The sequence below is a fragment of the Jaculus jaculus genome, chromosome 17 (genome assembly GCF_020740685.1).
Source record: "Jaculus jaculus isolate mJacJac1 chromosome 17, mJacJac1.mat.Y.cur, whole genome shotgun sequence".
NCBI classification, from domain to species: Eukaryota; Metazoa; Chordata; class Mammalia; order Rodentia; family Dipodidae; genus Jaculus; species Jaculus jaculus.
Genome location: NC_059118.1, coordinates 3,062,412 through 3,134,270, shown reverse-complemented (window position 1 = coordinate 3,134,270; position 71,859 = coordinate 3,062,412). Strand labels below are relative to the sequence as shown.

General features: G+C 46.6%; 1 protein-coding gene and 1 pseudogene across 1 annotated transcript; one reads left to right on the top strand and one right to left on the bottom strand.

Annotated features, from left to right (window-relative positions):
• Nucleotides 1-8,274: 8,274 nt before the first annotated feature.
• Nucleotides 8,275-13,710, bottom strand: Lyzl4 (lysozyme like 4). The gene is made up of 4 exons (XM_004662115.2): nucleotides 13,572-13,710; nucleotides 13,315-13,464; nucleotides 10,804-10,882; nucleotides 8,275-8,344 (listed from the first exon to the last, which is right to left on the bottom strand). The coding sequence occupies exons 1-4, from the start codon at nucleotides 13,708-13,710 to the stop codon at nucleotides 8,275-8,277; spliced, it is 438 nt and encodes a 145-aa protein (XP_004662172.2).
• A 25,207-nt stretch (nucleotides 13,711-38,917) lies between these two features.
• Nucleotides 38,918-65,192, top strand: LOC101610635 (annotated as a pseudogene).
• The last annotated feature ends 6,667 nt before the right edge of the window (nucleotides 65,193-71,859 follow it).

Sequence of the window (71,859 nt, the reverse complement as noted above, 5' to 3'; positions counted from 1 at the left end):
CCATGAGTTCAAGACCACCCTGAGACTACATGGCGAATTCCAGGTCAACATGGGCTAGAGTGAGACCCTACCTCAAAAGAAAAACAATAAAAAGAAAGGAAGAGAGAGAGAGGGAGAGAGAGGTTGGGAGAGAGGGAGGAAGGAAGGAAGGAAAGAAAGAAAAAGAAAGAAAGAAAGGAAAAGGAAACATATTAAGTCTTCAACGTGGATACAAAGTTCTGGGGGTGGAAGAAAGGCAACATTCGCAAGTCCTTGGGAGCTAAAGGCACTTAAAACAAAAACAATGAAAGATTCAAAATTTCTCAGAAAGTAGAGGGAAAAGACAATAGAGAATGGAGGGGAATGAATGAATGAGTGAATGAGTGAATGAAGGCAAATCTAAGATGTACAGTCAGAAGGAGAGACAAGAGAAACCAGAAACAAATGAAATGATCTTCAAAATAACCCAAGAGAACCCCCCAAAACTGAAGTGTGCAGATTTTCAAGTTGAAAAACATACATTGGAGGCAACAGACCCCTCCAGACAGGCACATTACGGTGAACTTTAAAATGCTTGGGTCAGTTCCACAAACTTCCAGGAAAAGAAGACAAGTCACATACAAAGAAATACACCAGACTGGCTTCAGACTAAGCAAGAATGATGCAATGTCGTCTGTCTGTTTGCTTATTTTGTGGTGTTGGGGGTTTGAACCCAGGGCTTGTGCCTGCCAAGCAAGTGTTCTCTGGGTGAGCCATACCCAAGGCCTTTTTTGTTTGTATTGTTTCACTTTTTAAAAATTATGTTTTATTTATTTATTTGAGAGAGAAAGGGGTAGAGAGTGAGAAAGAGAGAGAATGGGTGCACCAGGGCCTCCAGCTGCTGCAAACGAACTCCAAATGCATGTGGCCCCTGTGCACGTGGCTTATGTGTGTCCTGGAGAATCAAACCGGGGTCCTTAGACTTTGCAGGCAAGCGCCTTAACTGCTAAGCCATCTCTCCAGCCCTATTTCACTTTTTATTGAGACACAAGTCTCATTATCTAAGCCCAGACTGGCCTTAAACTTACTGTGTAGTCCAGCCTAGCTTTGAACTTGCAATCCTTCTATTTTACCCTTCCAAAGAGCAATCTATTTCCCTTGGTAGAAAGAAGCATTCATTTGCTTCAAACAGCACAAAATGACTACAAAAATCCCAAGAGAAATCCAATTTGATTAAGTTAATTTGTTATGAACTTATAGCAATGAAAATCATTCATTAGTACAGTTTGTTTTCTTTCATTTTTAACCTTTTCCATCAAGTTATATGAGCTCCTAATAGAAAGCGCGCAGCTGGGATTACAGGCATGCATCACCACTCCTGGATGCAAGGAAAATTGCTTTCTCATCTAAAATTCTGCACCCAGTCAAAACACCAATCAAATAGCAAGGTGAAATACAGACACTTCAGATATGAAATTCTCAAAACAAAACAAAAATTCAAGGGTCTCAGCATTCTTTCTCAGAAAACTTTTGGAGGGTTTTGGTCAAAGGAACCAAGAAGAGAGCATAAGCAAGGACTCTGACCCCAGGAGAGACAAAAGCGATGACAACCAGGGGTCCAGCAGGACAGTGTGAGCGAGGGAAGAACGGCGAGGAGTGAGAAGTCAGAGGGCACCAGAAGCAGGGCATGGTGGCACACGCCTTTAATGCCAGCACTCAGGAGGTTGAGATAGGAGGATCTCATGAGTTTGAAGCCAGCCTGGGGCTACAGAGTGAGTTCCAGGTCATCCTGAGCTAGAATGCGTCCTTGCCTTGAAAAACCTTTAAAGGCAACAAAAGGGAGATCTCTTTAAGAAGATGAAAGAAGAAAACCTAATATCGGGAATATCCTGTCAGGATAATTTGGTCCGTTGGTGGAAAGGTGGAAGTGGAATGAATGTTAAATACATGGGAAACTGTAATGGTCACTTTTCTTACTGTAACCAAATACCTGACAAGAAGACATTTGAGGGCTGGAGAGATTTCTCAGTGGTTAAAGTGCTTGCCTGCAGAGCCTAATGACCCATGTTCAATTCCCCAAATACCCACATAAAGCCAGATGTACAAGGTGCCACATGCATCTGGATTTCGTTTGCAGCAGCTGGAGGCCCTGACGTGCCCATTCTCTCTGTCCTCCTTCTGTCCATCTCTCTCTCTGCTTGCAATTAAGTGAATAAAAATATTTTTTTAAAAAAGAAGCCACTTGAGGAGGAAGGGATAATGGTGACTCATGACTTCAGGGGTACAGTCCATCCAGGCAGGGAAGGCGTGGCTACAGAAGTGGCTCCTGCTGTGGCAGCAAGGGCGTGATTATTCACACTTCAGCAGATCAGAGAGAGAAAGCAGAATTCTGGTGCTCAGCTGCCTCTTTTCCCCCTTTTTACTCTGTACTGGGGACCCCAGCCCTCTGGATTACGCTGCCCTCTTTCAAGGCCTTTCCTTATGCATTAATACTTTCTGGAAACACCCTCATGGACATGCTCGGAGATTTGCCTTATGAATGCATGTGCAACCATACCTAGTTCACGTGGTGCTGAAGTCTTAACCCAGGTGTGTATTAATCCAATTAGGTTGGCATATGCGCATATGATCAACAACAGCAGGAAAACACACCACCTAGTGACCAGAGCCTACAAGATAGCTCAGCTGTGAAGAGCATTTTTCTAGCAGTGATGAAGGCCAAATGTGGACAGAACCTGTGACGGTTTGAATGTAAACATTCCCCCATAGCCTCGGGACCCTGTGATCGTTAGACTGTAAATGTCACCCATTGCCTCAAGTGTTTGTGATTAAGCTTCCTACTTAGGCCTCTGCTGGTGGAGCCTGTGGGAAGTGGAGCCTTGCTGGAGGAGGTGTGTTGCTGGGAGTGGACCTTTGGGATGATGAGTCTAGCCCTACTGTGTGTTCAGAGCCCCTCTCCTGCCGTTCTCTCTCTGCTGCAGACATGATGAAGTAATCCAGCTTCCCCTCAAGCCTGTAAGCCTGAAATACAGCCTTTCCTCCCCTACACCTGCCTCTGCTCAGTGTTTTGTCCCAGAAATGAGAAGGTGACTACAACAGAACCCAAGTTGGAACTGGACTATTTTAGAAGGAAGGTGATGATAAGAGCAAAAGGTAGATGTGGCTCCGCCGTCCTCGGGTAAGACAACCTGACTTCAACACAGAGTAGAGAGAACAATCTTCAGAGAAATGGAGATAAAGAGTCAAATGTGTTGTTCCCCCAAAAGGAAAGAATGATGAACATATTATTTTTTGGTGAATGAGTTTATTGGGGTTATTTACAGAGCAGGCTGAGGGGCTACAGGAGCAATGGATGATGCAAAGGCAGCCTCACCAGGAGAAGTCTCATCCCATCCTGGATGACGACCTCCCATCACATGTGATTTGTTCTTTTACAATAAAATCGATTTTTCTCTATTAGGAGCTTATATAACTTGATGAAAAATTAATAATTAAAGGGTATAATTAAACTGTGCTAACTTAAATGTTTTTCACTGCAATAAGTACCTAACAAATTAACTTAATTAAACTGGGCCTCCTTTAGGGTTTGTACAGTTTTTTTTAAGTCTCTTTTCAAGCAAATCAACTTCCTTCCTACCAAGGGGGCAGGGGACTCTGGAGAGTTGGAAAGTCCAAATCGTAACCTCACCACCCAGCTGTGTAGGCTCACTTATTAAAATTCTCTGAATCTAGGTCTCCCCAGTTGGATGTGTGCATGCCAGGCACATCCCAGCCCCCATCCTCTCAGATCCACTGCCTCAGAGCACATTTCTTACCACCTCCAGAACTGCGTGCTGAGGAATGCTCTGTTGAAGTGTTAGCTCCACCTTCTGCCCAGCAGCATTTGACACCATTGGTCATTCCTTCTGAAAACCCCAAATTCCCTGTCTTTTTGGAAGCTGTTCATTCCTACTGCTACGCTCATTGCATGGGCCACATGGGTCACTCCTCCGCCACCTCCTGTTGGTGTCCCTTCTTCCTGATCAGCGTCAGCAGGACCCGGGCTTGGTTTCAGACCTCTGCTCTGTGGTCGTCCATTCTTGAAACCTGAACTATGTTTATGAATTCCATATATGTTTTTCTCTCCAACGGTCCTCTCAGACTCTGAGTCCACACACCTGTACTCCTCTCCTGGATGTCCTTAGGCACAGCAGAGAGCTTGGGTGCAGACTTCTCAGCCCTCACATTGCAGGCACACAGAACACACCTTGTCTCTGGGTCACACCACCTACTTGGTAATGGACACTGAGAATTTAAAGCGATATCAAGACATGACTCGGTGGGTTCCCGGGTCAAAATAGGAGTAGGAGTTGAGTTCAGTTGGGCTTGGGGAGCCAGGTGAGTGTGTCAAGAGGATGAGGGTGCACAGGTGACATCACACAGCATCATTATTGTAGCAGCTCTGGAATTCAAGCCAGGACCAGAGAGAAGTGACAATGGAGGGAGGTGCAAGTAACGGTGAGCTTGAAGCCTTAGAGGTCGGTGTTCTGAAGTTAGACCACTGCCCAGAGAACGCAGTCAAAAGATGACAAGTGACATCTCTAAAGTCTATGTGCTTAGGACGGAAATTTTGAAGGTGTTATTAGTAATGACCTTGGCATGGCCTTGGCAGTGGCGGCTGAAGTGAGGTAAAGGTAAGGTCTTCACAGATGATAATATTGAGGAACTAAGATGCCAAGAGATGGTGATTTGTCTTCCTGAATACTAAAGCCACCAAAGAAAACATGATTCCACAAGTATTAGAAAAACAGTGAGTCAGGAGCCAAAATCTTCAGGGAATGAGGGGCAAGGATGGGAGAACGGAGGAGGAGCCCTGGCTACAGAGAAGTGAGAGAGTTCACAGAAGGAGAGCTGGCAAGCAGGGGCTCCCTGGCACCCCCAGCAGCCCCAGATGTAAACAGGACTTGAGATTCAGAATCCAGACACTTCCTGAGGGAGAATGGGACACGCACTTTGTGCTCCGGTAACTTACGTGGCTCAGCTGCACTGCAGGATGTACATCGCACCAGGAAGAGATGGCTATGTACACACATGTGCACGTACACACACACACAGAGTATCAGTTATTTTCTCATTGCTGTGACCAAATGCCTGCCCAGGAGTACCTTAAGGAGAGAAAGGATTTGTGCTTGCTCACTCTTCCGGTGGTCCAGTCCATCTCGGTGGGAGAAGCATATGGAGGTAGCAGCAGGAGGCCCGATGGTTTATCCAAGACAGTGAGGAAGCAGAGGGGTGCATGCTGGGGCTCAGCTCACGTTTTACTTTGTATTCAGTCCAGGGCCCCCTGCTTACGGAATGGTGCCACCCACAGTAAGACTGGGCCTTCTCACATCAATTAATCTAATCTAGAAAACCCTTAACAGACATGCCATGAGATTTGTTTCCATGGCGACTCTAAATTTATTCAAGTTTATAATCGGAAATTAACCATCACAAATAGGTACATGCATGCATGTACCATCCCAGTGGCAGCTCTGAAGCACCAATTTTTAAAAATATTTTATTTATTTGAGTGAGAGAGAGAGAAAGACAAAGAATGGGCATGCCAGGGCTTCTAGCCACTGCAAATGAACAGCAGATGCATGTGCCATCTTGTGCATCTGGCTTATGTGGATACTTGGGAATTGAATCTGGGTCCTTAGGCTTTGTGGGTAAGCACCTTAACCACTAAGCTATCTCTCCAGCCCTGAGGGAGCAATTTTACTCATAAAGCCAAGATGGCTCTGGGAAGTAGGGAAAGAGTGCAAGAATCCAGAGATGCCATTGGATATTTTTTTATAATCATGGATAATGCTAATAAAAAAATTTAAAAAAGAATCCAGAGATGCCCACCATTCACCTCACTACTACCCACTCAGAGCATGAGTGTGTAGCCATCCCAGCCAGGGTTGTTTACTTTAGAGAGAAGGAAAACATGGTTCAAAGAGGGACGTGGTTGGCAGTAAGTGGCTGAGCCAGAACTGATCTCCATGTCTCTGACTACCAAACCCTGTGTTCTTCCCACCCTCCCCCTTCTCCTGCCTCCCAGAGATCAGACTTATCAGCAGAAACATTTAAAAATACATATGTCTGGGCCTATACCTGGAGACATGAATTCAATAGCTGTGGGACGTGGCCTGAGAATCAGCATTTTAACAGCCATCTCAGGGGATTTTCATCATGACAACAGTTTGGAAATTCTGCAGATTATCACCTGGACCTCTCTATGGATTTATTCTTTGCCACAGGGAGAGTCCCCTCAATTTTCCAGCCTTGGGACCAGGCACCATGATGATGGCCCATTGCCCTGCACTGGCTTCTGGACACCTCTTCAGTGTGATGTGTTTACTAAAAAGCTAAAGAGCTGACTTGCCAGTTAGCATCTGGAATGAGAAGTCAATGCCAAATCAGTTACAGGGTGTAGAGAGAGCAGCAATGGGACACAGGTTCTGTGGTCATACCACATCTGTAATTTACTAAAGCTAGGTCACTTAGCTTCTCCAAGACTGTTTTCCCATCTTTAATGTAGTTATGATTCATATATACCTTGTAAGCATTTGAAGGCTTGGAGATAACGCATGGAGATATTGTATGGAAAGATCCCACAAAATACTTATAAAGCCAGGATAACTACAGCACCTGCTGTTTTGCAAAAGAGGAGATAAGAACAAGACTCATTGACACCGAGATCTCCTAATCTAACTCTTGACCACAGTAAGCCCAGGTCAGCTATTGGCGTTTGCTGTAATGCCCATGACCAATGGGTCTGAGGCACCCAGCCAGGAGTTGATGTTGGGAAACCCGAGAGACACTGTTCTAATCAATATGCGGGCATTTGCTGTGTCCTTGAGGCTCACGCCTTTGTTGACACAAGTGGCTACTAAGGGACAATGAGCAGTGATGGAGGTAATGGGCTGGAAGGAGGCGGCAGCCCTCTGGATTTACACTTGAGATCATGGTGTTTCAATCAATGACAGGTTGTCATTTGGGTCAGGATCAAAGTTGGGTTGAGAGCAGGCATTGTGACTTTTGAGCTCATCCTCAGACAAGTGCAGAAGCTGAGCTCAGTTCTCAAGTTGCTCCCAAGATCTCCAAAGCCTTTATTGGCCCCCTTCCCCCCAATGTCACTGCTACCACCACCAGGAATTTTACTGTATGAGACATGTTGCACAGATGGGAGACACTAAATATATGTTTCAACAGAAGAAGGAAAGCTACACAGAAGCACTTGACGAAGCTGATCTGTCACTGTTGAACTTGAATGAAAGTTCTGCCCTAGAAATTCTACAATAGTGACTTCTTTCTGAAAATGGCCAAGATGCAAACAAAAGAGCAAGTTTATTTGCTGAATAGAAAACTAATAAAAATAAAAAATAAATAAATAACTTTTAAAAAATTTAAAAAAGAGCAGGCTTGCTTTTGGTCCTGCCTGTCTGGCTTTAAGGTGCTTCTGCTGTGTTCTGAATTTGCTTAATTCATTCTTAAACCCAGTAATAAGTGGGCTGGAAAGATGTCTTGGTGGTTAAGGCACTTACTTGCAAGCCTGACAGCCCAGGTTCAAATCCCCAGTACCCAAATACACAAAGTGGTACATGCATCTGGAGTTAATTTGCTGTGGTGTGAGGACCTGAAGCTCCCATTCTCTCTCTCTCTTTCTCTCTTACTCTCTCTTTGCAAATAATAATAAATTCAAAAATTAGTAAAGCAAAAAGAGTTCTATAAATATTTAGGTGTGTCCATACAATAGGATATGGTCATTGTCATTGTCAAGGCTCTTGGTTGCTCACCAGAACTAGATGGGAAGACCCTACTGCTGAAGACCCCACATGTTCTCACTGAGAAATCGAGGTGGGGCTGAGTCATCAGGGAGGGGGCAGCTGGGCCTATGGGACCCCCCACACCCAGAGGTGTGTCTCCCAGATCATTCTAAATCTAGTTGAGGTGAGAGTGAGTACAAACCATCACAGAATCCATGTTTACCCAGCCTCTCTTCCCCTCTTTGGCAATGCCTCTCATTTCCCACCAACTCCCTTCTTTGAGATTTAGTAATGACAAATCATGAAAGTGGGAAATAATGGAAGAAGCGACCACAACACGAAAGCATAGGCAGAGGCCTTGGGCCCAGCTCAGTCACTAGCATGATTTATTCTGCACCTCACATCTCTGGAGGAAATGGGCTTGTGTCCTTTCTGCCTGGAGCTGAAAGGCTCTGAAATGATGAGATTAAGCAAGGCAGCAAATGGAAAAGCATCTTCAGTCACAGTTTCCAGCTGGCAAGTGTTGCTGGCCCCTCAGTGGCTATAGCTTGCAGCCGTCCAGCCACCTATCCAGAGTGTCTGACAGCTGGCAGTGCCGGGACCAGGTGGGCCTGCAGGGGGGAGGCAGGAGACCTATCAAGAGAAGCTCGTGGTCAAAGCTTGGGTCCCCGGGGCTCCACAGCTCACCCCTGCCTGGCCCTGGAGCGTCTGAGTCTCATCTGGCTGCAGACACATTTCTTTAGGACTTCGTGCTTCTCAGTGCATACCATGGCATGAATGCTAGGCCTCCCTCCATCCTATGCCCACTCCATGCCCACCTCACACAGGAATGCTGGGGCTCCCTCCATCCAATGCCCACACCATCCCTACCTCACACAGGTATAATGGGGCTCCCTCCACCTTTGCCCCTGGGCCAGCCACTCCACTTGCTCCATCCCATTCCACCCCACCTCACTTTGCTGAGCTGAGCCTTCTCCCGGATGGCCCCAGCAGTGAACCCCCTGTTCTGGTTCCTATTCCAGTATCCAGACATGGGTCCCAATCCCTATCTACAGGCTGGGGTTGCACAGGCCAGTTTCAGGCCATGGGGAATCCTGTCCTGGGCACCCCATATCCTGGAAGATCTGTATGGATCCTCAGGGTGGGGGGCCCATAGTGGTGGAGAATGGGCTGTGGTCCCTGATGCCTTGTAGCTACAGAGCAACAGAAGAACACACACACACACACACACACACACACACACATACACACACACACACACACGTTCAGACACCCCAAGGCTCTTCATTGCCCTAGGACTGATGGTGTGGAAGGGATTCCTGGGACTCCGGAATTTGGAGTATTCTCTGCTTTCCTGTCTACCCTGCCCAGCTCAAACTGAGCCATGAAGATGTGTGGCTGCCTGTTAGCATTCTCGGAGCCCACTCCACGGGGAGCTTGTGTAACAAGGCAGCCTTAGTCAGCCTTGCCCAGCACATTGCTACGTAGTGCCGTACATCAAAGATGACTTCAGCTCATTAGTGTTCACCCCAGAGGCCAGACAAGCTTACAAATTAATAGGAAAATCCTGACCAGGTATGAATGGTGTTTCAAGCTGTCAGAAGATAAATAATATTAATAAATGATACCCACTGCGTGATGCAATCTATTCAGTTAGTAGTGAAAATGGATTAATAAACCAATGGTTCATTGAAGCCAATGACAAGTCATCCAAAAATACAAGGAACTGTAGCCTCTACTTCATTTTTTGCACCAAAACAAAATATTGCAGGAGTCAAAATTTTAAGCACAAAAATATAAAACCATAAAAATTCTGTCTTAAGGTGACAAAATTTTTTACCTAGGGCTTGTTTTGTGGAGGGAGCCCCAGCATTCCTGTGTGAGGTGGGCATGGAGTGGGTATAGGATAGAGACAGCCCCAGCTTTCCTGTGTGAGGTGGGCATGGAGTGGGTATAGGATAGAGACAGCCCCAGCTTTCCTGTGTCCTGGTATAGGGAAACCGTGGCCTAATTTCATCACAATCCTAGACATGAAAGATCCTTCTAAGAAGGGAATTTCACATAAATCCAAAATCCACAAAAGATGTGAAACTGTCTCATCTGGAATGAAACTAGCGTAAACATGGTCAAAAAAAGCTGAAAAGCCAACTCACGCGGGTACAATGGGCAAAGGTCTTATGGAGCTAACTTAGAAAGTATGCATTTTAAAAACTCAAATAAGGGCTGGAGAGATGGCTCAGCAGTTAAAGGTGCTTGCTTGTAAAGCCTGATTCCCCAATACCCACAAAAGCAGAGTGTATGTGTACAGTTCATCGGCAGTGGCAGGAGGCCCTGGTGTGGGTGCTCTCTCTTACTCCCCCTTGTCTAAAATAAATAAATGCATTGTTTTACCAAACAAGAAGAGAAACATCAACCTGTGGTTGGTGGTCTTGTAGTTGGATTTAGAATCATGTAGGACTCTGAGTGTCTGTGTCTGTGTCTGGGAGGGTGTCTCCACAGAGCTTTAACTGGGGAGGAAAGGCCCACCCTGAATGTGGCAGCACCATCCCGTGAAATGGGGTCCAGGCAATAAAGGGGGACATCAAACTGAGCACCAGCACTCATCGCTTCCCACTTCCTGATCTACAGAGGCGTGAGCAGGCTCCCTCGCCCTCCTGTTCCCACAACCTTCCTTGCGGCGGTGGTTTGGTTCAGGCGTCCCCCATAAGCTCATGTGTTCTGAATGCTAAGTCCCCAGCTAGTAGCAGTTTGGGAATTGGAGCCTCCTGGAGGTGATGCATTGTTGGGTACAGGCTTAATGATCTCCCCAACCCAAGTTTTTTGGGTTTGTGTGTGTGTGTGTGTGTGTGTGTGTGTTTTGAAGTAGGGTCTAGTTCTAGCCCAGGCTGACCTGGACTTCACTGTGAAGTTTCAGGCTGCCCTTGAACTCCAGGCAACCCTTCTATCGCTGCCTCCCAAGTTCTGGGATTAAAGGCTTGCACCACCACGCCTGGCTTAGCCCAAGGTGTTTTTAAAGCATGGTCACAACAAAGAGCAATAGCACACAGGCTGTGGGAAGACCTGCACTTACCATGCTCCCATCCCTTGTTTTCCTTGCACGATTTTCTTGGCACATTGAATGGTCGCCTTTAAATCTGGCTTTAGTAAAGCTGTGGAGGGAATGAAGCAGGATGACACCATGCGTTTGCATGACAGCCACAAGCGACTCACACCAGAGTCTCCCATGGAATCCCAGCGACAAATCTGTCCCTGGGTTTTTCTCAGGTGACTAGACAGTAGCAGGATGTAGTCACCTTTTTTACCAAATCTATTAATTTTTTTCTCATAATATTTTGTAATTTTCCCATAGATATATGCATATGTATATACATATATATATGCATACATACAGACACACATATATATGAGAGAGAGACTGTCCTACAAGAAACAGTGGAGGGCTGGGTTAAAAGTGATTGCTTGTAAAGCCTACCTACCCAAGTTAGATTCCCCAGTACCCATGTAAAACCATATATACAAAGTAGAGTTCATTTGCAGTCGCAAGAGGCCCTGAGGAGCCCATTTTCTCTCTCTCTTTGCAAATAAATGAAATTAAATTTTAAAAAAAGACCTGGAGAGATGGCTTAGAGGTTAAGAATCTTGCCTGTGAAGCTTAAGTATCCATGTTTAACTCTCCAGGCCCATGTAAGCCATACGCACAAGGTGGCACGTGCATCTGGAGTTCTATTTCAGGGACTGGATGTCCTGGCATGACAATTCTCTCTCTCTCTCTCCTTCACCTCCCCAACTCTCCCTCTGTCTCTCTTTAAAAGGTTACAATAAAAAGAAGCAGGGGGCAGTACCATGATAAACACAGTCTACAGGCCCCTGTCCTCACAGAGCTTGCTGTCTGCAAGGGAGTGCCATCATATGCCACCCGAGTGTGACAGACCCAGACCCAGAACAACGGGAGAGTGCAACTTCAGGAGGGAGCTTTCACCAGGATCTCTAGGCATGCTTGAAGGCTCAGGGGAAAGTTACTAACCCAAGTGACGTCAAGGAGTAGACAAGAAGGGATTGAGGTCTGTGTGCTCCTCCCTCCATAACCAAGACCCCCGTATGGGGCCGCTGGGGAGCCCTCCTTCTTGTTTACACCATCTTTGCTTCTTCCCCTGATCTTGTCTTTCTGTTTATTTGTGGTTTTGGAGGTAGGGTCTCACTCTATCCCAGGCTCACCTGGAATTCACTATGTCATCTCAGGCTGACCTCAAACTCACAGTGATCCTCCTACCTCTGCCTCCCACGTGCTGGGATTAAAGGTGTGCACCACCACGCCCAGCTCCCTGATCTTGTCTTAACAGCCACTGCACCAAACATTATTTCAGTGCCTCCAATTACTTACAAAACAGAACCCCACTCCCTTAGCATCATGCCTTTCCTTTCCACTGGGCAACCTCACTTCCCATTGCTTTACCCGCAATCCAGTCATTCAAGGGAGGTCAAGGGCCGAAAACAAAGGTGGGTGAGAAATACTCCAGGGCCACAGCTTCCAGGCTGGGTCTCTGGAGACAGAGTGGAGGGAATGTGGGAGGCTCTGAGCCTTCACGTACAGCCCCGGGAGCACTGCTGTGGGAGACTCAAGGTTGGCCCTCGGTTCCAGAGAGGAGAAAGACACCTCCTGGATTCAAGGGGAGGCAGAACCGTGGAGCAGGAGGGCCAGACGAAAGCCCCACTATGAACTGGGGACATGAGCTATCTTCAGCACCTCTTAGGGCGGCTGGAATGGTAACTCCATGAAGCTGGCATTTAGTGGGTGCCTAAAAATGTTCACAGAATGAGTGTCCCCTGGGCAGCTACCTCCTCTTGACCGTTATTTTAAATAATAATCATTATTTACCACTTAGTGTGGGGGCATGCATGCCATGGCACCCACGTGGAGATCAGAAGACAACCTCAGGGTATGTCCTCTTTCCAATTTCTTTTTTGAGACGGGGTCTCCCTTATTTTTGCTGCCACAAGCTTCTGGATTCACCCCCCCCCCCCCAGTGCCACAGGCACATTGGATGACAGATATGTCACTTTGCAGCTGGCTTTACATGTGTGCTGAGGATTTGAACCCAGACCTACAGGCTTGTAAGCAGGCATTTTTTAACCGCTGAACCATCACCTCAGCCCCAACCAGAAGTTCCAGAACCCTTAGGAAGGGTGGGTAAAGCTCCCTTCAGGATGTCTAGGTCCTGTCTTCTACCTGTGGTTATCCCGGCCTTTTACAGTGGTAACATTGGTCCCTAGGGGGAGATGTGGTGACTAGTTATGGGGGAGATCAGGCCAAGTGAGTGTTCTCTGCTCCCACTCTCAGCCTCGGTTGGGCTCTATGCTTCCGACATCGCAACACCTTCTGGTCCCACCTGGACTTGGTCTTATTACTCCCTCCTTCCCTCCCTCCCGAGCTAGCCACAGCCACAGCCTTCTCACTGCTCACCCTGGCAGGACAGCTCTCTACCCCCAGAGACCCACTTTATATACAGCTAAGCCCCACTCCTTCCTCCTGCTTCATGCAAACTGTAAGCCACAGACGATGTCTCAAAAGAAAGGGACCCACCGGAGCAGGACACACTGCACAGGTTCCTGCCATGGTCGCACCACTCACTATCACGGAACTGGAAGAGGCCAAAGCCAGTGTAGCCACCTTGTGAGTTCTCATAGACAGCCGAGGGATTGAACTTGCTTTCAAAATAAGCCAAGCACACCCCTATAAGGGGAAGCAGAAGTGTGGTGTGAGGTCAGCGGTAGGAGAGACCTAGGCAGGGGTGAAGGAAAAACAAGCAAGGAAAGAGGGGTGGAGAAGGGTCTACTCACAGTTTGCAAGGCTATAACCCTCAAAATAATCCAGACCTCCGTCATAGAGCCTCTTGGCCACTACGCAACGTGCCAGGATGTAAGCGCCACTCGGGGCCAGCAGACAGCCGATGAGCAAGAGTACCATGGGGGCCTGCATCGTCTCCAGGCTCCTGTGTCCCAGGACAGTTGGCACCAGATGAGGAATGGAGTCTCGGGCAGCTCCTGCCAAGGTCACGGGGACACTGGACCTCCCAGGGGAAAGAAGAGTGTGGGGAGAGGAGGGCATCAATGTGTTTAGAAGAACCAGAGTGTCACCCAGCCCACCCGTGACAGAAGAACTCCCTCCCCATCCTCAGCTTGTGCCTCTGAAAACCTGGAGCCCTTCACCCTGACCACCTACTCTCTAAGGACGTTTCACCTACAAAAGTTGGTGCAATAGGGAACAGCACTGCTGGTCTTCCAGAGCCCATGCCCCTCTCACCCTCCTGCATGCCACCGCCCTGGCCCAGACCACCACCACCTTGGACTAATTACAAGGCACCTAAGCTCACTCCCTCACTGTTTCCTCCTCTTTGTTGCTCCCAAAGCCCATTACCCACACTGCAGCTCAAACGACCCTTTAAAAAGCATCATGGAGCCGGGTGGGGTGGCGCGCACCTCTAATCCCAGCACTCTGGAGGCAGAGGTGGGAGGATCACCATGAGTTCGAGGCCACCCTGGGACTACATAGTGGATTCCAGGTCAGCCTGGACTAGATGAGACCCTGCCTTGAAAAATATATACATATATATATATATATACACACATCATCATGCTGGGAAGATGACTTTGCAGGTACAGTGCCTGTTGGGCAAGCATGAGGTTCTGAGTTCAGATCACCAGAGCCTCCACAATGTGCTGGGGCTGCCTATAATCCCAGCACTGGGGAGGTAGAGACATGGAGATCTCTGGGCCATGCTGGCTGGCTAAACTGGTGAGTTCTGGGTTAAGTGAGAGACCTTGTCTCAAAGATTAAAGTGTAGAGTGAGAGGTAGACACCTGCTGTAGACCTCTGGCACACACCTGTGCATGCATGCACACACACACAATCACATGCACACATATATCCCACACACACATATGAGCATGCATATCACACACACAAAATTTAATGTCACCACATGCACACACATATATGTATGTGTACCTACACACACATGCTCCACACCATATGGGCATGCACACAAACAAAAAAACAGCACCCCAGGAACACCCTTCTAGCCCTGCACACAGGAGGCTGAGGTAGGAGAATCACTGTGAGTTCAAGGCCAGCCTGGGCTACAAGTTAGACTGGGCCAGAGAGAGACTCTGCCTCAAAAAAGGAGAAAAGAAAACCACAATCGTCTCCTTGGATTCCCTTTGTACTTTCAGTGGGACCCCAGTTGCTGTGTCAGGGTGGCGGGCCCTCCCCGGTCTGACCCCTGATCATCTCCCCAGTCAGACTCCAAGGCCTCCAGGTTACCATCTTCCACTCCGCCACGGCCCCTTCCACGCCCCTCCTCCAGTGCGCTGCTCCCATTCTCACCACGGGTTCCTTCTGCCCGGAACGTGATTTCTCCAAGCACCCAAACTTGCTCTTAAGCTCAGGTGGGCTCATCCCCTCAAGGAAGATGCCCTGACCTCTGACCCTGCACAGAAGGCGACTCCGGCCGTCTTTGTGGCATGTCAGTAATTGCCTGGTCTGTTTGTTGGCTCACTTGGTTATTGTCTTTCCCCATACCAAGATGTAAAGCACTGGGGATGCAGAACTCTGCTCGTTCTGTTTCTAGACCCAAAACCCAGAGCCTGGCACACAGCTGGTTCTCAAAGACATTTTCTGTACATGTATGTGTGTGGTGTATGTTTTGTGTTTATGTAAGATCACATGTGTGCGTGGAATCAGATACACGTGTGTGCGTGTGGACTCCAGGTGCAACATCAGGTTTCTTTCTCAAGTACTCTCCATCTTTTTTTTTTGTTTCCTTTTGAGAGGAAGTCTCTCTCTCTCTCTCTCACTGCACCTCGAGCTCATGAAGTTGGCTAGACAAGCTACACAGTGAGGCTCGGGGCCCTCCTGTCTCCACCACTCTCCAGTGCTGGGATTCTAGACACATGCCACGACGCCTTGTATTTTTACATGGCTTCTGGGGATCTGAACCCAAGTCCTCGTGCTTACACAGCAAGCTTGCACATTACAGACTGAACGGCCTCCCCCAGCCCTCTGCCACTGGGTTTCTCCTGCCTGTCCCAGCGCTTGTCCACTGTATGCCCACCTACCAGCCTAACAGGACACCCAAAGGCTCACGGTGCTTTCCAGAGGACAGGGGAGAGCAGCAACGGTGGTAGCCTCCACATCAACCACACGACAAGTGCTCTCTCAGCTAGGTCCCCCAGGGTTTCTTAGCTAGCACCCCCTTAATAACGCATTTGCCTTCACCCAGGAGCTTCTAAACCATCAATCCTTCTCCATGGCCAACTCTTCTAGAATCTTTTCTATGACATCAGTTGCTATGAGCCACAGTATTCTGATTCCATCAAACCTGTGTCAGCTTTCTCCTGCTGCTGTTACAAGTGACTCGAAAGCTGACACATACAGACGTGTCACCTTACAGACCTGTATATCCGAGGCCCAGCAGGCTAAGACTGGTGTGTTGGCAGAGCCAGGCTCCCTTGTGGGAATAGTAAGGGAGAGTCTATTCCCTCACCCATCCAGGTGTCAACAAGATGCAGTTCCTTTCAAGTATTGCCTCACTGGCCGTCAGCTGAGCATCAGCCCAGCTGCTGGGGCTGCCTACGCTTGCAGTCTCTGCTCCCCTTCCTTGTCTGAGAGCCAGTGAGGCTGGGTCCAAACTCCCTCACACCATGACCCTCTCCAGCCTCTTCTATCTTCATTCCTGGACCCACTCCTTCTGCCTTCTCTTATATGATTTCATGGTCTCTTGTGATTTACCTAGCCTCTGGGTGGGTCTCTGTGTCTCATTTCCTTGACCTTAATATCTGAGAGGCTCTTTTGCTAATAACATATTCAAGGGTTCCCAGGGCTATGGCATGCACACCATTGGAAGGGCAGTATTCCACCAACCACAGCATTCTCCCATTGGTGGAGCAGGGGACACGCCTGTGTATATATTGCCATTCACAGGCTCATGGTCAAGGACAACTTCTCTCAGGTCCAGAGAAAACTCACTTGTGACATGAGCGCATAGCACTGGGTTATCGTTAAGATCCTTCTAGCTCTGAAAGAGAGTTATGATGATCCAAGGCAAACTTTCCTTTGAAAAACCACAGCAGTGCTTCCAGCTGGTTCAGTTAAGACTGGTAATTGCTCGATTGATTTATAAGGAGAAAGCGGAGGCTCATAATGAAAAGCTAAAACCAGCCATGAATACTGATGTGTAAATCCATTAATCCATACTTGCCCAGCAGTCTTTTCTTGGAAGTCACCAGCTGCCGTGCTATATAAGCCCACACTCTGCTCCAGTTGGAGTTTCTATAGCTTTGAAGTGTGGTGAGGACGTAAGAGCAGGGAAGCTGAGGGTCGGGAAGCAGCTCAGTTGGCAAAGCGCTGTCTCAATAAGCACAAGGACCCGCACTTGATTCCCAGTACCCGTGTCCAAATCTGGGAATGATGGCATGTACCTCCCAGTGCTGGGGAGACAGGGACATCCTTGAGGCTTGCTATCTAGCTAGTCTAGCCTAAGTGGAGAGCTTCAGACCAATGAGAAACCCAGTGTCAAGGGAGGTGCACGGCATACCTAAGGATGACACTGGGAGGTCGTCATCTGTCCTGTATGTGCGCGCGCACACACACACACACACACACACACACACACACACACACTCACACGCACACACACTCACACACACACACACACAAACATGCAAAAAAAAAGGCAAAACAATGAACAATGTCGCCTAAGCTTATTTTCAAGATGTTTCAAGTCATTCTACACCCCTTTCTTTAACAAAATACTTCTTTTTAAAAAATAAATTTTATTTGCTTATTTATTTGAGAGAGAGGGAAGAGGAGGCAGATAGAGAGAACAGGGCACTAGGGCCTTGAGCCACTGCAAATGCATGTGCCACCTTGTGCATCGGGCTTATGTGGGTACTGGGGAATCAAACCTGGGTCTTAGGCTTCACAGGCAAGCACCTTAACCACTAAGCCATCTCTGTAGCCCAAAATACTTCTTTAATAACTTGCATTTGTCAGGTATTTCCAAGTGCTGAACTTTGATTATAACCTTAAGCTGAAGCGACTGATTCATATGTGTCTGAGGTAGTTGGTCACCTGCCTCGAGCCTTATACCCACCTGAGTGGCAGCTCAGCACCAATGGGACATCTGACGGCCTTTACCGTCGCGGCTAAGTTAGCAAGGCCTCCCCAGCGCCACTCACACCACAGAGCACTGCGCAGCCACACGAACCTCTAAATAGCAGCGTGTGGTGCATGTGCACATGTGTGGGCATTTTCGTATATGTGGGAGCACATGTGTGGGTGCTCCAGACACACTGGAAGCAGAAGGAGGAGGAGAGGAGGGGAAAAGGAAGGAGAAGTGGAGTGAGGGATAGGAAGAGAATAAGGAGGGAAGGGAGAAAGAAAAGAAACAAAAGGGGAGAAGTCATCTTCCTTCCTCCTATCCTGCCCACTAGGGGCACTCTGTCACATCATTTCATATGGCATGATTTGGTCACAAAGAGAATAAAAAGAAAGGAGGAGTCACTGCCAGGGTTCTTGTAGGGAGAAGAGTCAAAACCTGTGGCCAAGGTATGGGGGTGCAAGCCTGTAATCTAGCACTTAGGTGATAGAGAGAGGAGGATCACAACTTCAAGGTCATCCTCAGGTACACCCTGGTCTACATGACACCCTGTCTCAAGACCAAAAAGGGGAGGGTGGAGAGATGGCTTAGTGGTTATGTGCTTGCCTGCAAAGCCAAAGGAACCAGGTTCAATACCCCAGGACCCATGTAAGCCAGATGCACAAGGGGATGCATGTATCTAGAGTTCATTTGCAGTGACTAGATGCCCTGGAACCCCCTATTCTCCCTCCCTCCTTCTCTCTCTCTCTCTCTCTCTCTCTCTCTCTCTCTCTCTCTATCTGTCTATCTATCTATCTCTATCTCTCTCTGCCTCTCATAAATAAATAAAAATATTTTTTTAAAAAAAGATTTGCAGCAAGATCCACCTCATCTCTCTCAGAACAAATTTGCAACTATCCCAAGGTAAAACATCCAACAAATGTCTCTCCATTGCCATTTCCCTGGCCCCTCAGATTCCAGCTTTCTCAGGAATACCAGTAGGCAGACAAGTCTGAGTGAGGAGCCCTGGTTATCTTCTGCTCCCTGGGCCTGGAAGGCATCCACCATTAGCTTCCTGGATGCCCAGGTCCTCCACACCACTAGGAGGCGGCACCAGCAAGTAGAACCCAAGTATGCATGAGGTGTTATCTACAGGATGCCATTTCAGCACAGCTTTGGCATTTTGTCCTGTTGTTAAATTATTTGTTGGCCCCAATTCAGCAGTGAGAGCAGCTTAGCTAGTTTAAGTCCCCCAGTCCTTTAATAGAAGCCAAAGACCCAGAATAGAGCCGACTGCTGAAGTCAGTGTCGTCTGCTCACGCAGGGCAGAGGCCCCTCAGCAGGCCCCTGCCCTTGGTGCTCCACGGACATCTCCAGAGCCTTCCCTAACAGATGGCTCTGCTGAGCCCACGTCCTCACACTCCACCATCTATAATTGCATTTGTATGTAGGCCGATATCATCTGTACCCTATCTGCAAAAATTGTCTAGAGACATGAAAAGGCACTGGTCAGCCCATCCCGCAGACACTGAGTGGAAGTTCCCCTCGGAAGCACTCCTGTTTACCTGTTTGCAAAGTCCTGTCTTGCCGTGCAGCCATCAATCAGAGCAATCCCATGCCGAAACCTTCACTAGAAACCGGCATCGCTCGCTTCCTCTCCCAGTGGCCCATCGGGTGTCCCATCGGGGCTGAGGGATGACAGATGATACGGTCAGTCCAGCATGTTCTTCACACATGAGCAAGACAGTGACGGGCTCAGGACCAGAATTTAGGGCTTCGAGTCCCAATAGGAAGGTTAGTATACAGTTGTGTACTAGCCCACTTAAACGTAGCCCAAACTATGCCCACTTAAAGCCGAGTCTGGTGATGTTTGATCATGGGAAGTGACCCTTTCATCTCAAAGAAGGTGGGACCTCCTCCTGACAGGTAAGTGTTGTCAAACTCAGTTCTGGCCAGAAAACTGGAAGGAGAGAACAGTTTTCTCCTCTTAAGAGAGACAGGAGACAGGAACAGTCCCTGTTGTAGGCCGCCTTGCTTCTTCCTCAAATTCAGCCGAGCAAGGCACAATGTCTGCAGTTGCTGATTTTTTTTGTTTGTTTGTTTCTTTTTTTGTTTTTTTTTTTTATAAGAAAACAACATTGGTACCAACTCAGAACTTGTTATGCCTGACCCCCGAGTCAATGTTAACAACCGCCCCCCTCCAAGTTCTGACACTCTGTTGCACGAATCTCCTTTGATCGTACATTGTCCCTTGCTACTGAAAGCATTCGTAGCTGACTCAGGGATGTATGTGATTCTGCCACACATTTCTTTTCACAGTCTGGACATTCTTAGCTGTGGTGTTGGTCCCCTAGCTTAAAAATCTTCAACTGGCATCAGGAGAAAGCAGCCCCACTTTTGTGTACTCATTAAGTGATTGTCTGAAGGAAAGCCTGTTCACAGCCTGAAGAAAGGACGTCATGGGGGGGGGAAGTGGAGGTGTTATCTTTTATTAGCACTCTTCTTGCTACTCATATGGGGACAATGCCTCCCTCGGCTACCCATGATGCATTGCAAAGATGGAGAAAGACGTCAGGCTGTGCAGAGAGAAATGCTGTGTGGGGAGAGCAGGCAGGGGACCTGTCACGACCTCCAAGTCCTGACATGTTGGGAGCAGAAATGCCATTCTGGTCCCTGAACATGTGTGAGTCCACCTCACAAAGGGGATGGGAACAGGCAGTCCAGCTCTCCTCGCTCCCAGCCCTGCAAGTCTAAAGACTGCAGAAGGCATCGATGTGGCCCTGAGGGGAAAGGCCACCACTCAGACCTGTGTGACCACCTGTTCTTTCTTGCTAGGTTGGGGGCAGGGAGGGACCTGGGACGTGAAACAAGACAATGTCATTGTTGTGACACCTCTGAAAAGGAGTCATGGGAATGGAGAGATGGCTCAGTGGGTAAAGTGTTTATTGTGCAAGCATGCTGATCTGAGTTCAGATCCCCCGCCCCCATGTAAACTTAAAGGAATGACAGCGCATACTTACAACCCCACTGCTGGGGCGGCAGAGATAGGAGAGCTCCCTGGAGCTCATTGGCTTGCTAGTCTAGCCAAATCAGGGAACCCTAAGTTCTATGAGAGACACTGTCTCAAAATGTAAGGTGCAGGGGCTGGAGAGATGGCTTAGTGGTTAAGCGCTTGCCTGTGAAGCCTAAGGACCCCGGTTCGAGGCTCGGTTCCCCAGGTCCCACGTTAAGCAGATGCACAAGGGGGCGCACGCGTCTGGAGTTCGTTTGCAGGGGCTGGGAGCCCTGGCGCGCCCATCCTCTCTCTCTCCCTCTGTCTTTCTCTCTGTGTCTGTCACTCTCAAATAAATTTTTTAAAAAAAATTAAAAAATATTTTAAAAAAATGTAAGGTGCAAAGCTGGAGAGATGCCTCAGTAGTTAAGGCAATTGCCTGCAAAGAATAATGACCTGAGTTCAATTCCCCAATACCCTCATAAATCCAGATTGCACAAAGTGGCACATGCATCTGAAATTTGTTTGCAGGGGCTGGGGGCCCTGACACGCCCATTCTCTTTGCCTGTCTTTCTTCTATCTCTGTCTGTTTCTACATAAATAAATAATTAAAAGAATGAGATGCAAAGAGACACCTAACAGACCTATGGCCTCCACATGCATATGCACATGCATACACATCCTTGCGCACATCTGCACTCACACACATGTGCACACCCCACACACAGAGTCACACGTGAGATGGAGCTCCATCTCCTCAACCTCACTTCTCAATCATGGAGGAGAGAAGAGTGAGCAAGAGGATCAGGACTCTCAGGGTGACTTGCCATTGGCCACTTGTTGCATCTAAAACAGAAGACAGGGCTGAGGACATGGCTCAGTGGTTAAAGGTGCTTGCTTGCAAAGCCTGGTGGCCTGGGTTCAATTCCCCCGGACCTACATAAAACCAAATGCACAAATTGGCACATGTGTAAGGAGTTTGTTTTCAGTGGTACCAGCCTCTGGTGTATCCATACTTATTCTCTATCAAGTAAATAAATAAATAAATGACATTTGTTTTTTTAAAAAATAAAGCAAAACTGAATGAATGAATGACTCCATCTGGGTAATGTCTTGCCTTTATCTGATAACTCTGTTCCAACATGGCTATCTGCCACTGACTAAAATGTAAATTAAATTAACTAGCCAACACATGAATCTACTGTCTCCCACTGTAAGGCCCCATGTCACGAAGGAAACACACAGGAGGCCACAAGTCAAAAACGTCACATTTGGGCCTGGAGAGATGACTCAATGGCCCACGCTCAACTCCCATTGCTCATGTAAAGCAGGACACAAAGCGTCATGTGCACCTGTGATTCTAATGTGCCAGGGCGACTGGGTTCAGACCCTCACAGGCCACCTAGCCTGGCACAGAGGAAGGAAACAGCAGAAACAAAATAACAAGTGAGAGCCTGTCTCAAGCCGAGTGGAGGACAAGGACAAACACCCTGAAGTTGTCCTCAGACCTCCACGTGTGCACTGTGGCACGCCCAGCACGGGGTGGCACCGGCACAAAGCCTGGCAGGTGAGATGGCAGGTGCATGCTGAAGGATGAGAGAGATAGCAGCCCTCAACCCCACGAGTTACACCCCAAACCAGCTAAATCTAAACAGGCCAGACTGCACTCCTAGACCGCATGGCTCCCTGCTGCAGCACAATGGAAAGACCCTGAGGTAGCTGTTGCAATTAGATTTGCAGACCTTGGAGAGGCTTCAGTGCTGCCTGGGGGCTGGCTACAAATGCAGACTCTCGCTAGAGAGATGTCACAGAGGTCCTGAGGGGGCTGAGACTGCCCCAGTTCAAATCTTCAGATCCCACATGAAGCACTTGGGCATGGCTCGGTGCTCCTATAACCTCAGCCCTGCAAAGAAACAGAAAGCAGAGAATCTTTGGAGCCCTGCAAGCTCGGGCATTAGTCAAAGGAGACTCCAGCTCAGAACGAGACCAAGCAGAAGAGGACGGAGTGGCTCACTCACTGTTTCTACTCCCACCGCCCCAGACGAGTGCATGGAACGCCCCAGGGGCACATACACATGCAAACACCACACACACACACACACACACACACACACACACATGTGCACAAAAATTTTAAAAAAATAAAAAGAAATGTAGAAGCTAGGGGCTGGGAATATAGCTCAGTTCATAGAGGGCTTTCTACGCATGCACAAAGCCATGGGTTCAATTCCCAGCACTGCACAAATCGAGCATGGAGGTACATGTCTGTAATCCCAGCACTTGGGAGGTGGGAGCAGATCGTTTCATATACATCGAGAGTTTGGGTCCAGACTGGGCCACATGAGATCCTGTTTCAAAACAACTCAGAATCTCAGGCACCAGCCCACATCTGCTGGACTGGAATCTGCATTTTGACAAAACCCCAGGGTGGTTGTGGGCACAATAGAGTCTCAGTATCCCTGGGCTAGCCTTTGAGTGCCACAGATGAGGGACATCAGGAAAATGCCAGGCAGGCTTAGGACCTAATTACAACCACAGAGCAGGCTGGAGGGGAAATGAGGGCCAGCTATCTGCAGTTGCTCAGGGAAAGCCCTCATCTCCCTGCAGACGCAAAGGGCAAGGGCGTGGGTCTCTGCGCATTTCAACGTCAATGAGTCTATGATTGTGGAAGCTTAGGAAGTGAGGGATTCTGCTGGCCGCCCAGTGTTTGCTCACCAGCCACTATCTCAGCCAGAAGACTGGCATTATCTGATGTCAACAATGTACACGCTGGGCCCTGGCCTGGGATTAGCAGGAAAATATCAGCCTGTGTGAGGCTTTGGAATCATTACAAGGAAACAGTTCCCAGCGGACTTTTCTTGACTAGAGCAAGCCACTCTCCAGCCAGAGAAAGCTGGTCCTACTAAGGTAGGCAGAGAGCTGGGCAGCTGGCATGAGCCTGCTCCTTATAGACAAAGCAAGAAGCTACGGAACTCTGGGAGACTCACTTGTTCCCTACTCCATGGAATCTTAGAGGGCCTGCCAGGATCACTGGCAGCAGGACCCCAGTTTTAGGGCAAAAGCCCAGCATTCCCAACAATGTAGGCCTAGACACCCATCTGGATATGGCAGTTCAAGAGATGAGTGATGATAAAACAAAAAAAAAGAAAAACAGAAAAGGGGAGTGGAGAGGTATCTCAGGGTTAATCGCACTTGCGTGCAAAGCCCTATAGCCTGGGTTTGATTCCCCAGTATCCACATAAATCCAGAGGCACAAAGTGATGCATGTGCCTGGAGCTTGTCTGCAGTGGTAAGAGGCCCTGGTGTACCCATTCTCTCCCACCTTTCTTTTTTCTTCTCTCTCTCTCTCTCTCTTTCTCCTTTTCCCTCTCCTTCTCTCCTTTGCAAATAAATACAATTTAAAGAAATAGAAAGGGAAGATGTGACCAAGACACGGGGAAGATGTTCAGAAAAAGGGAGCAGTGACCTCCAAGTTCATTTTTTGGTACCAACATGAGCTTTAGATTTAAATAGAAGAACAGGGGCTGGAGAGATGGCTTAGTGGTTAAGGTGTTTGCCTGTGAAGCCAAAGGACCCAGGTTCGATTCCCCAGGACCCACATAAGCCAAATGCACAATGGGCACACACCTTTGGAGTTCGTTTGAAGTGGCTGGAAGCCTCTCTCTTGCTCTCTCTCTCTCTCTCTCTCTCTCTCTCCTTGCAAATAAATAAACAAAATTTTTAAAAATTAAAAAAAATAGAACAACTGGGGAAGCAGGCCAGAGATATGCATAATTAATCAGCTCTGGTCAAGGTATGGTCCCACTCTTTTTTTTTTTTTAATATGGTTCTGGTCCCTACAAGGCTATCCTATAAGAAGTTGTCACATATATTATTAGCTTCTATCTCCTGAGGGGGACAGTCTGGTTTGTTCAAGATTACCCGGTCTAGGGTGAGGTCTCTCTTTCATAGATGATTGTTCTCATGGTGGTGTGTTCTGCCTTGCCTGGGAGACCTTGCTGGTATTTGTGGACCCAAGAGAGTAGTCAGTGCATTTTAGCAAAAGCAGTGGCTAGTGTTCATTAAATACAGACCACTGGTTCCCACCCCCAGAGTGCCTGGCTCAGTGGTGGAAACTCGATGGAAAGGGCGGTTATGGTCCCAGGGCGTGGCTGCAGTAGAAGAGTGGACAACTTGGGTCACACTGCGGCCCCGGCCACTGCGATCTCTTGGAAGAAGCAGGCACAAGCACAAACTGTCCCCTACTTGAGGGGATCTGTTCGAGCCCTTACTCGAACACCTCAGTTTCCTACATAAGACTGAAATGGGATTCTGCTGATCTTGCCTCCATCATTCTTCACACTTCTGATAACACCCTCCACACTTCTTTTAAGGTCTGCCTACTTTCAGCCCCTGTGTGGAGAATGTGACCTAGGGTGAGCCACTCCGTGCGTCGCATGCCCCTGTATACGGTGATTAGCACAGGCCCAGGCACATGACTCACTTGGGGCCAAAAGACTCAATAAAAATTTAGTGAAGATTTTATTCTTCCCCGTTCCTGCCACTGGGGGAGGGGGTGTCTAGAGGGGCTAGAATCTGGGGTCACAGAGGAGAGTCTGAGAATGGGCTTTAATGCAGGGGACGCAGAGCCGAGGAATGACAGCAAACAGGTCTGGAGTACCATGAGAGCTCTGGAGCTCCCGTCAGCTTTGACCGTCTCATCGCTGGGACAGAAGACCAGACCGGAAGCTGCTGGTAGAAGGAAAGCGTTTATTTTAGATTACAGATTCAGGGGGAAGTTTCATCTTGGTGGAGGAAGCATGGCATGAGCCAACAGTCAGGTGGGCATCACATCTCCACAGCAGGAGGAAGGAAGTATTACCCCAAATCCTCCTGCTCCCCACCACCACACTCTTCCAGCAAGAAGCTTCCCAAAGGCCTCACAACTTTCCCATAGTCCTAACTACCATCTGGGGTCCAGATATTCAAGTTACAAGACGCTAAGGGGCTATTTTATTCAAACCACACTGGATAGTGATGATATGAGGACGAGGAAGAGGGCTAGCAGGCTGGTTCCGAGAGGCAGCTGAGCCTATTACCCCTTTAGAGGTAAAGCTTTATTAGGAGCGTCCTGGCACCATGCCAAGGTGCCATGGCAGGGTCCAAAGCCAGACAGAGAGGAGATATGAGGGTAGGGAAGAGAGAGAGAGGGAGAGGTGTTGAGAAGCCAAACCATTTATAAGCTTTTTATAAGCTTTGAGCAGAGGGAGAAAACCTTACTCTATGTGACTCAGCCCATGTGCTAGGAGCCATGGAGGCAAGAGATGGTAGAGAAAGAAGACCCCTGACACTTCACGATCTCTAAGGGGGAGGGGCCGTGCTGCTCTTTCTCATGGCAGGGGTGTGAGCTTCAGGGGAGGCAGGATGGCATGTAGATACGAGAATAAAGTTATAATTCAAGGTTGCTTCATATCAGGAAGCCTGGAGACTCTTAAAGTGACCACAGCTTGGATTGGGGAAATGGCTCAGCAGTTAAAGGTGCTCGCTTGAAAAGGCTACTACCCTGGGTTTGACTCCCCAGTATCCCTATAAGGCCAGAGGCACAAAGTGGAGCATGCATCTGAAATTCATTTGCAGCAGCAAAGGGCCCTGGCATGTTCATTTTCTCTATCTCTCTCTCTCTCTCTCTCTCTCTCTCTCTCTCCTTTTCTTTTGGGTTTTTTTCTTTTCTTTTATGGTCCCAGAAACAAGCAGGTAAGTTCTACAGGAGGCTTGGTGGTCAGTGTCTTTCTTACCCACAGCTCCCATAGAGTGGCCCTCAGTCTACCCTAAACCTACCTCCCAGCTTTGGCAGTAACAGCTTTACTGATTGGCTAACAGAGAACTCCTAAAGAAAGCACCATGTTTGTGAGCTTCTCTCCACAGCATCTGTGCCTGGGCTGGGGATGTGGCTTAGCTGGTAGAGAACTTGACTAGCATGCACAATGCCCTGGGGTCAATCTCCAATCTGCCTGAGCCAGGTGTGGTGACACGCACCTGTAATCCCAGCTCTCAGGAGGTGGAGGCAGGAGGAAAGAAGTTCAAGATCATCCTCAGCAAGTAGAGTTCAAGACATGTATACATTTTAAAAGCCAAGAGACTGGGGCAGTGGGGAGAGGGGGCAACAACAATGGCACTGAGCATTTCTTCACGGTGGGCAAGGGCTATTTCCCCAGCTTAAGACTTACTCACTCTCACACATAAATAACAGGAAAGTAGAGAAATCAAAACAGCTCCGAATGGAGACAGAAACAACCACAAACCCCCCAGGGGGTGAGCGACAGCTAGAAAAGCTTGTTTAAGAGACAGACATCAAGCCTAGGGGACAAGTAGAGGGGAAGGAAGACAGAACTCACAGAAGCCTGGTTTTCTCAAAGACAAATATGATGTAGCAATTAAAACCAGTAGAAAAGGCTTGAAATGACAGCCCTGACAGTTTGGATTCAAGTTGAAATAAGATGGGGCTGGGGAAAATGAACAAAAAATCATCTGGAACACAGATGTACAGGAACATGTGTTGACCCAAAAGAAGAGCACAAAAGATTTCCTTGCATCAGCCAATAGGATGTTGAATGTGGCAAGATGAGAGAAGGCGGTTCTGGCTTTTGGGCCATCTAAGTGGCTGGCAGCTGATGGAGCAGGAGTGTCCAGACGGAGGCTGCTGTCCAGTAGAGCAATCAGGATGCTTCTGGGTGGATTGCTGGCTAGCCTTCCTCGTGCATATAGCAGTCTCCCCTCGAGGAGACTGTCCTGTCTCTAGCCTGCACAGGACACATCTAGCCCCCACCCTGCTGCCTGTATCCCCAGGTTCTTTCATGCTGAATCCTAAGACCGTGCCCTTTCTTCCTCATCCTCTGTTCCTCACCCTCAGTTAAGCAGAAGATGAAGCTTGGGCCATCATCTTCACAGAGAGATTCTTTCTAAGATGAAGGCTCCAAGTTACAGGCGCCGGGTGGGATCTGAGAGCCACCTTCTTGTCCCAAGTGCTGTAGAGCAAGATTTAAGACAGAGATGCCTGATACAGCCAGCCAGCCAAAATAATACCATTTTGACATTCAGCCCCTCACTCATACCAGCCATCTTTTGAGGCCTTTGGCTGCCATATTGGGCAGAAGAGAGTATGGTATGTTCACCAGTAAAGAAAAATCCAGGGAGCATCACGGAAAGCTCACAGCCCCGTGATAGGAGTGGCAGACTGTGCTGCCTGGATTCATATGTTGAATCCATCCCCTTCAGTGTGATGGCATTGGGAGTTGGAGCCACTGGGTGACTCAACCCTCAGGAATGGGATTGAGACCCTTATAAAAGGGACCCTGAGAGCTCTGGAATCCTCTTTTCATCCTGTGAAAATACAGTGAGAAACTGTCAGTCTAAAAGCTGAAAAATAAATAAATAAATATAAAAGCTGGAAGAGGGCTGTTGGCATGTAAAAAAAATGCCCCCCATAGACTCATGTGTTTGAACACTTGGTCCCCAGCTGGTGGCGCTGTTGGGAAGGTTGTGGAATCTTTAGAAGGTGGAGCCTTGCTGGAGGAAGTGAGTCCCTGAGAGTAGGCTTGAGGTTTATAGTCCTGCATGCGTGCACGCGCGCGCGTGTGTGTGTGTGTGTGTGTGTGTGTGTGTGTGTTTGTCTACATAGAGTATTATGATGTGGTGTATTGTGTATGGTGTATGCATAGTGTACATATGTGTGTGTGCGCCATATGTATACGTGAGGAGGCCAAAGAACTTCCAGTATCCTTCTTTTTTATTATTCTTATTAGAACAAGAAAGAGGGAGAGAGGGAGAGAGAAAATGGGCATGCCAGAGCCTTCAGCTGTTGGGAATGAACTCCAGGCACATATACCCCCTTTTTGTACACATGTGACATTGCATGCTTGTGTAACTGCATCTAGCTATGGGGGACCTGGAGACTTGAACCTGAGTTCTTAGGCTTCACATGCAAGTGCCTTAACCACCAGAGCCATCTCTTCAGTCCAACCAGTACTTTTCTTTGTTGCAGCCTTCCTATGCCCACAGGTCATCTGGAGCAGACATTTTCAGTCAGTGAACCCCAGCAATTCTCCAGTCTCCATCCCTCCATCCCTTGTGGAAGGTTTACATATATGCATGACCACATCCATCTTTTTTCCCATAATTTTTATCAATTTTAATAATGTTCAAACATCCCCATAATGCAAGGTCTTTTAAATGAGCCAAAATACTAAACAATCCCCTCAAAACCCATAATAGCACAAAATAAACACTGCAAAAGATGGCATTGGGCATAGCAAAGAAATATTCAATCAATACAAAATTTAAAACAACCAGGGCACACATCAAACTCTGTAGCTCCAAGTCCAACAAGTCTAGCCAATGACAAGTCTCCAACTCTGATAATTCTAACCGGCAACAAGTCTGTGGAGTTCCAATTCCATCCCTCTAGCTAGGCTACTCACAGTCCTGAGAAACTTCATCGGGGCTGCAGCTCTCCTTAGCAGCCATCTCATGGTCCCAGAATCTCCACTGGGTCTCCACTGCAACCCATGTTTCATCCTTACAGCTCCATTGGGTCTCCATGCAAGCATCCAGCAAACCTGCTTCACGCTGCCCATGGCTATTGCCAAAATAGAAGACTGCATTGCAAACACAACAACCCTCTCTTTCCTGAATTTCTTTTTTTTTTCTTTAAAATTTTTATTAGCATTTTCCATGATCATAAAAAAATATCCCATGGTATTTCCCTCCCTCCCCCCCCCACACTTTCCCCTTTGAAATTCCATTCTCCATCATATTACCTCCCCATCACAATCATTGTAATTACATATATACAATATCAACCTATTAAGTACCCTCCTCCCTTCCTTTCTCTTCCCTTTATGTCTCCTTTTTAACTTACTGGCCTCTGCTACTAAGTATTTTCATTCTCACGCAGAAGCCCAATCATCTGTAGCTAGGATCCACATATGAGAGAGAACATGTGGCACTTGGCTTTCTGGGCCTGGGTTACCTCACTTAGTATAATCCTTTCCAGGTCCATCCATTTTTCTGCAAATTTCATAACTTCATTTTTCTTTACCGCTGAGTAGAACTCCATTGTATAAATGTGCCACATCTTCATTATCCACTCATCAGTTGAGGGACATCTAGGCTGGTTCCATTTCCCAGCTATTACAAATTGAGCAGCAATAAACATGGTTGAGCACGTACTTCTAAGGAAATGAGATGGTTGCTTCGGCACATCCATCTTTTTGTTGTTGTTGTTTTTCGAGGTAGGGTCTCACTCAAGTCCAAGCTGACCTGGAATTCATGTAGTCTCCTGGTGGCCTCAAACTCATAGAGATCCTCCTACCTCTGTCTCCCAAGTGCTGGTATTAAAGATGTGCGCCACCACACCTGGCTCACATCCAGCTTTTTTTTCTTTCTTTCTTTTTGGTTTTACGAGGTAGAGTCTCATTTTAGCTCAGGCTGACCTGGAATTCACCATGTAGTCTCAGGGTGGCTTCGAACTCACAGTGATCCTCCTACCTCTGCCTCCCGAGTGCTGGGATTAAAGGCGTGCACCACCACGCCCGGCTCACATCCAGCTTTTTACATGAGTTCTTGGGGAGTCAAACTCAGGCAGTCTCTGATCCTCCCAGATCTTCACCGTGCTTAAGTGGTAAGTGCTGTTTAACTCCTGATCCATTTTCCCAGCCTGATTACAAAAGTTTTGACACTTCTTCCCTGAAAAGGTTAAGATTTTTATTCCCCTTCTCTTGAAAGTGGCTGGACATGATTGTGACTGTGCACACAATAAAATACAACACAAGTAACATTGTGGTCTTGTGTGTGCTATTAGACCTAGGCCTCTAGAATCTAATAATGTCCCGTCTGCTGAAATAGTCTCTCTGAAAGTGCAGGCCACCATATAAAAATCCCACAGCCAGGAGTGGTGATGCACGCCTTTAATCGAGTACTTGGAAGGCAGAGGTAGGAGGATTACTGTTAGTTTGAGGCCACCCTGAGACTATATAGTGAATGCCAGGTCAGCAAGAGAGAGAAAGAGAGAAAGGAAGGAAGGAAGGAAGGAAGGAAGGAAGGAAGGAAGGAAGGAAGGAAGGAAGGGAGAACAGGAGGAAGAAAGGAAGAAATCCTGCTACCCTGAGTCTCTCCTGGAGAGGCTATGTACTGGGACACACCAGTCATAAGTCCCAGTTGAGCTCAATTTCCAGCCATTCTGCCATGTGAGTGAGGCCATGAAGTCATCTTGGGTCCTCCAGACCAACCGTCACCAGCTGACTACAACTGAGCATCCCCATAAAACAACATGAACAAGAGTCACCCACTGAGCCCTGTCTGAATCCTTCACCCATCAAATGGTGACATGATGTAGTACGGTTGCTGTTTTTTGCTGTTGCTGCCCTTTCCTGGAGAGCTCACTTTCTCCTTTCTTTCTCTGCACCTCAGTTCAGGTTCCAGTTGGGGAATGTTTTCTGAAGGACGACAAGGTTGTACAGAATAAGAAACTGGGATCATTTATTCAGCATGTAGTCCTCCACATTACTCAGCCCTGAGGGTCTTCAAACTCTCTGTCATAGGTTTAGATTTTAAACTCAAACTCCAGAGGGCACCTCAACCTCTTTCTGCTGTCTTCCCTTTCCTGAGAAAGAAATCATGAAGCATCTCCAGGCTGAGCTGGGTATAGGGTCAGAGATCATGAAAATAAATACAGAGGGGCCGGAGAAATGGCTTAGCAGTTAAGGTGTTTGCCTACAATGCCTAAGGACCCAGGTTCGACTCCCCAGAACCCACAAAAGCCAAATACACAAGGTGGTGCATGTGTCTGAAGTTCATTTGCAGTGGCTAGAGGCCCTGGAGCATCCATTCCCCCCACCTCTCTCTCTTTCATAAATAAATAAAATAGTTTTAAAAAGAAATACAGAGGAAATAAGAGACTGCATTGAATTATTGTACCTCTTCCTGCTGAGTAGAGATACTGAACTGAGCCACTTACATTACAAAGAAATAAGGACACAGCAAAACAAGATGATGAGCATTTAGAACTGGGCATCATTGCTTGACCTGTGGGCACAGGGATGCTGACTTCTGGATCTATGCTACTTTGAAAAGTCTTCCAAACATGTGTCTAGATATGCATACTTGGTGCTGAATTAGTCATAGTAAAGAGATAATTCACTCATATGCTGCTTAGTCACTACTCCAGTGACTAGGGGAGATGAATAGATGTACAAAAGATATACCAAAACGTATGCAGTAAGTTTATTCCAAATAGCCAATCAATCTCCAATGTGATGGTTAGTTTGGACTCTCAACTTGATTGAATTAAGAAACACCCTAGGTAGCTGGAGAGATGGCTCAGCAGTTAAGTCACTCGCCTGCAAAACGCAATGACCCAGGTTTGATTTCCCAGTACCCACATAACGCCAGGTGCACAAAGAAGAACATGCATCTGAAGTTTGTTTATAGTGGCTAGAAGTCCTGGTGCATCCATTCTCTCTCTCTGTCTCTCCATGCAAATAAATAAAAATAAAATAAAATTGCCACTCTAGGGTATTTGTGAGGCACACTTGTGAGTATGTAGAAGAGTGCTCCCAGAGGGGATTGGTTGAATGAATTGGGGCAAATCTACCCTGAATGTATGTAGCACCATATCATGGGCTGGAGGCCCAGATGAAATAAAAAGAAAGGAGGAAGAAGACTGTGCATTGGAATTCCCCTTCTGGATACTTGTCAATCTGGGCTGTACCACCAGGCCCAGCCAGTGTCTTCATGAATAAAACACTTCCAACAGTGCAAAGGAAATATTGAGTTTGAGGAAATGAAACGTTGGTAAGAATCAAAGTACTGGAAGGGCGATGATGTGGATGGGAAAGTTCTCCTTGCTACAGACACTAATTGCCCCCACCAGGCTGGTAGCAGATAACAAGTGACAAAGATGCCAGATTTATTTATAAAGATTTGGCTCCTGTGGCTTTGATAAATGTATTATGAGATGGGCTGCAGAACCTCAACCCCATTGCGAATTTATGAATTTATTGGGGCTGTGATCACAACTTGAGATGCACTTGAGGTTCTGCCTGGAACTGGATTTAGAAACTCTGTGTGTGTGTGTGTGTGTAAAAAGTTGTAAAATCCATGACAACATAGGAAACCGTTTGGAAATAGGTCTTACAGGGCCTGAGTTAGTGAACCCTCTCTTTAAAATCCCACTCATTTCTCCTCTCTCCAGCCCCTGGGTATGCTAGAAAGGCCCAGCAGGACGTGCACCCATGGATTTAAATACACGCCTCCTGCCAGACCTGGTGGCACAGGTCTGTAATCACAGCTACCCCGATGGTCAAAACAGGAGAATGGAAAGCTTAAGCCAGCCTGGGCAACTTCTTGACACTCCGTCTCAAAATAAAAAGTTAAATGAGGTCTGAGATAGAACTCCGTGTTACAGTGCCTACCTACAGTACCCAAAGGTCAATCCCAGAACTACTAAATTCATATACTGCAGAAATTTGGGTCTGGGTCAGAAAAAAAAATAGCACTACTCAGAAAGGGTTGGAGAACTCAAAACTGTTTTATGTCTAGGCTGGAGTGAGTTCATACTCCAAGTTCCTCCAGCAACCCATCCTGGTGGGTCTGGGCCTTTTATAGGCTGTCTGGCAGGAATCCCCTTGGGTCTTTGACATTATTGGTGGGCAAGTTTGCAAGTCAGTGTGACTAGTGACATAGTCATGAAATACTTCAGTGATAAGCAGGTTACGAAAGACATAACAATGTTAGCTGTTGAGCAGGTTACCCATGGTCTGGTTTTACAAGATATCTGACCCCGTTCAGGTCAGAAGCTGCTGTGTGTGGCCTGATCTATGTGGTTTGTACTTAGCATACATTCAGCTTAGACTCTGAGGTTTTTGTAAAATGCTGTTTAGCTCAAAATGGGAGAGGGGCTGGAGAGATGGCTTAGCAGTTAAAGCGCTTGCCTGCAAAGCCAAAGGACCCAGGTTTGACTCCCCAGGACCCATGTTAGCCAGATGCACAAGGGGGCGCATGCATCTTGAGTTCACTTGTAGTGGCTGGAGGCCCTGGTGCGCCCATTCCCTCTATCTCTCTCTCACCCTGCCTATTTCTGTATCTCTCTCTCTCAAATAAGTAAATTGAAAATAAAATATATTTAAAAGTGTTTAAAAAACTGGGAGAGAGACTTTAGTTTGATTAAAATCTCCACCATTCACACACACACACACACACACACACACACACACAAAGTGCCAGACTAGGCTGACACCAAGTGGGTATTCATGATTCGAGGGGTAAAAAGACAAAAATCTAAAGGGAAGAAGCCTCAACTACACCCAAGAGTCACGATCTGAGAGATCTATCCAGTATACCTTTCCTCCATGATGCCAACCTCCAGCCCTCTGAGGGCTCTCCTCCAAGGCAGAAAGTACCCTTGGAAATGTTGAAAGAGCCGGGAGTGGTGGTGCATGCCTTTTATCCCAGCGAGGCAGAGGTAGGAGTATTGCCGTGAGTTTGAGGCCAGCCTGAGACTACATAGTGAATTCCAGGTTAGCCTGGGCTACAGCGAGACCCTACCTCAAAACACCAAAAAAAAAAAAAAAAAAGAGAAACAAAAAAACATTGAAAGGGTGCTCAGCAGAAGCAGCCACCATCTGGATGAGTGAGTGACTGGAGAGAATACCCAACATTCTCCTTTGGTCTTCACACACGGGCATAGGACATATGTGTCTGCACCCACATACATACAACACACACACACACTCACGCACACATGCAAAAAAAATAAATAAATAAAGCAAAGATTTGGTTTGAACCTACAACATTCAAGGCTAAAACGCTAAGCTTCAAACCTCTCTGTTCCTAAGCCCTTCTGAACTCCATGTTGGGCTGAACGCAGAAGCCCAGCACTGGCGTCTATTTTCTTTCCAAGTTCGGTCTTGATGATGTGACTTGAAACAGGTCCTTCCCCAAGCCCTACACAATTGAATTTCCCATCATTCTCCATGAAAATTGTGCTCCCAAACCCATGCAATTCTAACTAATCAGGATTTCTGCTCCTAATATGCCTTTCTAATTTGGCTTGGAGCTTTTGAAAACGACTTGATTAAATTTGGATATTCCAAAAATGTCAGTGACTTTGAATGAGGAAGTGTGAATCCCTCACAAGTTTGCCAAGTGTGGGACGCTTCTCCCCATCACACGTTGACTTTCTCGGGTGACTAAGTCCCGCGTCTTACACAAATGGGTATGCTTTTAGCCTGAGGCCTGAGGAAAAGCGCTTGAAGGAATTAAATCTCATTTCCCTTGTCTTGCAGGCTAACTGTGTTAAGTGAGTAATGTCACACCAGGTTCCTTCAGTCCCCAACCTCATGGGCTCAGGTCAGGCTGTGAGCGTTCAGCTTGCTCAGTAGCATTTGGCTAGGAAGGCTGACGACGTCACAGCCACGTAGGCAGAAGGTGAGTGTAGCTGCTGCAAAGAGGGCATCTCTGTCTCAAAGTTGTTCAAAAACCTGAAAGATATTTAGTAAGAAGCAGGTTTATAAGAAAGGTACTTGTGGGCTGGAGAGATGGCTTAGTGCTTCAGGCTCTTGCCAGCAAAGCCAAATGGTGGTTCCGTTCTCAGGGTACCACATAAGCCAAATGGTGGTGCATGTGTCTGGAGTTTGTCTGCAGATGCTATAAACCCTGGTGTGCTCATTCTCTCTCTCTCCCTTTCTCCCTCCTTCCCTCTCTCTTTCTCTGTTTCTCTCTCTCAAATAAAACAGATAAATAAATAAAACTGTTTAAAATAAAGAAAAGTGCTTGTCTAGAGTCAGCAGTTGAAGGTGCTTGCTTGCAAAGCCTGATGGCCTGGGTTTGATTCCCCAGTACCTCCTTAGACAGATGTACAAAGTATAATCTGGAGTTCTTTTGCACTGGCAAAAGACCCTGGCATGCCCATTTTCTCCCTTCCTCTCTCTTTCTCTTTCTCTCTCTCTCTCTCTCCTTGTAAATAAATAAGTAAACAAGAAAGGTGCTGAGACAAATTGTCCTTCAGGGTGAGAGAGCTTTATTAAGAAGTATTAGCATCATGTCACAGGCAAGGTGATGTGGCTGTGTGTATGTGGGGCTGGGGGGAGACAGGGAGAGCCTTCAGACACAGGGAACAAGAATTTCTTGCTTTTGTAGGTTTCTAAGGGGGCTCGGGGATTCCACACCAGGGACTCAGCAAGTCTACTTGCTAGGAGTTAGAGGCAATGGACAGAACAGTGGGAGATGAAGACCTTCAGGGTCTCTAAGCGCGAGGGGCTGTCCTGCCGCCCTGCCACTGGGCTGGAAGGAGTGGGATTGGGGGACCTCAGTCACAAGATTGGTCCCAAGGCTGTTACACAAGTGGCCTTGAGGTCCCTCAACAAGGGCTGGGCTTGGTTTCCACCATGCTCCCAGCAACAGTAATGGGAGAAGACTCAAACTTGTGAGACTTATGAACAGACAGTTGCTGCCACAAGTAGGAGTGGCTAGCAGCACCTGTGACCTCCAGTCTCTGTCCTTGTCGCTGGCACATGCGCTTGCCATCAGCTGACAGAGCTGACACAATGATAGTCCCCCCGAGAAGAAGCCCAAGACCCTGGTTGCTGAATTTTCTGGGAAGAGGAAGATACAAGTGGCCCAGGTTCATCTGTCCTTTAGTTGCCTGGTTCCCGCAACAACTAACGTTCCAGTAAGCACGGGCAGCGCTGTGGGAGACATACAGGAGTGTAAGAGTGGACAAGAAAGGTGCTGGGCAGGTTCACTAGAGGGACATTCAGATGGGTATCTTTTGGAAGGAGAGGATTATTGGGGCGGAATGTTATAACATGAAAGATCGTGGTGGGTCCTGAAGCCAGAAAGAGGTGGGGGGAAGGGACTTTGATTCTGAAGAACAGAGGGAATTCCTTACTTTTATAAGTTCTAGTCAGAGAGAGAAAGCTCCAAGCCATGTGGCTTAGCCTATGTGCTAGAGTGGCCTGGCAAAATGGACCTACTTCCTCTAATGAAGAATTCATTGTTTACTTGAAGTTCAGTTTCAACTTCATGACCTTGCTACCTCTCACAGCCCTGTTTACACCTCACTTCCTGAGGGAAAGGAAGAGCAAGGGCTGAGGGAAAGGAGAACCTGGACATTCGTGGAGAGCACACCCCCGCCCCCATAGCCTAAGCCACTGAGTTTGGGGGAAAGGCGGTCTGCAGCTATTTTCTATAAATTGAAACATTCCTTCCTCAGGGAGAGGGAGGCCCCATAAGTCTGCTGGGACTGTAGAAGGCTGCCATCGCACTTGGCTTTTTCTTGGGGTCTGGTAATCAAACCCAGGTACTCTAGCTTGAGCTGCAAGGGCTTTTATCCACTGAGCCATCTCCCCAGGCCACTTAACATTTTCTGAAGGTATCAGGTTTTTCTTATTTGAGAGAGAGAGAATGGACACACCAGGGCCTCTAGCCACTGCAAACCAACTCCAGATGCATGCTCCACTTTTTTGCATCCAGCTTATGTGAGTACTGGAGAATCAAATCTGGGTACACAGGCTTTGCAGGCAGGCACCTTAGCTGCTAAGCCATTCCTCCAGCACTGAAGACATCATTTTTTCTGACCTTTAACCCTTGTAACAACCCTAGGAAGTTCATAGTTTTATCTCCATTATCCAGATGTGGAAACAAGACCAAAAAGTCAGGCCAGGGCTCAATATTCACCAAACAGGCAGGGAGTAGTAGTGTGTGGATCCAGCTGCCTGGCTCCTGAGTCCATGCTCATCCCAGACCCCACGTACCCCTCGGGGTGGTATGACGACAAATAGTAGAAAAACCCGCTTAGCAGTGGCTGAAACAGTGACTTTGTTGTTTTATCATGGTAGATATATGCGTGTTTGTGTGTGTGGTGTGTGTGTGTAGTGCGGTGTGTGTGTGTAGTGTGTGCTTTGTGTGATGTGTGTGTGTAGTGTGGTGTGTGTGTAGTGCGGTGTGTGTGTGGTGTGTGTGTGTAGTGTATGCTTTGTGTGATGTGTGTGTGTAGTGTGGTGTGTGTGGCATGGGTGTGGTGTGTGTGTAGTGTGGTGTGTGTGTAGTGTGGGGTGTGTGTAGTGTGGGGTGTGTGTAGTGTGGGGTGTGTGTAGTGTGGGGTGTGTGTAGTGTGGGGTGTGTGGCATGGGTGTGTGGCATGGGTGTGGGGTGTGTGTAGTGTGGTGTGTGTGTAGTGTGGTGTGTGTAGTGTGGGGTGTGTGGCATGGGTGTGTGGCATGGGTGTGGGGTGTGTGTAGTGTGGGGTGTGTGTAGTGTGGTGTGTGTAGTGTGGTGTGTGTAGTGTGGTGTGTGTGGCATGGGTGTGTGGCATGGGTGTGTGGCATGGGTGTGTGGCATGCGTGTGGGTGTGGGGGTCACGGCGCTCTCTCGCTTGGCACTCTAACTGTGCACTAGCCACTCCGTGCTCACCACTGCAGGGCCCCGGTACGCAGCCGTGCGCCAATGCGCTGGTCCACTGACCTGCTTCCAGTTCGCAGCTACTGTGAACCAAGGTCTCAAGACTGTTCCTGCAGCCGGGCTTTTTACAAGTCTTCATTAAATACCTAGTAGAACTGCAGGACACATAGACCTGAATTACAGGACAGAGAGACGTCCAATTTCCTACCTCATGGAAAAACAATGTCCTGAAGTGGTTTAGCATTTCTCACTCCTCAAAACCATACACTACATGAGCATTCAAGCTCATGTTATAAGTTGCACTTGCCATCAGCTGACAGAGCTGACACAATGATAGTCCCCCTGAGAAGAAGCCCAAGACCCTGGTTGCTGAATTTTCTGGGAAGAGGAAGATACAAGTGGCCCAGGTTATAAGTGTTATAAGTTCTGGGGAGGAGCCCTAAGTGGTGGCAGGTTATCCTGTCCTGAACTTTGAGGGCCTGGGCCTGGCATGATTGGCACATAGAGCTCCAGCCTGGGCCCTGTGGCAGGGTGCTTCTCAGAGGACCACAGGGTTACCTGGACTGGGGGCGGGGGCTCGGAGCGGTCGTGTGAGGGCTGTGCCAGGCAGACATTGACCCATGGAGAGTGAAGACCTAGCTCAGAAGATGCTCAGGACTCTTCTGCCATCCTTCACAGCAGTGCTGGCCTGCCTGGAAGGTCGGGGTATGCCAAGCTTTGTGAAGGGCCGAGGAGATGCACTGCAGACTCTCAGAGTGGGTCCTGAGGAGAGTGAGGCCCCAGAAAGAGGCAGCAACGCCTGTCGCAAGTCCACAACACTTCAGGGAGCCAGGCAGCGGGCCTCCTACATCTACAGTGGAAGTAGCTCACCTGGGCGGGGGAGCTATCGCTCCCAGGTGCCGGACTCGAAAGCCTTGCAGAAGACTCATGCAACGTAAGCAGGGTGGCTCAGGCAGTAAAGTGCTTGTCTTGCAAACACAAGAACCTGAGTTCAAGTCCCAGAACCTATGCTAAGGAAAAAAAATAGAGAGAGCAAGAGAGAGGGGCTGAAGAGATGGCTTAGCAGTTAAGGTGCTTGCCAGCAAAGCCAATTGACCCTGCTTAGATTTACCCACATAAAGCTGGATGCACAAGGTGGCACATGCATCTGGAGTGTCTTTACAGAGATTATAAGCCCTGCAGCCCCATTCTCATTCTCTCTCTCTCTATCTCTATCTCTTCTTATCTATCTATCATCTATGTACCATCTATCGCCTCTTTTTCTCCCAAATAAATAAATAAAATATTGAAGAATGAAATGGAGCTAGACATGGGGATGCACAGCTGTAATCACAGCACTGCGAGGTTGAGATACGAGGAGCCCTGGGGCTCACCCGCCAGCCTATCAAGCACACTTGGTAAGCTCCAGGCCAAAGAGATACCCTGTCTTGAAAAGAAATAAAAGGTGGATGGCACCCAAAGAAAGACAGCTTCTGCACGCAGGCACGCACACATGCGCACCCACAAGCAAGAAGATGCTTCTGATGGCTCTTAGGTCACAGGTCCCAAACTCTGAACAGGTGGCAAGGCTAAGGGCGGTGGAGGGCTTGAAGAGTATACAACTGTCTTCTGATTTTACTGTGTTTTCGTCAGATAAATGGTCTCTAGAAACATCAGCCACATAGAAACAGGATGTAACACCACTGATGTTACAAGTGGCTGGGCCAAATCATTAGGACAGAGGGGCTCTGAAGCTCCCAGCTCTGCTTGTATGAGCTGTGTGACCTTGGGCACATTACTCACTTTGTGCCTTAGTTTCCCCATCTGGAAAACAGGCCTTCCTGAACTTAACCTAAGTAAAGATATTCGAACCGAGCCAGGCGTGGTGGCACACGCCTTCAATGCCAGCACCTGGGAGACAGAGGTAGGAGGATCACCATGAATTCGAGGCCACCCTGAGACTACATAGTAAATTCCAGGTCAGCCTGAGCTACAGTGAGACGCTACCTTGAAAAAACAAAAAACAAAACAAAAAAAAAGGATCTTAGAACAACTCTAAGCCAAAACAAGCCCTAAATAAACAACACCTAGGAGATGAAGGCTTCCTGGAAAGCTTCTGTGCCCCATGGTGGAATGACTTCTGAGTCTAGACCCTCAGGGACACCAGTACATTGAAGTGGGGAAACTGAGGTACGGACCCAGTGTCTTACGAGGCCTGAAGCCACTAACTGACAAAGCAGTGACTGGCACTTTCTGGTGGCGGCAGTCCCTCACACCCTCTTTCTGGGCTCCAGTGAATCTGTGGGTTCCTGGGGACTTTAGGAGCATGGCGCCACTGCCACCTGGTGGGGAGAGGGCCACATGGCTGCAGCTCCCACTGGAAACCACCAGATAGGGACACCCTCGAGCGGAGGACAACCCAAAACAGCCACATTCACAGGACACAACAGGCTCCCCGAGCCGCAGCAAACTCTGAGGGCGCCCTTTGAGGAGATGGCATTGGAGGTGGATGTCTGCAGAAGGTGGGCACAGCATCAGCACAGCAGTGTGTCAGGCTGTCACCAAGTCTGCAGCTCTTAAGCAAGATACAGAAAAGTCACAGGGCTGGGACCCTGGAGGGACGAGACTTGAAGAGGAAGACACAGTAGAAAGATTGAAGTCTCTAAGGAGAACCAAATCTGTCTGGATCCAGCCGCACGTCCCCTACCCACCTCATGTCAAGGGCAGTGCCACACGGTGGGTGCATAGTTGTTACCCGGAGTGCTTCTCACAATTCCCTTTACCAGAAATGTCCTTCACCCCATACCAGGCCCTGTGGTACCTACTCTAAGAGAACTTTACACTTAGCCCCTGTGCAAATGGCATCCTTGGGGCACAGCCTGCACATTATCACGCGGATGGTACCTCGGGGGTTGTGCCAAGCTCCTACGCTTTCTCCATCACCCACACAAGTGAGGGGTGGACCTAGCCTCCAGACCAAAGCTGCCCTGTTTGATGTCACCCCCAAGATCATACATAGCTGATCAGAGACTTTCCTCCCTTAGAGGATGAAGCCAAATTAGGCCGTTCCAAGCCAGACGGGCTGGGACGGCAAATACAGAAGGTGCACGTGCAGCCCTAATTCGTTGCATCCGGGGCCTCAGCCTGAACCCTCAGTGGATGCATCCACCCCCGGGTGTTGCGCGCACAGCCCAGCATGCCCCTTCTCTGTCTTCAGCCCCTCCCAGCTGCCCCAGCTCCAACATATCCTACCAAGAGCCCCAGGGAACTCCGCAGTAATGCATGCTCCAGGGCCTCTCCACCAGCCCTAGAGCAGACCCCATCCCCGCTCAACTCAACTCCTTCCATCCATCACAGGCTTCCCCAGAGAACAGTGCCCCACCCAGCGGTGGACCCAAGCCCCCTCTGCAAGCCACAGGCCTGTCTCTGCACAGCCTAGTAAACAAGGGAAGCCAATCTGTGGGGAATGAGCAAGGCTCTCGACTAAGCTTCAGCCAGGCTTCTTGGAGCCCTCTTTTTACTGACCAGGCCTAAACTTTGACCAGATGAAAAACCAATAACACAGACTGGGGAGATGGCTTGGTGGTTAAAGGAATTTGCTTACAAAGCATGCCAGCCAGCATTCAATTCCCCTGTGCCCATATAAAACCAGATGTACCAAGTGTTACCAGTCTTAAAAAATATTAAAAAGAAAAGCCAATGGCAGGCTGTCAGCACACATGATTTTGTCTACCACACCTTAAAAGACAAACAAGCCCGGTGTGGTGGTGCACACCTTTAATCCCAGCATTTGGGAGGCAGAGGCAGGAGAACCTCTGTGAATTTGAGTCCACCCTGAGATTACATAGTGAGTTCTAGGTCAGCCTGATCTAGAATAAGACCCTACCTCAAAAAAAAGGCAAAAAACAAACAAACAAACAAGAAAAGATAAGCAGCTGGGCATGGTGGCACATGACTTTAATCCCAGCACTTGGGAGGCAGAGGTAGGAGGATTGCTGTGAGTTCAAGGCCACCCTGAGACTACATAGTGAATTCCAGGTCAGCCTAAGCTAGCTACCTCAAAAACCAAAAAAAAAAAAAAAAAGATTTTTAAAAAAAGGCAGAAAACAAAAATTAAAAAGACTTGAACAAACTTTTATGTGGTTTGTAACAGCATAAGGGCATCCTTATGATGACCCAAGTTCCCCTAGAGTGCCCACTTGAGAAAGTTTGGTGCCACCAAGTGAATTCATTGTTTGTTTCAAGCAAAACCTGACAAGACACAGGCTGTGTACCCTTCTCTCTTAGAGCCCTCACTTCCGCGGCTCACAGGCGCGCACCTGTCCTCTGACCACAGCAGGCCCCACCGCCTCCAAGACTGACACCTTTGGATTTCTTTTGTTGTTGTTTGTTTGTTTGTTTGTTTGTTTGTTATTTTGTGCTGGGAATTGACCCAATGACCTCATGCCTGCCAAGCAAGCAACTGCTCTACGACTGAGCTACATTCCCAGCTTGAGGACTTTGGTTTTTCACTTTTGTTTTTAGAAGCAAGAAAATTGAGTTTCTCTGTTCTTACCTGTGTCAGATGCTATGCTATACTTGTATCCTAAATCATATTAAATATGACTAGAGGAATACCCTTAGCCAGGTATAGTGACTCATGCCTATAATCCTAAAAACACTTGGGAGAATGAGGTAGGGGATTGTGGTATGTTTGAAGCCAGCCTGGGCGATAGAAGTTCCAGTTCAGCCTAGGCTAGAGTGAGATCTTGACTCGAAAACAATGAAAGGGCTCACCCTTATTTCAGGATTTAAGTTTTGATGAAGGAGAGATGCACGGGAAGCTGATGTTCGCGGTAATGTGTTCAGTGATAAGACAGAAGAGCCAAGGCCAGAGCGCTGGAGGGGACAGAGCCTGACACGGGCCGAGGCATTTCCAGGGTGTGCACAGGAGGAAGTTCGGCACCGTAAGTGTGCCAGTCCACACCTCCCCATCTCCACACACTCACACCACGAAAGGGGACTCTGTAATGATTCACTTCATTGCCAACTTGATGGGATTTAGAGTCACCTTGAAGACACACTCTGTGTGTGTCTTTGAAGACATTTCTAGGAAGGTTTGAATGAGATGGGAAGAGCCACCGCAAATGTGGTGATACATCTATGATAGATTGACTGTATGTACCCCACTGACTCAGGTGTTAAAATTAAACTTGTGGGCTGGAGAGATGGCTTAGCGGTTAAGCGCTTGCCTGTGAAGCCTAAGGACCCTGGTTTGAGGCTCAGTTCCCCAGGTCCCACGTTAGCCAGATGCACAAGGGGGCGCACACGTCTGAAGTTCGTTTGCAGTGGCTGGAAGCCCTGGCACGCCCATCCTCTCTCTCTCCCTCTATCTGTCTTTCTCCCTGTGTCTGTCACTCTCAAATAAATAAATAAATAATGAACAACAAAATATATAAAATTAAACTTGTAACTTGGATCTCCAGCCTGGCTGGAGGAGGTGGATCCTGGAGACCAGCTCTACGGTGTGTTTGGGGGTGGACCTGGTTCCAGCCCAGAGGTGTGGAGAGAGCAGTCTGTGCTGGTGTTTTGCTTGCTGCAGTTTCTCTCTCTGCTTCAATCTATGGAAGGGGGCTGGCTTCTTCTACCTCGGATGGAACTTCCCCTCGATCTGTAAGCTGAAACAACTCGCTTCCTCCCGTAATCTGTGTCTGGTTGGGCATTAGTCCCAGCTTTATGGAGCTGTGCACGACCCGTCCCATAGGCTGGGGTCTCAGACTGAATAAAAGGAGAAAGCCGCCTGAGCCCCAGCACTCACTTCTCTCTCTGCTTCCTGACCATGGACTCAGAGTGACTACTTGCTTCATGCTCCTGCCACCACGCCATTCCCACCATAACGAACTACATCTCTTCAAACTGTGAGCCAAAAATAAGCCCTACCTTCCTTAAGCTGCTTCTGTCAGATAAGCATAACTAAAGGAAAACCTCATTTCAACAATGACAGGCCAAGCTGCCACTGTGCCCCCATCTTATTTATTTATTTATTATTTATTTATTTTGAGATAGGATCTCATGTCTCCCAGGCTGACTCTAAGCTCACTATGTAGTTGAAGATGGTCTCCTGAGTGCTGGGACTCCAGGCTTGTGCTCCCTCCTCTGGTTTTCATGTGACGCTGGGGACGGAATCCAAGGGCTTTGTACATACTGGGCAAGCCCTCTGCCAACTGAGCTGCAGCCCCTCCCCCAGCCCTGCCACTCCCAGCGTAAAGATGAAGGCAGAGTGCTGCGGATGTGCTTCTCAAGAGACATTAGGCTCCCTCTCTCTCTCTCCCTCTCTCCCTCTTTCTCTCTCTCTTTGTCTATGAGTCTATTTATCACACTCTCTTGTCTCTTCCCAGCTACATTCTACCATATATTCACTGCCTCACCACAAGCACCGAAACGTTATACCAATTAATTGGACTGAAACCTCTGAAACTGTGATCCTAACTAAGCCATTTTCCTTGTTAAGCCAACTATCTCAAGTATTTTGTGATGGTGACAAAAAGAAGACTAACCCAGAAGCTGAACCCCATACCTGGTAAGTGCCAGAATGACAATTTGAACCTTTGGGTCCTCAGGTGAAACTGAGATAGGAAAAAAACATCCATTTAATTTCCTTTCTCAGAAGCATGGAAATTATTCGTAGTGGAACACTCAGCAGACTCCTGGTTTCTCATTGGCCCAAATCATACCCCATATTCTAGGAACTTATCACCCACAGAAATGAGATAGTGTTTAGACCCTTGTGGCCATACTTGGAGGTGGCAAGGGCTCAGGCTTCCTACAAGTGGTCTCGGGGGGTCCACAGCCAACAGGGCTCTCTGTGGGCAGATTCATATCTAACTTCACCCAGGTCCCACTGAGTTCACCAGTTTTGCCTTGTTGAATCAACATTTTATTTGCTTGTTTTACAAACATATCATTACACCAATAAAGTGCACTCATCTTAAGTAAATGATTCAATAACTTCTGACACATATCCACACCTGTGAATCCCCACCCCAGTACTGACCCCACTCCCGGAAGTGACCTATACAGCTTCCCAGACAGTCTCCACACCCACCATGAAGCAGCTACTGTCCAGATTTCTAGAGAGGTCTGCCTGCCCTAGAGCCTCAGGCTACTTAAATAGTGTGTGTATTTTCCAGGTCTGTCTTCTTTCACTGAAATCAGACGTTGGGGCTTTGTCCATCTCTTCTTGTGTGTGGGTAATTTGTATTATTCCTGAGTAGAATCTCATTGTACGGACGTAAACCACAAATTGCTTAAGTTTTCCTGATATGAATGTTTATTCTTTGCAGCTTGGAGCTTATGAGAAAAAGATTCCAAGAACATAAACATACCGAGTCAGTTTGGAAATTGGCTTCATAGTTCAAGGACACCAGATCATGTGTGAAATTAGTAATCTGAGCCCAATATTCACCAGTGGCCCTGAGCCAGGGACACATTAATGACTTGGTTTCTTCCCAGGGACCATTTCTGGACAGAATCCTAAATTGGCAATCTGACATTTTGTCCATGCTTGGAGAAATATCAGATGAATAGCATCTGCATTTGTTACCTTCTAAGCATTGGGACAACAACAAAAAATCTGACAAAAACTTAGTTTAGAGGAAGAAAGGTTTATTTCATTTGCAGTTTCAGGTCACAGTCCACCACGGAGGGAAGGCGGGGCGGCAGGAGCGAGGCAGCTGCTCCCATTTAGTCCACAGGGCGGAAGCCGAGGGGCGACTGCTGGGGCTCAGCGCGCTCTCCTCTCACCTCGCCTCATCTAGACAACCCCTCACAGGCAATCCTGGGTCCTGTCAAGTTGACATTAACAACCACCATAGGAGATCCTAGCTCTGCTTGACTCCCTGACATAACTAGAGATGGCCTCACCCCCTCAGACGGTATTCAGCCCACCACCCTCACTTGCTGGAGCTGGCACATGCTCAGCTCCACCTTACCACCTTCGCTGGTGGTGCTAGGGCCTGGTGATTTCCTTTCACCCTTCTTCCCTATTTCCCTCTCTCCTTCCTTCGTTCCTTCCTCCCTCCTTTCCTGCTTTCTTTCTTCCTCCCTTCTCTTCTTTTTCTTTTACAATCAGCAGATAAATCTCTTTTTGTTTTGTGTTGTTTTGAAATAGGGTCTCACTCAAGCCTAGACTGATCTGGAACTCACTCTGTAACCCAGGCTGGCCTCGAATTCACAGTGATCCTCCTATCTCAGTCTCCCGAGTACTGGGATTAAAGGCATGTACCACCATGCCCAGCCAGCTAAGAAATCTTACTCTTAATATTCCATTCATAGCCAAGAGCTGTCTCTGGCAAATTTAGTTAGCTAGAAAATGGCTAGAGAAGGTTACAGATCTCACCCTTCTTGTAATTATTTTGGGGTCATAGGACTACTTCTGATCACAGTTGACATACGAACTGAAATAGCATGTGACATTCCTGAACTGAGGCCATGGAAATCTCGCACAGTTGTCCGGTCTCTCTCTTCCCTTGGCCATTGACCAACAGTCCATGTTCAGCAACTTCAGATTGGTGAGACCTTGACTCTCCTCACTTGTGGAGTAACTTTGTAACACTCTCTCACTCCGCTTGCCCTTATGCTGTGTTAGTGTTACATCCCTGAGATGGGGCAATTTTTGTTTCTACAGCGTCACTCAGTCCTGACTAATGCATGCAGTTAGGAGCAGAAAGAGTTAAGAAATGACCTAACAGTCAAACCCTGGGTGGCAAGAAGTCTGGAAAGATGGTGCTCCAGGTTATGTCATGGAAAAACACCTGCAGAAATATGACAGGTGGGCCATGCCACTAATAAACTTGTAGCTATATATAATAAATTAGGGGATCTTGGGAACAAAATGGTTGTATCTGTTGATACTAACCTCATGGGGAAAGGTATTATAAGGAAAAGAAACACTAGGCAATTCTTTCCCAGCAGAAACAAATTGAACACAGGATTTAAAAACATGCATCCTGGACTGGAGAGATGACCTAGCAGTTAAGATGTTTGCCTGCAAAATCTAATGACCTGAGTTTGATTCCCCAGTATCCACATAATGCAGATGCACAAAGTGGCACATGCATCAGGAGATTGTTTGCAGTGGCTGGAGGCCCCGGAGCACCCATTCTCTCTACCAGTATCTTTTCTCTCTATCTTTCTCTACTTACAAATAAATTAAAAAAAAAAATTAAATGGCATCCTACATTGTTGAAAAAGCCAAGTGTTCAGAGACTCTGAGTGCTGTAATACAGCACTGGCAAGGCCCCAGAGGGTGAAACCCACTAAAACCCAGACATTTGGCAAAGACTGAATTAAGTGCAGAGCCTCTCCCAGAGGTCTGATGGCTTGAGAGAACTACCCTTCCGAGTGTGCATGAAAATGAAAGAATGAGAATAGAGAAAGAAAGCAGAAATACAGTGAAACTGAGAACCAAGTCCTGAAAAGAGAAGCACTTACGGTTTCAGATACACGGAGAGACCAAACATAATAAATCCTGTATATTTTCAGCACGCTAAAGAAGTGATCCTGGAGGGCTGGGAAGATTTCCAATGGTTAAAGGTACTTGTTGCAAAACCTGATGGCCCAGGTTCAATTCCTCAGTACCCATGTAAATCCAGATGCACAAAGTGGTGCATGTGTCTGGAGTTCATTTGCAGTGGCAGGGGACCCTGTCACGCCCATACTTCTCCCCGCTTCTTGCTCTCACACACGTGCTCAAAGGCTTCCTCAGGGTGCTCCCTCCTCCTGTTGCTGTGTGCTGGAGCTTGGAGCAACAGCAAACCTCAGAGGAAGTGCTCAGCGTCAAAAGGGCACACTCAGTCAGCCACACCCTTTGCAATTTGTGCCCAAGGGTTTCCTCTAGAGCTGCCTACTCCAATCACAGCCAGGGCTCCTTTCTTCCCCTGTCCATACCTGACACCCTGAAACACACACACACACACACACACACACACACACACACACACACACACACAGATACATACTTTCTTTTGTTTAGCAGGAATTGGGCTAAGCCATTTTGAGCCCCAAAGATTACGTCCCCAGCCCTCACCTTAGATAAACCAAAAAGGACACGCGAGAGGCTCTGCTGAGAACCCAGGCAGAGCCCAGGAGCGCCACCCCTCTCCTCCCTCAGGAGAGCTCCCACTGTCCACCCAGGGGAGCCCTGCAGCTGTTCCTGCAGTTCAAGGGACCACGAGGCTGGACATCTGGAGGAGAAGAGAAAGGGGGAGCGAGCCAAGATTTAGAAGTGGAGGACATGGGAAGGAACTGGAAAGCGGGTCTGAGATGGAGGGTTTGAAGAAGATGGAGGATGAGAAGAGAGCAGATGAAGCCCAAATGGATTAAGGATGCAAAAGCTAAGCCAGAGGCGCACTGCGCACAGCGGGGAGTGTCTGTACAGCAGAGAGAGCGTTTCTAGAGTCATTATTTCCTCCAAATTGGAGCATGCCCCCCTAGAGGGAGGAGGAAGGGTATAAAACAAAAAAAACTAAACGTAAAAGGATCTGGAAGCAGGCTGGTAGGCTGGCTCAGCAGTGAAGGGCACTTCCACTGCGAGTCTGAGGAGGCCTGAGAGTCACTCAAGTTAGATCTGCAGGACCCAAGTAGATAACTGGGTGTGGCCACACTTATCTGTAAGCCCAGCCCAGAGAGCTTGCCCAAAAATACCAGGCTCTGGGATCAGCAAGAGTCTCCTAGACACTGGCTGGCTCCAATAAGAATATACAAAAGGGGCTGGAGGGCTGGAGAGATGGCTTAGCGGTTAAGCGCTTGCCTGTGAAGCCTAAGGACCCCCGTTCAAGGCTCGGTCCCCCAGATCCCACATTAGCCAGATGCACAAGGGGGCGCACGCATCTGGAGTTCGTTTGCAGAGGCTGGAAGCCCTGGCGCGCCCATTCTCTCTCTCTCCCTCTATCTGTCTTTCTCTCTGTGTCTGTCGCTCTCAAATAAATAAATTTAAAAAAAGGGGGGGGGCTGGAGAGATGGCTTAGTGGCTAAGGCCTGCAAAACATAAGAATCCACATTAGACTCCCCAGATCCCATGTAACCCAGATGCACAAGGTAACACATGTGCACAAGGTGGCATACACATCTGGAGTTCGATTGTAGTGGCTGGAGGCTCTGGCATGCCAATTCTCTCTCCCTCCCTCTCTCTCTCTTTCTCCCTCTCTTGATCTCACTCTCATAAAAAATAAGAATATACAAAAGAGCAATGGAACAGGAACCCTGCAGGAGAGCACATGGGATGTCATGTGGATACATGTGTGTGCATGCACCACACACATAAGCAGACCAAAAAAAAAAAGGACTTAGGAAGTTACAGGATTCACAAGACTCCTTCCCCAGGTTGTACGAGCAGTAAACAATTGCCAAAGTAGACACTCTTCAGTGGAACTGCCAGCCAGGTGTGCAGGGAGCTCCAGGGATGCCACTTTTGTGACTCATCACCCATGCTGGAGTGAGCATCCATGATGCCGTGGCCTTTGAGTCATCCGTGTTCCTGTTGGTAGCCCAGTGCTTCCCCAAGATAGACTTGGGTGCAGCTGTTTCTTGAGTATCTTCTCAGCGCCCTCTCTGTGGTGAATGGATGGTTTTTCGTGTCTCCCAGAATGTCACACAACAAATGTATATAAGCTGTCACCCTAAACAGGGCAAAGGTGAGATTTATAAAGCCAAACACACCAAGACTGGGGAGTAGAGTGTTGATTTTTGTTCTTGGGTAGGATGGCTGCCTGAAAATGCTTGAAATGTTCTTAGGTAGGAGGAGGCAGCATGCCCTTGCAAAGGCTGGCAGGGTTGGTTAGCTCCTTGTGAGGCCTCCAAGGTGCGCTGAGCTCTCCAATGAGATATCCATGCTGCATCTGCCTCTACCATGGGAGCCAGCATCTCCCTATTGGTGTCTCTACCTTGGCTAAGACAGGTTGTCTGACTGATGCCTCAGTCTCCCTGTTGACTGCAAAATGGGCTTCCCAAAGCACCAAGAAAGCCACCAGGACCACAGCTTCTATCTGAATTTCCATCAGAACACATGAGTTGTAGATATCCGTGGGGTCTGGTGTCATGGTTCTTTCTTTTTTTAAAAAAAAAAAAAGCTTATATTTATTTATTTATTTGAGAACGACAGACAGAGAGAGAAAGAGGCAGAGAGAGAGAATGAGCGCGCCAGGGCTTCCAGCCACTGCAAACAAACTCTAGACGCGTGTGCCCCCTTGTGCATCTGGCTAATGTGGGTCCTGGGGAATCGATCCTCAAACCGGGTCCTTAGGCTTCACAGGCAAGTGCTTAACCACTAAGCCATTTCTCCAGCCCTCACAGTTCTTTCTTGACATGATACCCTCAGTTGGGTGTCAGTGTGGGAACAGCTGAAATGTATAAGCACCAGATTAGACAGCAGAGTCAGGCAAGAGAGGCTACTTGGCACCACACACACACACACACACACACACACACACACACACACACACACCTCCTGGCTAGGTGCATTTCTGTGCTACTTCTTGATGCAGGCTGCTGTTCATTTTGTCGTGCTTAATGATGAGTGGTCTCAGATTCCATTTGGTGTGGTTTAAGCTCACATTCTGCATGGAGAAGCAGAGAACTAAGAGTTAGCCTCGCTCAAAAGAGGGTTTGGCTTTATCCTCCCACTGCTGGAAGGTAACCTCTGAATTTCTGAAAAGTTCTGCCCAAGCATCTCACTTCACCCAGTGGCCTTCAGCCGTCAGCAGGCTGTGCCACCCACGTGACCTGCTGAGGGCGCTCCAGTCAGGTCATGGATGAGGTCCCTGGTTGGTGGTGCTTTTTGCATATTGTCACAGATTGTTGTCACAGAAGCCCCAACCCCACCCCAGCCTCTCCTGGACTTTGCCTTATTTACCTTTCTGCGGGGCTCCTTCCCGCACAGGTAGTGCCGAGGGAAGGACCAGGCCTGCTGGTTCCTCCCTAGGGGTTGAGGGGATGATGAGCGTCGGACGACCCAGAAACCTCTCCTGGCCACCGGAGAAAAACCACACTGAGTCGGGAGTCTTTTCCATGCAGAAACAACTCGCTTTATTACTCTGAGCAGTTGCCTGTATCATGTTGGGGACGAAGGCGGGGATTTTAGGATGGGGGAAGAGGTAAGGACCAATAGTAAACTGTACCTATTGAAATGGTAATTCCAATTGCCACGTGGAGGTAGCAGGCCAGAAGCCAGTAGGCATCCTGCTGAGTCATAGCTGGCCAGAGACAGGTCGCCAAACTTTAGCTAGACTCAGGAAGTTCCACTAGGCCTCACGCCTGGGCCTTTCAGGGCCCAACACCTTTCTTCATTGCCGCTTTTACATGTATATGTGTGTATGTACGTGTGTATGCTCATACGTACGTGATGTGGGGGCACATGCATGTGTGTATGCGTGTATGTAAAGGCCAGAGGTCAACACTGGTATGTTCCTCAGTTGCTCTCACATTATTTGATGAGGCAGGGTCCCTCCAGGAACTCCAAGCCCCCTGACTTGGCTAGTCTACTTAGATGGCTTCCCCGAATCCTCCTAAGCGCTGGGATTGCAAGCACGGACGCCACCACATTTGACGTTTTCACCCAAACTCAGCTCCTCCTGCTTGTGCAGCAAGCGCTTTACCAACGGAGCCATCTTCCTTCTCTCTGCCTACTGGTTTTAATCATTATCCTTTCCCTGTAACAAATTGTAACAAAGGGTGGAACAGCTCTCAGATCCTTCTAGCAAATGGTGAATCTGGAATTGTGGAGACCCCCATACTGCAACAGAGCAAAAGGCAAATGGTTATGACTCAAAAGTGCTTCAATGACTCCAGGGTTGAGGCTCAGTGTGTCTAAGGGTTTTGTGACCCAACACTTACCAGAAGTGCCCAGTAGACAAAATATCAAAATCTTTAAGACAAAAAAAAAAAAAAATGGGCTAGAAAAATGGCTTAGTGGCTATGGTATTTGCCTGCAGAGCCCAAGTATCCAGATTCAATTCTCTAATACCCACTTAAGCCAGATACACAGGTGGTGCATGCATCTAAAGTTCATTTGCAGTGACTAGAGGCCCTGGTGTGCCCATTCTCTCTCTCTCTCTCTCTCTGCCTCTCTCTCTCTCTCTCAAAAATAAATAAATAAAATTAAAAATTTTTAAACCAAGAAATTCCTATGATGCTACTAACAGACAGATCAGAAAGGCCAGGCACAAAACAGGATCAGAATAGAACCAGATGTGGCCAAGAGCCAGGTTCAGCGTGCAAGAGACAAGGCTCTCAGAGAGACTTACTGAGATGCTAAAGAAGAGTGGGCAGGACTCAGGGGACCAATGAAATGGCGATGTTCAGGCTGGTGCTTCCATCAGCGTGAGAGAGAGCAGCATTACTCCAGGAAAAACAGACCACTGGAGGATGATTCAGAAATGTTTGATGAGACATAGCTGAAAAGTGCCTATAGTCAAGGGAGATGAGTTGCAAATACAAAGTCAAAGGAAAGGACTATGATACATGGTCTTTTCTCATCCTCCAACTGACTAAATGCTTCCCAGAACGGAAGTCTGTCCTCGAGGGAGTGAAACCGTCAGGGAAGCAGTTGTAGTTTCTACTTGGGCTTCCTCTCCTGGGGACGTGAGCTATGGAACATGCTGGGCACAGTCCCCTCTGCACGTGGCAGCCAGCCTCTTTCTGTTGGCACCCCCACTGACACAAATCAGGTCAGCATCTTCACTCCCTATGCATGCCCAAGGTTTTCAAAAGGAAGAAAATGGCTAATAAGAGCTAATGTAGAGGCTGGGCATGGTGGTGCACACCTTTCATCCCAGCACTCGGGGGGCAGAGGTAGGGAGATCACTGTGAGTTCAAGACCACCCTGAGACTACATTAGGAATTCCAGGTCAGCCTGGGCTAGAGTGAGACCCTACCTTGAAAAATCAAAAAGAAAAAAAAAAATCTAGTGTAAAGGTGCTGGAGAGATGGCTTAGTGGTTAAGGAACCAGCCTGCAAAGTTAATGACCCACATTCAATTCCCTAGTACCCATGTAAAGCCAGATGCACAGAGTGGCATGTGTGTCTGGAGTTCATTTGCAGCGGCTAGAGGCCCTAGCACACCCATTCTCTGTCTGTCTCTCTTATCTCTATCTCTCTCTGCCTGCAAATAAATATATTTTTAAAAAGCTCTAATGTAGAAAGGTGAAGTGGAACACAATGTAAGAGTTGACTATTGGATAGGGAGGTCAAAGAGGCGGGCTCTGGCTGAATGTAGGGTGGTGATAAAATCCAATGTGATTTATGTCAAAGGAGAGAACTTGTCAACATAACAAAGAAGACTTGAGTATTTGTGCAAAGAGAACAAAAATGATGTGGTAAATAGAAGATAAATGAAATGAAATATGGTTCTTTGTAATATTTTTAATCTTTTATGTTTATTTACTTATTTGCAAGGAAAGAAAGAGGGAATGGGCACACCAGGGTCTCTTGCTGCTTCAAACTAACTCCAGATGCTGTGCCACTTTGTGTTTCTGGCTTTACATGGCTACTGGGCATTCGGCTTTGCAAGCAGCAGCTTAACTGCTGAGCAATCTCTCCAGCCCTGAATATGGTCCTTTTAAAAGTAGTTATTTATTTATTTATTTATTTGCAAGCAGAAAAAGATAGAGAGAAGAGAGACAGATAAATAAAATGAGTGCACCAGGGCCTCCAGCCACTGCAAACAAACTCTAGATCATGCACCACTTTCTGCATCTGGCTTTACATGGGTACCGGGGAATCAAACCCCGGTCGTCGGGCTTTGCAGGAGAGCGCTTTAACCACTGAACCATCTCGCCAGCCCTGAGTATGGTTCTTAAAACAAGACTAGCAGTGGCATTTTGAGATAGTGAGGAAAACCAAGGACTGGAGCAAGGGGAGGGAGAGCTAGGCACTGAAGCAGTGTGTTCTAGAAGATGGATTTAGGGGTATGTGTGAGTGTGTGTCCTGCACTTGTTAAGAATGTGGACTGATTGTTGTGAGTAATGAGAAAGAAGCTAGAATGTGTGAGCTCAGGTGCAAAGTCATGTTTGCAGAAACAGTGTAGAGCCTGAGAGTTTTCTTCTGGTGACTTCAGCTTCTCTTACATTACGTAACTAAGCACAAACGTTTGTTTGCTATGACTTCAAGGTTCACTTGCAGCTAACCCTTTATTTTTCTCTTTCTTACTGAGAACTTTAATGCATGAATGTGCTGTAACTTGATCATAGTTCCCCACATTGCCCTCTTTAGTCCCCCTCTCTTCCACCAATCCAGGGAACCCCCTCTTCCCATTCTGTCCCTCTTCTGTTTTGATGTCTTGTTGTTTTCCCCTCCTCCATCATCTATGTCAAAATGGTGACAGGCTCAACAGTGTGCAGCTCTTATGGAGGTGGCGACCTCTGTCTTGGGGCCCTGAATTGGCCAGTCCTCTGAATCTTGGAGGGTGTGACAGAGGTGTCACTTGTAGCACTGAGCTCTTCAGCGCCTCTGGAGAGTGGCGGGACTGGCACTAAGAGGCCCTCTGCCTCCCCCCCCCCAGCGCTCAGTGGGCTTGGGCAGCGGTGACAGGGTGTCTTGTCCAGTGCTGAGCACGCAGGTGTCACTTCTCAGCACCTTTGACGAGCCACGGGTCTTCCCCGTTGTCACCGCCATGTGCACAAAGCTGCGCCCGGGCCCACTGGTCTAGCCTCTTCAGCTTTTCTTTCAGTGAAACATGAAGTGAGGTCATTAGCCGCAGTGAAAGTGGGCGGGCGTTTGGGGTCCGAGGAGAGATGAGGTGTGCAGTTCAGAGAGGGCTGGACTAAGAGGACCCCGGGTTATCATGGTTACACCAGCTTCGCTAGTGGCGGTGGCTGTGCCGGCACGTTGTAAGTGGACAGATGGATTTGACCAAACTGGAGCTTGGCTTTGTGTGGACGTGGAAGTAACAGAGACAAGAGAGTTGAGGGTGTATCTCAGGGAGCCACTTTAAAGACTGACCAAGACTGGGGAGATGGCTCAGTGGATAACGTTTGTTGTGTAAGCAGGAGGTTTCACTTTGGATCCTTAGAACCTATGCAAATGCTAGGCATGGCGTATGCATTTATAACCCCAGTATTAACAGTATGTGGTGGTGCGTGCCTTTAATCCCAGCACTTGGTGACAGAAGTAGGAGGATTGCTGTGAGTTCAAGGTCAGCCTGGAACTACAGAGTGAATTCCAGGTCACCATGGGTAGTGAAACCCTACCTTGAAAAAAACAAAAATAATAATAATAATACCAGCATTAGGGAGACCAAGACAGGAAACGCTTGGGACTTGCTGGCTAGCATGTCTAACCAAACCAGTGAACTCTAGGTTCAGTGAGAAACCCTATCTTAAAGACAAAAGTGGAGCAAAATAGAGAAAGACACCGAACATTGACTTCTGGTCTCCACACTCACATACACACATGTTTGCACACACGCATGTGCACCTGCATATACATGTACATGTCACCCATACATGAACATGCATACACACACATGTGCACAGCACACATGTACACATGCAAAAAAGACTGATCGTGAAAAGTAAGCAAGTGTTGGATGGAAATAAAGACATGGAAGGTGGGTATAAAACAATGAAAGGACTGGAGAAATGGTTCAGTGGTTACGTGCACTTCCTGAGCAAGTATGAGATTCTGAGGGGCCTGAAACCTCCAGAGTTCGAATCTCCAGATCCCATGTAAACACCTGAGCATGGCCGTGTGCACCTGTCACCCCAGTCCCATAAAGGGAAGCAAAGAGATTAGCCAGGGCATCACCAGGACTTGTGGAAAACAGCAAGCTCAGGATCAGGAAGAGACTCTAGCTCAGAAGAGATTAGGAAGAGCAGTGGAGCAGGACACAGATGTTAAGCTTAAGCCACAGAGGTAAGCCCTCCCCCACACACAAGGGAAGACATGAAAGGCCACGCGGGCACATATACCTACCTGCATGCACCAACACAGACATGCACGCCCACATTATACACATATACACAAACATGCAAAAAAAACACCACATGTTTAAAAAAGACAATTTAAAAAAAAAAGACAATAAAGAAGTGAGAAAATCGAGCTGCAGAGATGGCTTAGCAGCTAAGGCATTTGCCTGCAAAGCCTAAAGGACCCAGGTTTGATTCCCTAAGACCCATGTAAGCCACATGCACAAGGTGGTACATGCATCTGGAGTTTGTTTGCAGCAGCTAGAGACCATGACACACCCATTTTCTTTATCTGCCTCTTTCTTTCTTCCTCTCAAATAAATAAATAAATAATTTTTAAAAAGAAGTGAAAAAAATCAATGGATACAAGATCCCAGTAATATTTAAAAAATGTTTTCATGTGTAATGCACATGGTGCACACCTTTAATCCCAGTAGTTGGGAGGATCACTGTTGGTTCAAGGCCAGCCTGGAGACTGAATAGTGAATTCCAGGTCAGCCTGGGCTACAGCAAGACCCTATCTCAAAAAAAAAGAATTGTTGGTGTCGGAAGGTGTGAGTGAGCAAGAGAAGTAGTCAGCAGATGGTGGTCAGAAAGTGGGATGTTGACATTAAGATTATGTAGCGGTTGCAGTTTGGGGTAATGGCAGAGCCTGGGGTGTGAACACAGTGGTGAATGGTAAAGGCTAGATGAAAAACACGTTTTCTTTGGAAAAGAGATCAAGAAGTGGCAGGCTGGTTATAGAAGGCTGGTCTAAGAAGGGTCAGATATCCAAGGTCAAGGAGAGGACTCATTTTCAAGGTTTCCTTCTAAGGTACAAGTATGTGTACATGTCCACATCTCAAAAGCTATCCAATTAGATGTCAAAATAGAATGTCTGAGCTGGATCTCCCCTGTGACTTTGGACAGGGAACAGCAAACTCGCCTTCAGGCCTGAACCTGAACGTGGATCTTGGACGTGGACCTTAGTTGGGGGCTGTACGTCTTATACCTTGACTTTGCACTGAAATTTGAACCTTAATCTAAAGTCTAAGAGCATCAGGAACACAGGCTGGAACCTCTAACATGAAACTGGAATTTAGACCTGACCTTGTTCCTAGATCTACAAACTGGGTTTGGATTGTACCTCTGCATCTTAGACCCAGACCTGAGTCATGAAATCAAACTGTGTGACTTTAGGACAGGGACCTTGGGCTTGGACTTTGAATCTGAGATCTAGACTCCAGACATTGATCTTGGACCTGGGCTCCAAGGAGAAACCATGAACTTTAGACCCAGAAATGTGGCTGTACTGTCACACATAACCTGGACTAGCCTGGAGCCAAGGATTTAGAAGTGAACATAGATCTGTAACATGCTGGAACTTGATCTGGACCTTAATCCTCAAAATGCATCTAGATTAATCCAGGACTTAAGGCTTAACTTTACATTTAGATAATGGGCTTACTTTGAACAGAGGACATAGACATTGGCCTGAGCCTTATACATTATTTCTAGACTTTATATCTTTATCTTACACTGAGATTTGACTAGGTCATTGAACCCACCATGGACTTAGATTTTGAAAACTGGACCTTAAACTATGATTTAAGATGTGGAGATGGGTCTCCAGCCTGGACCTTGAACCTGGCTTTAAACTGCCCACAGGACTTGACCTCATGAATTAGATTTTATTCTGGAATGAAACTGAATTCATGAAACTGAATTTTGGACCAGGTCCTACACTATGGCGTTGGACTAGGTATTGCACATAGACCTTAGACCTGGACCTCTGACCTGAATATTGACTTTGGACTCAGATATTAGACCTAACTTGGAGTCACATTAGACCATACTCTTTTCCTTAGAACCTTGGCTGTGGGCTGGACCATTCAATAGGATATCAGATCAAGGTTCAGTAAATCTCTATTTCTTTCTTTCTTTCTTTCTTTTTTTTTTTTTTTTCAAAGCAGGGTCTCACTGTAGTCCAGGCTGACCTGGAATTCACTGTGTAGTCTCAGAGTAGCCTCAAACTCAAGGCAATCCTCCCACCTCTGCCTCAAGTACTAGAATTAAAGCTGTGCACCACCAGGCCTGGCCATAAATCTCTATTTCTGTGCCAAACAAAACCATAATAAACACAAGCATTATCTAAACATTTTTTTAAAATACTTATTCCTCTCAATTACACTGATCAATTCTGAGAGCATTTATAAACATGGGTGAAGAATCACACAGATCTCAAGTGTTTTGATTACAAGTTAGAGTGCATGAAAGCAAATCACCCTTACTATCAAAAGTACTTTTTATTGCAGATTACAGCCTATTAGGATGAGTCAGATAAGTGTTTAGGAAGACAAGCAATTTTCCTGAATGTATGAATAAGATGAGCCTCATACACTGTTCTCAGGAAGTGTGTTAACTGAAATCAGGTGTACTCATATACGAATGAAAACACACTCAGAATCGAAATCAAGATCCACTTTGGTTCCAACATCAAAATCCAGGTTGAAACTCAAAGTAAAAAGGTCTAAGTCTGTACACAGTCTCCATGTCTAAAATGTGACACAATGTTCCAACCAAAGAAAATCCAAAGATCCACAGTACAAAGTGAAACATCTCTATCACACTCTCCAAGGCTCAGGAACCACTGTAGAAGAGGTAGCGGAAAGAGTGTAAGAGCCAAAGGATGAGGTGGAATGCTTTGGATACTGTCCTGCAGGCACAAAGTGGCGGTTGAATTTATGACTTCACAGTAGCTGTTGCTACCTGCACAATATCAGCTTGAGAGCAAACAATGACATCAACACAGAAGAGGGTCTCGTTGGAAAGAAGCAGACGTTCAGGGGAAGCATAGAGGAGGGGAAGAAAAAGGTAATGAGGGGGTTATGGTCAGGGTACATTATTCTTATATATGCAGTTGTTAATAAAATGTCTTTTAACTTGGCATGATGGTGCATGCCTTTAATCCCAGATTCGGGAGGCAGAGGTAGGAGGATCACCATGAGTTAGAGGCCACCCTGAGACTCCATAGTGAATTCCAGGTCAGCCTGGTCTAAAGTGAAACCTTACCTTGAAAAACAAAACAAAACAAAGGTCTTTTTAAAATCTGTAATCTAGATATAAGATCCAAAGTCTACGTCCAAGGTGTAGCTCCAGTTCTGAAATTATAGTTCCAACACAATGGCTAAGATCAAGGTCCAAGTTTATTGCAGAATTGCATGCTACAGACATCAGATCAAGGATCAGAGACAAGTCCAAGATCAAACCGATGCCTAGTTCTAAGACCAAGTTTTGGGTCTAGTGTCAGATCCATGAAACTAGAAAAGTCTAGGGTCAAAGACTAGGTCCAATATTCTCAATCACAATCTGTGGTTCATGAAGCTCAGTCACTTGTAGGAAAATGAATGCAACTGCAGATAACCATTTTGAGCAAATTATGCCAGTCTCAGAAAGACAAATGGTTTCTCTCCTGTATGATTCCTAGACTTTATACAGATGTCTAAAATCTTATGTGTATATATGACATGAAAGTAGACATAAAATGATCTATGGGAACTAATAAAAAAGAGTGAACAGGGGAAGAGAGAAGAGAATGGACAGAAACATGGTCAACATACAATATATACTTGTATAAAAATGAAAAAAAATGTCCTTATGCCACACAGTACCATGTACTATGAATTTAAAAATGAATCAAGGAGCTCAAAAGATGGATCAGTGGAGCCGGGGGGCGGGTGGCGCACTCAGGAGGCAGAGGCAGGAGGATCACTGTAAGTTCGAGGCCACCTTGAGACTACACAGTGAATTCCAGGCCAGCCTGGGCTACAGTGAGACCCTACTTCAAAAAAAAAAAAAAAAAAAGATGGATCAGTGGAGAAAGTGCTCATCACCCAAGCCTAAGTATGTGAGTTTGATCTCTAGACCCCCATGTAAAAAAAGAATAGAAATCATGGTATGCTTCTGGAATTTAAGCATGCTGATGGCAAGATGGGAAGCAAAGACAAGAATATTTCAAAAAAAATTGAAAGCTTGTGGGAAGCACGGCAAAGAAGAATCATGAGAAAGAGAGAAACTCTGCAAAGGAGGCAGAAGGCAGAGGACTGGCTTCAGAAAGCTGCCCTTTGACCCCCACAAGCGCATCATGGCAGGCAGGCTCTTGCACTCACACACAAACAAATACACACATACCAAAAATAATAACAACAGAAGCCAGGTGTGGTGGCATAATCCTGCACTAGGGAGGCAGAGGTAGGAGGATCACCATGAGTTCGAGGCTGCCCTGAGACTGCATAGTGAATTCCAGATCAGCCTGAGCCAGAGTGAGACCTTACCTCAAAAAATCAAAAATAATAATAATAACAATAATAACGATAGGACTGGAAAGATGGCTTAGCAGTGAAGGCACTTGCCTACAAAGCCTAATGACCCAGGTTCAATTCCTCAGTACCCACGAAAGCCAGATGCACAGGTGGTGTATGTGTCTGAGGTTTGTTTGCAGTGGCTAGAGACCCTGGTGCACCCGTTCTCTCCCTCTACCTCTCATCTGCCACTTTCTCTCAAATAAATAAATAAAATATCTAAATAATAATAATAATAAATCAAGATAAAGATGTACTAATCCATGATGGAGGCATAAGCAGTTGACATATGAAGTTAGATGTCAAGGTCCAAGACACAAGTTCAAGGTGCAAGCCCACAGCCAGGTCCAGTTCTAAGATCACATCAAAGTAACCAGGAAGCCTCAAGTGCAGCACTCACGTCCAGATCTAGATCACTGGGCCAGAACCAAAGTCAGTCTCCAAGGCCAGGACTGAGCCTGACACCCATGCCCATGGTTAAAGGCTCCCACCTAGACTTAAGCTCCAAAGTACAGCAAAGTACAGAGTCTAGTTCTGAGTTCTAGGTTCTGGTCCTGACAAAGGTTCAGAGAAAAAAGAATGTGTGCCAAAGACCCAGGTTCCAAAATTGAGTCGCCACTTGGGAACAATGACAGATTTGAAATCAATGTCAAGGTCCTAACTGAGAGCCAAGTCTAAATAACGACTCCAGGTTCTGTAAAAATCCTTATCCAATGGCTCAGCAGTTAAGGCACTTTCCTGCAAAGCCTAAGGACCCAGGTTCAACTCACCAGTACCCACATAAAGCCAAATGTACAAAGTGGTGCATGCATCTGGAGTTCCTTTGCAGTGGGTAGAGGCCCTGGCATTCCCATCCCCCACTCTGCTTGCAAATAAAATTTAAAAATAAAATATTTACAAATTCCCACAGCGCACACTCAGATAGTTATACAGCTCTCCAACACCATATATACAGGCCCACTTGAACACCCACTGAGAGCAGAACACTCTCCACTTCTGAAGGAGCTACCCACTCCCCCTACCTCACGATGCTAGACACCTCCATCTCTGAGATACACCCCAATACTTATGTTACTAATGTTTATAATTTTTGAACCAGGCCAAAGAGATCTGAGCAACGTGGTATCTGACAGATAGGCTTTTCCTTTGGGCCTTTAGTTCTTCTCTTAGGGAAGCACTCTAACTGCCATACCTCCATGCCTCGTTCAGAAGGAAGTAGTTCAAGATCTGACATCATCTTCTCACATACAGTGTCTTCTCATGAGAATGGGAAGTGTAGGGGTGCCAGAGTAGGCAGTTAGATTAGTTAGGCAGGACCAAGAGGACCCTTAAAGGGAGGGATCTTAGGATGTCACACCCTCATCCCCCACCCACCGGGTCAGACGTGGGACTTAGTGCTTGTCCAACCCATCTAAGTGGATCCTTGCTGAGCACGCACCATGCCCAGGTGTGGGTGGATTTCTCCTCTAAGCCCAGGCAGGTTGGCTGGGATACCTGGTGTAGGTGTGTCCAGGTATAGTGATGCAAATTCTAAAATACATCCCCCTGGATCCATGGAGAGAGTTGGGCGTTTTTTCTCCCCCCCCCCCTTTCTTTCTCTCTCCAGTGTTGTTTTTGGATCTTCAGACAGGTAAGATCTCTCCCCCACCCTTGCAGCCATGATGAGATGGGAAGGAACATTTTTTTATACAATATATTTTTTTAATTAATTATTTATTTATTTGAGAGCGACAGACACAGAGAGAAAGACAGATAGAGGGAGAGAGAGAGAATGGGCGCGCCAGGGCTTCCAGCCTCTGTAAACGAACTCCAGACACGTGCGCCCCCTTGTGCATCTGGCTAACGTGGGACCTGGGGAACCGAGCCTCGAACCGGGGTCCTTAGGCTTTGCAGGCAAGCGCTTAATCACTAAGCCATCTCTCCAGCCCGGAAGGAACATTTTTTATCTTTTATTACTGTTTTCATTTTTAATCTTTTTGGGAACACTTTTTTAAAAAAATCCCTTTTCATGTTTTTTTCTAAGATCCATGTTTGTTTATGTAGGCTCCTGGGGTACACGTGGCCTACATGAGTTTTTGGGCTCCACGTGGTATACCTCTTTTCCCCACTTTATCTTCCCTTCCTTACCCCTCCCCAGGTTGCTCCCTTCTGCAAATCTTTGTAAGATTTAAACAAAAAGTGTTACTTTAAAATAAATATGAAAGTTCCACTAGTGGCCACAGTCTGCTGCCCACACTGGGGACGTAGCGGGCCCAACACGAGGCAGGACCGAGAGCCGCCCGTGGTTCCCCCTCTGCCAGTGGATGGCTACTCCCCTGTGGGGAGGGATCCCACCAGCCTTCCCTGAGGTCTGAGCCTCCAGCTCAGCTGGCCAGCGGACTTCACTTCAGGCCATGCCCAGATATATTGATCACAACTTCCCTCTATAAATTCTTGTCAACTCTTTGAGATTTGGGGAAACAAAGGCCTGGTGTCATACCTAATTAAAGGAATGAGCTTTAGAGAGGTAGTCCATCCAAGAAAAACAGACTTTGTTTGAAGTTTTTCTCAGAAACGGGAAACTAAAAGAGCTTAGTTAGAATTTCACAGATTCTCAAGAAAACGAAAAAAAAGCTTCGAATACAGAGGATCTGAACTCGATCAAGCAGTCCCTGCAGCCGGTGGTCACCTATAAACTATGGGAAGAGAGAAAACTTGCTACCATTTGTAGGAATGAATAATCTTGGCAATACTTGCTATCTCAATAGTGTTCTGCAGGCATTTTATTTTTGTCCTGGTTTTAAATATGGAGTGAAGCACTTATTGAATACTATTTCAAGGAAGAAAGACGCTCTCAAGGGTGAGTCTAATCAGAAAGACAAGGGAAATGGCAAAGAAGATCCTGTGGGAACTGAGCCCTGTGTATGAAGGACATCTACGGCATGACGCACAGGAAGCATTACAGTGTATTTTGGGAAACATTCAAGAAACATGCCAACTCCTTTAAAAAGAAGTAACAATGGCAGAATTATCTACTAAGGTAGAAGAAAAATCTGATGAGAAAAAGGAAGTGAGTGGCGTTAACAGCCTGGAGATGGATAATATGAAAAACTCTGAGGACTATAAAGAAATCCCCCAAAGGAAATGGGAAAAGAAAAAGTGACACTGAGTTTGGCAGCATGAAAAACACTAAACTATCCAAGGAATACCAGCCATCAGAAGGGAATCAGAGACAGACTAGATCAAAAAGAAAAGCTACTGGTTCTATGTTAGAAATTCCTCCCAAAATAATGCCCAAATGTGTTTCTGAGAATGAGAGTGCAAAATCTTCACATAAGAAATCAAGAGTTAAAATAAATTGGTTAAAGTCCATAGCAAAGCAACCCAGCATTCTTTCTAAATTCTGTACTTTGGGAAAAAGAACCACAAACCCAAGACAATCTAAAGAAAACGAGTTGTGCCCTCAAGGAGGACTCAGGGAAGCATGAAAGTGACAGATCAGATGATGGTTGTGGACTTGGGTTTCCCCGGAATGGCACAATGCCAAGTTAAGCCTATAAACAGAGGTACCGAGTAAATTGGTTCTGAGCTAGTGGAGAAATTGTTTCAAGGACAGCTGGTAGAAGGACTTGTTGTTTGGAATATGAGAGTCTAACAGAAAGAAAAGATCTTTAGGATACTGGTGTGCTCATGCAAAAAGACAAGCCTTCCAAAGTGGAGGAGAGCTTTGAAATTTCTCCAGAGCCCAAAATGGAAATGAAGACCTTGACATGGGCAACTCCTCAGTTTGCTTCAGTGGAGAAAATTATAAGAGAAGATAAATATTTCTGTGAGAATTGCCATCATTAGGCCAAAGCTGAGTGAAGCCTACTGTTTGATAAAATGCCTGAGGTGGTGACTATTCACCTGAAGTTCTTTGCTGCTAGCGGCCTGGAGCTTGATTGCTATGGTGGTGGACTTTCCAAGATCAACACTCCTTTGTTGACACCCTTTAAACTGTCACTAGAAGAATGGAACGCAAGGCCAACAAAAGACAGCTATGGGCTGTTTGCTGTTGTGATGCAGAGAGTCATTACCATTAGTAGTGGACAACACACTGCTTCTATTAAAGTCACTGACCTCAGTAGTCTAGAACTAGACAAGGGCAACTTTGAGGTTGATCAGATGTGTGAAGTAAGTAAGTCAGAACCACTGAATGAGGAAGAAGCAAAGGGTGTGGCTGAAAATCATGATGCTGTGTGGATTAGAGTTGGTGGAAATGCCCAGCCTCGTCAAGTTTTGAACAAGAAAGATGTAGAAGCTATTGGACTTCTCCCAGGGCAGAAGAGCAAAGCAGATTATGAGCCACGCAGCGAGACATCTAATCCTGATAAGGCTGCCAGCTCAGCATGTGCCGAGAATAGAAATTCTGAAATGAATGATACAAAGGGGACCCATGAATCTGGAAATGGGGAATCCAGTGACCCAGCAGGCATTCACATGAGTGCATTTGCAAACAAGATCTCATGCATAGCACAGAGCTTAAAGGAACATGAGGAAAAGTGGTTGCTTTTTGATGATTCGGAAGTGAGAGTGACTGAAGAGAAGGACTTTCTGAATTCTCTTCCCTTCCTACATTTCCTATATCTACTCCTTACTTGCTATTTTATAAGAAATAATAGAGTGAGTATATTCTCAGACTTGGACAAACATTGGTAAAGCTGATGACATTAAAGAGCCTAGCTTTATGTTCTGAAGCTACTGGATAATATTGGTCTCTAAGTTTTTTATATGAATGTGAAATACTCAAAACCATGTTAAATTTTTAGAAATCATTTTCCTTAGTAAAGACTAGCACTGGATTAGCTTCTGTGAACAAACTTGTATAGGTTAATTGTCCAAAATGGAAGCAGTTAAACACATTTAGATTTACACCTATCTCTTTTGCTTGCTTTTTAAAAATAAAGTGCTTGTATTTGTATTCTCCATATTTTGGAGTAATTATTTACTTGATGTTTAGAGATCTGTGGCTTTTCACCCAAGAAACTAAGTTTCATTGAGTACATTTAGCTTTCTAGCAGTCATGAAGCCTAATCTGGGGAGGGGTGCTATATCAGAGGCCCAGAGTCTAGAATGTGGCTATTCATAATACATCTTATGCCTTGACTGTGAAAAGTGTCTCAGAAAGCTCGGACAGTCCCCGATATCACCATAAGAATTTTATGTGTTTATGCATTGTAGAGATGGCTTTGAGGTTAAGCACTTGCCTGTGAAACCTAAGGACCTCAGTTCGAGGCTTGATTCCCCAGGACCCACATAAGCCAGATGCACAAGGTGACACATGCATCTGGAGTTCATTTGCAGTTGCTGGAAGTCCTAATGTGCCCATTCTCTCTCTCCCTTTCTTTCTCTCTCTCAAATAAAAAAAGAAAAATAAATAAAAATAATTTTTGTGTTTATGAAGATGGCTATATTCTAGCAATCTTTGGGCATGACTAATTTGTATCTCTTCATACTCATTCTGCATGATCTATACCTAGTACAGCAAACTCTTAAAGATGTGACCTTTAATTTAACTTTTTGAAAAAACTGGGAGGTCAATAAAACTTAAACTGTTTAACAAAAATATAAAAAGCCCTATCCAAGATGGAGTTCCAATTCCAGGTTGAATCTAAGACAAGATCCTAGTCCAAGTTCTAGTTTATATTCAGAGTATGAAGGTCAAGTCCAAAACCCACATCCAGAAACCAGGTCCAAATTCTAAGTTCAAGGCTAGTTCTCATTTCAGATTTCAATCCCCATCTGAGCCCAAGACCATGTCAAACGTCAAAGTGAAGAAATCCAAGATTTAATAAGTTTTGACTGTAAATCAAAGTCTAAGATTCAGCCAGGTGTGGTGGCACACTCTTTTAATCCCAGAACTTGGAAAGCAGAGGTAGGAGGATCACTGAGTTTGAGGCCACCCTGAGACTATTTAGTGAATTCCAGGTCAGACTGGCCTAGAACATGATCCTACCTCGAAAAACTAAAAACAAAACAAAACAAAAACTCCAAAATACAAATCCACACATCAGAACCAAGTGCAAGGCCAATATCTAGGTCAAAGTTCAAGTTCTTAGTTTGAGTTCTAAAGCCAAGATCTCATCAAAGTTCTAACAGTTACATCAAAGACCATGTCTAGTTTCTGGTCAAGGTCCACTCTAAATTTCATGACTGCTTTTATGTCTAATATCCAAAATTCACCTTAAAAGTCCAAGCTCACTTTCAGGTTGAATGTCCAGATCCCAACACAAGTCCAGTGTAGAGACTTGAGGTCCATGTCTGGATATGAGTGAGGTCCAATACATCAACAAGTTCAACCCCATGTTCAGATCTAATGTCATGTCTAAACTCAAGTCCAATGACTAGGTCAAAGTAAGTACCCAGCTGCAGCACTAAGGCTTGGGTTCATGTCTAATTTCCAGACAAGGGCAAGTCAATAAAATAAACAAACTATAATTCTGAGGTTGAGGTCCAAAGTTTTGATGAAAGGTTATGCTTGCAGTCCAAGTTTAAGATCCAGGTCTAAGATTCAAGGTTGGCTTCCTAGATTCAAGGCTATATCCAGATCCGAAAGTCTAGTTCCATGTGCAAGAAATGCAGAGGGTCAACAATAGTGTCCAAAATCTAGGTCAAGGTTTAGATTTCAGTTTAGTCTTGGTTTAGATTAATATCTAAGCTTATGATACAGATCTAGGTTCAAGTTATAGCTTCTTGAAAGGAAAGGCTGAGGAAATAAATAAGTAATTGACCAATTTCTAGGTTAAAATCCATGTCTCTGATCAGTTCCAGGTCCAGGCCTATATACAAAGTCTGAGATCCATGTCTGATTTTACATATTCAGATCCAAAGTCCAAAATACAGTTCTAAGGTTTAAACCTTAACTTTAGCTCCACGTTCAGCTCAAGTCCATTTCATAAATTCAGATTCAATATCTAGGACAAGGTAAAAAATCCAGGCCTAAGGTCTAGATCCATAGTCTTGGCTCAGGATCAAGTTCTAGGGCTGACATCCAAGAACAAGTATGTGTAGATTCAGGTCTAAGTTCCAAGATCAAGGTCAAATCTCTAAATCCAGGCTTCAAGTCTAAACACCAGGTTTATGACCAAAGATGAGGTCAAGTCCAGAGTCATAAAAAATCCAAAATCCAAGTTTGAGATTCAATTTCTGGTCCAAGATAAGAAACCCAGCTGGGCGTGTTGGCACACGCCTTTAATCCCAGCACTTGGGAGGCAGAGCAAGAAGGAATCACTGTGAGCTCGAGGCTAGCCTGGGACTATAGAGTGAGTTCCAGGTTGGCCTGGGCTAGAGTGAGAACCTACCTCAAAAGAAAGAAAGACAAAAAAAAAAAAGAAAGAAAGAAAGCCATAGCCAGGGCTTAAGTGAAGGTTTAAACTGAGTGACTAGTTCAAAGACTGAAAGCTTCAGTAAAAGATTCAGACCTAAGGTCCTGTTCTAAGATCTAAGATCAAGATCAAGACCAAATGAAAATAGAGATCCAGGATCTTGTTTCAGGTACAAAGTTCAGGCCCAGGTGCAAGTTATGGAAGGAAGGTCATATTCCATTTCAAAGGGCTGACGTCCGACATTCACACTTGTGTTCACAATTCATGTCCAAGTGTACAAGTCCAGGTCTCAGGTCAAAATGTCCAGGTTACATTTACTCCCAGGTACAGATACTAAGATCAACTCCAAAGTACAGTCCTCACATCTCAGGTTCAGGCCCAAGTTCTAGCTCTACCTTCAAGTAACTGGCTAAGTCTGAGACTCAGGAACAAAGACATGATTTGATTGTCAAGGTCCAAAAGCAAGGACTAAATCCTGGATTCAAGTCTGATATTCAAGACAGCAGTCCCATATTATAAGTTAAAAGTAGGGCTGAAAAGATGATGGTTCAGTGGTTAATGCATTTGCCTGAAAAGCCTAAAGATCCTGGTTTGCACATAAAGCCAGATGCATAAAGTGTCACATGCATTTGGAGTTCATTTGCAGTGGCTGGAGTCCCTGGCATGCCCAATCTCTCCTCTCTCTCTCTCTCTCTCTCTCTCTCTCTCTCTCTGCTTGCAAATAAATAATTTCTTAAAAGTTAAAAGTTGAAGCCTAGGTAGAAAATTCAGACCTCAGGATCTTAGACCTTAGGTGCCATTTATAATCATATCCAGATATAATGTCCATATCTGATGTCCAACTTCAGGTATACAGATTGAAGTCCAAGAATCAATCCAAAGTCAATGTCCAGGTTAAAGGTACAGGAACAATGTCTATATCCAATGTCCACACCAAAAATGTAAATCCATAATCTAGTTCCAAAATAAGAGATGCTAATCCAAGATCCAAAACAAAGGTAATACCAAAATCCAGTTCCATGGGCCCAGTGATGCAATAATGGCATGACTATTATGGGAGCAACCAACTGCTTTCTGACTGGCTTTGAGGCTTGCTCCAAAAGAAGGAGCTCATGTCCAGTGCTGTGAACAAGAAAAGAAAATGAAAGAAAAAAGAAGACAGAAGAGAAATTCCAGGCCCAGGTCCACGGTCCACAGAAACCAGAATAACACTTAATGACCAGATCCATGTACAAATCCAGATTCAAGGTCCAGGTGCCAAAATCTGCTTTAATTCACATTAATTTTAGACTTTGTAAAAATACTGCCTGGATTTATTTTAATCTGTTTTTACTTTTATTTTATTTGTTTTGAGAGAGAATTTGAGTGTGAGGCAAATAGAGAGAATAGACGTGCCAGGACCTTCAGTCACCGCAAATGAACTCAAGACTCATGTGCTATTTTGTGTATGTGGCTTATGTGGGTCCTGGAGAATTGAACCTGGTTTCTTTGGCTTCACAGGCAAATGCCTTAAATGCTAAGCCATACCTCCAGCCCTTTTAATCTGATTTTAATATAATTTTATTTATTTGCAATCAGAGAAAGGGAATGGGTGCATCAGAGCTGCTTACCATTGCAAGCAAACTCCAGATGCATGCACCACTTTGTGCATCTGGCTTTACGTGGGTACTCAGGAATCAAACCCAGTCTGTTGAACTTTTCAAGCAAGTGCCTTTAACTGCTGAGCCGTCTCTCCAGCCCCAGGCACTTGTGAAAACATAGTTGTGAAACTTAGATCCAGTTTTCACAAGAACTGCATGGATTCACTTATGTGTGTTCTGACTCCAAATAAGAGGGTTCCTTTTCGGTTGTGTGTGATTCTGAAGTCATTTTCACAGACATTGCCAAGATCTCTCCATGTAGCTGAGACAAAGGTCCCCTGCCTCTTCTGGTGTCAGCCAGGTCCAGAGGAACGCTGAGCCTTCAACCCTAACCAGCATCCATGAAAACCCAAGACTTGCCACTTCCTTCAGAATAACCATGCCATTTTCTGATTCCACATGAATGGAGTTTTTTTTCTCCCTGATTCTGCCTCTTACAACAGAAAGCCTGGACACAAAATAATAGTCAAGAAAAGAAAGATTCTGAAATGTGGAGAGGAGAACGTGGACTGCCTCAAGACCTCTGGACTTGAAGAATGCCATCATGGCGAGTCCGCTGTCTCTCCTTGTGGCCTCCAGGGTGCTGCATAAACTTCTATCCCAGAACTATTAAGAGCCATAGACAAACAAGTTCTAACAAAAGCCTGTTGTCCTTAGCCAAAGGACCAGGAAAAAAGTGGCCTAACAATAGAAAGCTTTGGCAATACACACTTTGCTCCAGCCAAACACAACCTGCCCCTGGCGATTTCAACAGAGCCACCTACAGTGTGTGGGGAATTGTTCTACCCACTCTCCTTCCATGGAAGTTGGTGGTACATTTCAATCTCATGCGAGGTGGTATTAAAGACTGTGGTGGTTTCAATCAGATGTCCCCCACAAACTCATGTGTTTTGAGTGCTTGGTTGCCAGCTAATGGCAATTTGGGAGGTGGAGCCTTATTGAAGGAGGTGTGTTGTCAGGGGGGTGGGTTCACAGGGGTTATAGCCAGCTCCACTTTGTTAGAATCCAGCCCAGTCTCCTGATGTTGTTTTCCACCTGCTGTGACAGGGGTAATGTCCACCCTCTGTTCATGTCATGCTTTCCCCTGCCATCATGGAGCTTCCCTTAGAGACTATAAGCCAAAATAAACAACTTTCCTCCCATCAGCTGCTTTTGGTTGGGTGCTTTGTGCCAGCAGCAAGAAGGTAACTACAACAGAGACTGAAGCAGGAAGCTGGTAGACCCGTGCCTTGCTGACAGAAGCAGGTAACACTCCAACCTCCCTATAAGGTGTTGTCCAGACGCAAGGTGAGTCTCCACTACCACAGAGCAACAGTGCAATGTAATGAGGTTTCACAGAGTAAGACTTGGCCGCCACTAGGTTGCACGACCCCCTTTGGTGCCGGCCAGGTCCACAGACACACACACTGAGCCTCCAGCCCCAGGTAGCATCAGTGAGGCCCAACAAGGTATTGTAAGTTGGAAGTGGTAATCATTCTACTTTCCTTTCATCCCCAGAGTCACTGATGCCCTGTGGGGCACTGAGCATCACATGCACTGAGATGCAGCCATGCAGAATGAGGTGGTGAGGGCAGAGCTAGTGGCGTGTGCTGCCGTAGATCACCAGGGCCCAGGAGAGCGAGAGCAGAAGAGTGAGCAATAAGTATCATGAATGTGTGTTCCAGTTCAAATATACAATGCCCCCCCAAAAGGTTCATGTACTTGAACACTTGGTCCCCAGCTGGTGGCGCTGTTTGAGAGAGCTGTAGAACTTTTAGGAGGTGGAGTCTTGTTGGACAAAGTGGGTCACTGAGGGTGACTGCTTCTTGTCAGGTATTTGGTCATAGTCATGATTAGAGTTACTAATTCAGTAGGGGAGGGGGTGTAGTTCAGTGATAGAGTACTTGCATGCACAGAGCAATGAGTTCAATCCCCAGCACTAATTACTCAATTAATGAGTTGGCCAGCTTGACTTGCAGTTCTCTGGTGTCTGTGGGACTCAGGGAGAGCTGAATTTACACCTCACTCAGGACATCTATTGTTAGGAGTGCTGTGTAAATGTCATGTCTCCAGGTGACACACTGGGAGGTAAGTGATGTCAGTTTGCCCCACTACTGATAATATTAACTACTACTGGCAATATTAACTTTGACTACTACTCATAATATTAACCTTAGCTACTACTACTGGTAGTATTTTTTTATTAAATTTTTTTTTTGTTTATTTATTTGAGAGCGACGGATACAGAGAGAAAGATGGGGGGAGAGAGAGAGAGAGAATGGGCGTGCCAGGGCTTCCAGCCACTGCAAACGAACTCCAGACGTGTGCGCCCCCTTGTGTAT

What these genes read in the sequence shown, in the direction of transcription:
- Lyzl4 (XM_004662115.2), bottom strand. Translation starts at nt 13,710, where the DNA reads ATGCAGGCCCCCATGGTACTCTTGCTCATCGGCTGTCTGCTGGCCCCG. An exon ending in GTGCAGTGTGTCCTGCTCCG is followed by an intron (nt 10,883 to 13,314) that starts GTGGGTCCCTTT and finishes TTCCCTCCACAG; the next exon opens with CTTTACTAAAGCCAGATTTA. An exon ending in AAACAAGGGATGGGAGCATG is followed by an intron (nt 8,345 to 10,803) that starts GTAAGTGCAGGT and finishes TCCCCCCTGCAG; the next exon opens with GCCCACCTGGTCCCGGCACT.